Here is a 72,089-nt window from a genome sequence, read left to right as displayed (position 1 = left end):
TTGTAATACAGTCAAACCATCTCTTCCTCCAACGCTAAGCTTGAAACAAATGCTTAAGAAATCATGCTTGTATGGCTGTGGTGCTTGTACGTCTTAGCATGAGCTGGTTAGACTTGAGAAACCGGAATAATAAGTGCATCTATGTGATCAAGTGTAGTCGAATCGCTCTGAACCGGATCACAAACAACACCCACCTTGACATCGATAACACACGAGTCCGGAGATGTATTCGATGTATCAATTATATCCCATAAATCTCTCTAAAGTATTAGCATCCCCACTAAAACTCAGAAAAACGGCAGGAAGGCATGAGGTTATTGACTTCTAGCAGGAAGGTAGTGAACCCCACCATGAGGGTAGCAAACTTGATCATGATGATAATAACCTCGGTAAGTACGCTCCATCCATTCAAGCTTGTCTCGGTGCTTCTACTATGAAATATCACTGTTAGGTAACTACCCATGACTATCTATCCTAAAATGAAGGAACAAGCCAGCATATCCTAGTTATCCTTGCGACTCATTTTGACTCGAAAAACATTTGAAACAAGTCCCATTCTAGCATCGTATAACCATGCTCTGATACCACCTTTGTGACACCCCGATCATAGATGACCGGAAATGACACGGTCGATGTTCCTCGATGGTCGATCTGAGGTTCTCAGAATACTTCCGATCGCCTTAGACCAACAATCAAAGAACACCAACGCTCCTATCGGATACCACTCTAGGCTTTTCAACCCGAGAAAGCAATACCTGATAGTTAGTTCGTCCGGACAAGGACTAATATCATATGGAACCCGTACTTTAAAAAAAAAAACATTATTTATATATCATTCAAAATCATCTTACAAAATTTGTTATAAATTAACCTCGAGGTTTTCGGTCTACAAATCTTATTCATAAGATATATCAAAATGACTTTGCAAGGATAATAAAACTACCGCTGGCTAATGCCGTTCCTTCCTGTCCTAGAGTAAAGGTCTCCCACCTACTGGTTACCTGCATATCAAATGAGTCATGAGTAACTAGTTTACTCAGTGAGTCTAATCCCACACCCAAACACATATCAATAGTATCCCGAGCAATCGACACCATTTGAATGCAGTGGAATTATATTCCATAATTAATATAAGGCCTCTCAATCCATCCATGTGAATCTATCTTAAACATCACCTCCACGATACCCGCCAATCACTCATACTCTTAATATATATATATATGCTAAACCCGGAAAACCACCAAGGCTAACCGAGCTTAACGGGGAATAAATATAACCATCATCTCCATCAGATATTCCAAGATAGAACATCCAACGCTGCATGCAGTTACACGGCCTCCAGGGTGCGACCCCATCATCATGTCTTCATGACCTTGATCCATATCGCAGGACCAATTCACGGCAATGCGGGACTTTCGGGAGAGTGAGTATACAATAAGACTTCACATGATTCACACTTATTAATAGAATACTTATAGATTAGTACTTGAGAACAAGTACTAAGGCTCGGGATAACCTCAAAGAATTATTCTTGCTTATTCTTAAGTATTTAAACTAGATAAATACTTCATATATAAATATAGATTAAGGAATAATACTTAATCAATCAAACCATAATTACTCCTTAATTAATCCATGATTAATCCTTAATTAATCAATGATTATTTCTTAATTAATTCAAGATTAATTCTTAATTAATCAACCATATTCAATATGCAATCATGCATACTCATTCATAATTCATTCATCATCTATCTAGACTCACCTTTAAATCCATGGGATTGGTTAAGGAAGACTAGACTCGAGCTCAAGCTAATCACACTTCACTTTTGGATCACTCTCGGTTCAGAACCATCACAAGGATCCGGCTGATCCGAATACTCTCCTTGGCCATCGGTTTTACTCAACTAATTAAACTTGACTGGTTGTCTCTCTTCAAGCTAACCACGAATTAACCGATCAAAATCAAAGGCTGAAGAACATAGGTGATTCTCAACTTCAGGACACCAAATCTTCAGCTCTTAAACACTCCAAAACTCACTGATTAAAGTCACAGGATGGTGAGAAAGAGTTGTCCATGCTCACTCCTCTTCTCTGAATATTTTTCTGAATTTTTCATGAATCTTTTCTCACAGATTTTTCTCTCTTCTTTCTCTCTTTCTCTCTGAATTTTTCTCTGGTTTTTCTTGCAGGTTATGAACGTCCAGAGGAGAGAAGAGGGTATTTTATATCATAAGGAGTTGCTTCATATGAGGGTTTGCTCCCACAAAAGACAAAGATGAGGTTAGACAGCTGGTGACATGCTTCAGCACACCAAGCAGCACAAGCAGCTGAACTTTTCCTTCCCATGAAGAAAGCTACAAGCAGCTGAAGCAAGTAGCTTGTGACCAGCATGTGACTTCTAATGAGCAAGCAGGCAAGCAAGTAGGTGTAGGTCATGTGACCTAATTACTGAGGAAGCAAATAGGCTAGAAGGTGCAAAGCATGTGACTGTTCAGAAATAATTTTAAGAGTTTTGTCGATATTTTCCGGACTGTTTCGACTAAAAATTTTTCATCATTCGAATCTCGTCATGCTCTGAATAAACTCACCCAGCATGAATAAAAATCAACGATAATAATTAACACTCGACCAGAACCATCAAGAGATGGTTTTTCGACCAAAAGACAGCCCCGTCGAGATTAATTCACCGTGTCGATTTTTATTTAAATTCTGATCGATCAATCTTCAAACTGATCTTAAAGAATTTTCTTGACCAAAATTATATCTGCTCGTGAGGGTTATTACAGCGACTTTATTAGGTTTAGCCGTCTTAGGGTTGCTAGAACTAGGAATCTCGCCGACAGCTCTCGAGCCCAGGCTTATACCTTGTTGTAAACGCTCATACGCAAATTCGGAATAAGATCTTCTTTGCTCTCTTTTTCGATTTCTTATACTTTATCGTTGTTATTCTCGTGTTCTGATTACTTGCCGTGTGGTAATTAGCAGATATCCGGGTCCTCTGGGAAATTAGGGTTTTCCTAGTTTCCTTATTTAAACGGAAATCGACAGTGCAAATTTCGGTTCCCACAGTTTGGCGCTAGAAGGAGGGGAGGTACGGATCAATCTAACCCGCAAAAGCCACATCACTCTCAATCAGACATGTCAACTAACGACGCGGATAATGTGCAAACTCCTCTTAACGGAGGCAGCGGCACCGATCTCCACACTCTAGCAGCGGACGTATCCGCGGCCAACGCACAAGCCAACGCCGCGATGCTCGAGGTGTTTAAAAAGCTGTTCGCCACCTATGAGAAAAGGTCGGAAGAACAGGATAAGCTCGTGAGTACCTTGACCAAACAGGTTGAAACCTTAACGGCAAGGACTCAAGCAATCCGTTCCCGCGGAATCACCAAAATCTGCGGGAAGAGGCTCGACTTCGCTACCCCACTCGACAGATCTGGAATCGCGCGGGAACGATCTCCCATTGAAAAGGGGAACCCTGAAAGTCTTCCGCCCCCTGCAAAGGACTCAGAGGATAACGAAGCCGAACGCATTGACCTGGATCCTAGCAATGTCTCCAACGACACCGACGAGGATGTCGACAGACATCCAAGAAGGACCAGGAGCCGATCTGCTCGGGAAGGCTCCCCGTTCGAAGAACCGATGACGGAAGAAGAGGAAATCGCCTATTGGAACAAACAAGAGGAGCTGGCTGAAAGGCAAACCGAGCTCACTCGCAGTAAACGCCGACAGGCTCGGAATTATACTGACGAGACATCGGATATCCGCGATCTTCGCGACTACATCACCAAGACTGCGGCGGAAGTGAGGGCCGTAAAGTCTCAAATCCATCATGCTACTAGTGCTGCCCCCGAAATCGATCGACTGCTGGAAGGAGCTCGAAAGTCCCCTTTTACCAGTCGCATTTCGGACATGAGGGTGTCCGATCCGGGAAAAATCAAAGTACTGAAGTACGATGGTACGGCTGATCCAAAAGCGCACCTTCAGGCTTTCCACATCGCGATGGGAAGAGCTAGACTGAAGGACAACAAAAAGGATGCCGGCTACTGCCGCCTGTTCGTCAAAAATCTGGAAGGAGCAGCGCTCGAATGGTTTGCACGCCTCCATCGCAACACCATCGGGAGTTTCCGACAGCTCGCATCGTAATTTCTCAAACAATACTCTGTATTCATAGTTAGAGAAACTTCCGATGTTGATCTCTGGAGTCTCTCCCAGAGGGAAGACGAACCCCTCCGCGAGTTTATCAGTCGGTTCAAGCTGATAATGTCCAGGGTCAGCGGGATAAGCGACAAAGTGGCCATCGACGCGCTGAGAAAGACGCTCTGGTACAAGTCGAAATTCAGAAAGTAGATAACTATCGACAAACCGCGAACGATCCAGGACGCCCTCCACAAAGCGACGGACTAGAGCATAATCGAGGAAGAAACTAAAGTCTTATCGCAAAAACATAAGGCGGCAAGACCATCCTCGAAGGATGTGGATCCGAAGGGGAGAAAGAAGAACTCTCGTAACGACAAGTACGTCCATCACGAGGGGGAAGATCTCTAAGGGGCGCATAATTATGCGATCAATTCGGATCAAGGCCAAACCACGGGCAACACGTGGACTCGTAATCAAGGGTATGACGAAAACACCTTTTGCGAGTTCCACCAGTCCCGAGGACACTCCACCACCAACTGCAAAGTCTTGGGAGCAAGACTAGCCACGAAGCTACTCGCTAGAGAGCTCTCGGAAGTAACTAGCGTCAAGGACCTCATCCTCGATTCTGATCGCCCTCCAAAAACGGACAGAAATCCGCCCGCTGAAAAATCCCCTCAACAAAACCAGTCTGGGGATAAACGCGGTAGGAGGCCGGACGACAAGGGGAACGATAACAATCGTCACAGAGTCAATATGATCATCGGAGGATCACAATACTGCAGCGATACTGTGTCGGCCATTAAGGCTTATCAACGAAAGGCAGAGTCGAGTGCAAATTGGCCTACATGGTCTTCTCCCCGAGATGGCCAAAATTGCTCGATCACCTTCACAAAGGAAGAAGCCGGCAGCATCGATCAACCTCACTGCGACCCACTCATCATAGATATCGTCATACGAGACTTAGAAGTCGGAAGGGTACTCGTCGACACGGGAAGCACGGTCAACGTAATCTTCCGCGACATTCTCAAGCGGATGAGCATCGAACTCGGAGAAGTAATTCAGACGCCAAAACCGCTCACGGGTTTTTCAGGCGAAGTATCGATTACTCTTGGATCGATCCAGTTGCCAGTCATGGCCAAGGAGATCACGAAAATCGTCGAGTTCGCGGTAGTTGATCATCCCGCTATCTTCAACGTGATCATGGGAACCCCATGTCTCAACGCCATGCAGGCAGTTTTCGTCGACCTACCACCTAGGTCTCAAATTCCCAACCCCAAGCGGAGTCGTGGCTATCTGGGGATGCCAAAAACAGTCGCGGCTATGCTTCCTCGCAGAGCACAAGTTAAGGCAAATCACGACTTCTGCAACTGCAAACGGCAAACATACGAAGATAGATTGATCTTCGGCCAAAAACGCCCCAAGGAAAGACGAATTAAAATCGTCTGCCGACGCAAACGCATCGGACGTCGAAACTCAACACGAGTCCAAAGCCGATGCTAAAACTCAACCGGAACAGCCGGAAAACAGCGTTGACCCAGCCACGATCAACACGGTCAAGGCGGACAGCGCGACGTCTACCGCCGAATAAAAACGCTCGCGGCATGAAACAGAACTACGAGATGGCTGGATCTTCGAAAGAGGTACGTAGGCAGCTCGTCAAAAGACGAGTTCAGCTATCCCCCTCTCTAAAAAGGGGGGGGAGTGGGTGCGTATACTCGTATACTCCCACTTAGAAAAATCTTCACTATTGTAATCAAGTTTTTAGAAACTTCAAAAACGTTTTACGTTGCTCCTTTTATCGAAAACGTTTATACTTCAGTCAAATGCAAAAACTTTCCGGACACATCTGGAAACATTAAGACTCTTGTCTGCGGCCTCACCCGGCCCAAGAATCGTAAAATTATCATCTTTCAAACACGCAAAGATACACGTATAATCCCCGAAACAACTGCGAGACATCGCAAAAGTTAAAATTCGAGGATAATACTAACAAATTGTCCAAACGCGACCACCAAAAAAAAAAAAACCTTACACCCCGTTCGTCGATTGGCCCCGACGAACACGCTAGCCGTCTTAAACAAACGCAATTCGATCACTCTTTTGACCTTCAAAAACGTCCAACACTAGGACGAAAGCGCGCTACAACAAAAATCCAAAATTTTGGTTTAGCACTTCCAGTTGACTCTGAGAAGATGCTCGATTCGTACCATACAAGTCATATAAGCCGAGAACCTATCGCGGACTTTAAATCGGTACGAGTCAGGAAGAAATCACAACAGGAAAAATGATAGCTGGCTAGTCACCGCACAAACCTTAACCGAAAGTAAACCTAGGTCTTGCCCTAAACCCAACGCTCTTGTCTCGAACATTTCAAGACATGATATCTAAAAGATACTAGATCCTAAACCATGTCTCTTGGTTCACATCTCAATGTTCCCGAAAATCGTAAAGATAAGTAATTTTTTACGAAAATCACGAACGAACTAACAGATTGAACGTCTCATCAGAATTAAATATGAGACGACAACTCATATTTACTTCGAACCTACTCAGGAAAACTAAAAATTAAACATTCATCATATATATAAAACCGCGTAAAGCGGTAAGGGATTCAAAGCCATCAACGGCTAGTCCCGGAAAATACAAATACGGCCATCTAGGCCTAAACGAAATCTAAATTTAAAAGGCCACACTCGGCCGAAAACAGATAAACGGTAATCCAACTCAAACATCGACATAAAGGAGCAGTCCATCCAATTGCTACCTTCTCACCCACCAAAGATGGGATCCTCAACGGTCGGTTCTGCATCATCCTCAGCGTCGGGCGGCCTTTGACCATTGCTCTGACCAATGGCATAGACAGCAGGCAAGGAGGTATCTTCAAAAAACACTCCCATGCCATCATCAATCGACAAGCTGAAACGAGATCGATGAGTTTCGACCGCAGCACGGACCCTCTCGGGAGAGAAATAACCCCAAAACAGCAGGCCACCACGGAGAAGTTTCCGAACGACGCACAGATCTTCCGGAAAAGGAGGAATGGGGTTGTACACTACAAAATAGACATAGTTTAGATATAAAGTAAAAAACAGGTGGTAAGAAAACAACGAGTGATCATTCAACACGTTACCTCCTACCCCCCACAGTCGCCTAAACGAGGGAAGGCACTCCGCGGCAACCGAGGCTTGATCCAATCTAACGTAAAAAAAGTAACTCTTCCATCCACGGTCGCCCTGAGGGAATCCTTTCAGGACTTCCATAAAAGTACGCGGTCTAAAACCATACAGACGATCTGTCCCAACACAGGACTGGGTAAGGAAAGCTTCGAGGTATTCAGCAGTAAGCTCTATGCCTCACTCGTATCCCAAGACTAACAACCCGGCAAGATGCTTTATACCGCGGGGAGAAATCTGACTTATCGAAACTTCCAAACGGTTCAGAAATTCTACTATAACCGACGGAATGGGAAACCATAGGCGAGCACACATCAGATGCTCCTCGTACAAAGTAAAAAAGCCTTCGGGAGGTTCGTCAGCCCTCTCCCCCTTGAGGGGTAATCGAAAATCCACGTTTTCCGGAACGTGACAAAAGCTGCGTACGGTTCTAAGGAATGGGAGGGTACACCTGCTCGGTCTCCCGACGACCCTTTCCGAAAAAGGCCTCACGGGAACCCACGGCTCGGGAGGTGGTTCTTCCACGTTGCACAAAGCCACCCAATGTGCGTCGGCCTCGGCAGGGTCAGCGGAGTGTGCCACGAACTCGATCTCTCGAACAACCTCACCGCGTTGGTCACGGACGGTTTCGCGATTGAAGATAGTAGGCCGAGCATTTCCAGAAATCCCTTGAGACATTCTCAACAAGGAGGGAAAGGAAAAATCTCAATGGTAGAGAGAGAAAATTGAAAGGACTTTTTCACTCTTAAAATTGAAAGGAATTATGAAACAAATTACCTCCCTTCTTATAGGCATGAGGATTTACTATTCAAACTCGGACTTTCGGATATTAATTCCATCCAACACGCCTAACTTGCCAAACATGCCTAACTGCACGCTACGACCTTACGATGCATGGTCCTAACGGGCTGGGGGCTAACTGTTGGGGTCAAAAACGGTCATGACGGAATTATCACCCGAAAACCCTCGGAAATCACATTTCCGAAAGAGATAGTAAAAAGAAAGATATAATTTTCGTAAAAAAATAACCAATACGAAGTTTTTACGAAGAAGTATCCTTGAAGATTCAAAGCAACGAACCAAGCTCGATCGTTGCGTAACTACCGCACATACACGCTGTCCGGTCACTACATAGCAACCAAGTCCGAGCCGATGTCGGTCGCTACGTAACGACCGAACTTCCGACCCGCTCGGTCGCTACGTAGCGACCGAGCTCGAGCCAAAGCTCGGTCGCTACGTAGCGACCAAGTTCAAGCCAAAGCTCGGTCGCTACGTAGCGACCGAGCTCAAGCCAAAGCTCGGTTGCTACGCAGCGACCGAGCCTGCGTTCCGCTCGGTCGCTACGTAGCGACCGAGCTCGGCCAAGCTCGGTCGCTACGTAGCGACCGAGCGCTCGTCCCACTCGGTCACTATGTAGCGACCGAGCGCCCGTCCCGCTCGGTCGCTACGTAGCGACCGAGCGCTTGTCCCGCTTGGTCGCTACGTAGCGACCGAGCTCGGCCAAGCTTGGTCGCTACGTAGCGACCGAGCTCGGCCAAGCTTGGTCGCTACGTAGCGACCGGACTCGAGCCAAAGTTCGGTCGTTGCGTAGCGACCGGGCTCTTCCGAACATCGATACGACACCAGTCCATGCATTCTCGTCAAACCATCAAATGCTATCTCCCGAAGACCGTAGCAAGCTCATTCTATGTTTTCCGCTATTCTAAATCATCGATCAAACTTTGCAGATTAAAAACCGCGAAAAGTTCGTTCTTTATCGAAAGGACTCGTAGTAAACGTGTCGAGTCGGAAGACGGCCCAAAGGGACCTAAAACACGACTCGAGGCCCATCCTACGATTTCTTAACCAAAAGCCCGTAAACCACAGCACGGTTTACGCTTGATCCACAGGGAAGGATAAATGTCAAGTTTTCGCGGATAAATACGGAAGTTTTGAAGATAATTGTGAAGATCGGGAAAAATGGAATATCTCCATTTTTATGCTATGACGGCTTAAGGGCAGAAGAGTAAAAGTGTAAACCGACCTTGGAGCTAGTATATAAGGAGTCCTAGGCGAGGAGCATGGAGAGAGAACTTTTCAGAGAAAACTTAGCACTTAGAGCAATTTAGGCATATTTCCGTTTTTGTTATTTCGAGCTGCGACTCAATTAGGTTTAGCCGTCTTAGGGTTGCTAGAACTAGGAATCTCGCCGACAGCTCTCGAGCCCAGGCTTATACCTTGTTGTAAACGCTCATACGCAAATTCGGAATAAGATCTTCTTTGCTCTCTTTTTCGATTTCTTATACTTTATCGTTGTTATTCTCGTGTTCTGATTGTTTGACGTGTGGTAATTAGCAGATATCCGGGTCCTCTGGGAAATTAGGGTTTTCCTAGTTTCCTTATTTAAACGGAAATCGACAGTGCAAATTTCGCTTCCCACAAAGAGTATAGTCTTACAGGTTCGATTCCCCTTAGCAGCACTGGCCACATTTTTAATTTTTTTTGCTTCTAGCCATATATTTACTAGGACCGGCTCTGGTCCGACCCGACCCGACACCTATCATACCAAAAATGTGCGACCATTCGGGTATTTCACAAGATCCAAACCCGACCCAAACCGGTTTTATCGGACCGGGTTCGGTTCGGGAGATCAGGTTTGGTTATTGTGCCCAGGCTTAGTTAAAATGTATCATTCAAAATTTATTCGCATATACGAGCCATCTATATTATTAAAATTGAAGTACCTTTTGGTACTGTTTGGAAACGTAGATAGTAGATTAAATAAAAGTTGTTTGGAAACAAGGATAGCAGATTAATTTTTTTTTATTTACATATTTAGTCACTCTTTTCTTTTTACATTTAAAGATTCTGTCGTTTGAAAACTTGGATAGCAGATTAAATGAGAATTGTTTGGAAACATGAGAATTGTTTGAAAACACAAATAACAGATTAAATATTTATTTTTATTTATACATTTAGCCATTGCATTTTTTTCTTATTTACAAATCTGCCACTTCACTTAATATCAAAAATGTTAATTAAATAATTACAATTAATAGTTATTTCTTTTTGTTGAAAATAAAAACTCAAACTGTAATATATAATATATATTAATCTGCTACAATACAATTTTCAAGAAAAAAAGCAAATATCATAAAATTAATAATAATTCATAAAAACCTACTGTAAAAAATTAAATCATTTTTAAATAAATAAACAAAAAATCAATAGGTTAATATATGAATATTACAATTACATCAAATTGCATCAAGTTATAAAATTATAAATATAATATTACGAACATATAAAAATTATTATCAAACATTTATATTATAATATAATATATTCTACTCTAAATATAATTTACAAAACATAAAAATATAAATGGACATTTTATAAAATAAATGGTTTATAAATTTACATTGAACGCAAGTTAAATCTAACATCCGCGCGAGTCGCGGATCAAGATCTAGTATATTTTATTTTCAAAGCCATAAGGGGAAATGTATTGTCTAACCATAGGTGAATTAATCGTCGTCGTTGTCTTTGTTTTTCTTTTTGATTTTATTATTACGTCTTGTAGCCACTAAAATATGTGGATGTTGACAGTGGAATTTGCATTGTTAATTCCAATGTCTCTTAAAGCAAATTATGCTTTCAACAAAATAAAATAAAAATGAAAATGAAAAGGGGAAACAGTCTGAATCTTTAGTGACTTTGAGGAATTTTTCTTTATATATATAAATGGGCTACAAAATCTGTTCAACGACTAATTACCCCACTCACATGAAGATAATATAACGAAATTGAATTAACAATATCATATATCTGCATATTGATAAGAACCATTAAGATTTCTGAAATTTTATTTGTTCCTTTATTTTTTGTTGTTTCGGTTCTCTTGTCTTTATATTCGGTAGTTCTATAATACTCTTATAGCTTAATGTGAATGATTTTGACGAACAATAAAAGAAACTTCAAAAATATGTTATCTACTGTTTTTTCTTTCATCGTTAAAAAGTCATTGTTATTACTCAAATTTGATGTGGTTAGAAAAACCAAACAAGAATAGAACAACCAACAAAGTAAAGTTCTATATGAAAAACTTTAACAATCCGTTAGGATAAATTTGTGCAATAATTCGTACTCAGCTTTATGAAATAATAAGAATATGAAGACAATATGTCGTAGTGTCACTACAAGAAAACAGCGGTATTCTGACGGACGTTCCGACGGAAAATGATTTCCTCGGAATATACCGAGGCATTTCCGAGGCAATTCCGAGGAAACACAAAATTTTGCTTCCTCGGTATTCCGTCGGAATATTCCGACGGAATTCCGAGGAAAATTCATCTCGTCGGAATATTCCGACGGAATACCGAGGAAACTAGTATTCCTCGGAAAAAACCGATGAATTCCGAGGAAATATTATAGACGTTAGAGAGCCGTTGGAGAGCCGTTGGGGGATTTTAAAAATTCCAAGGAAATTCCGACGAACTAGCCGTTTGCATCGGAATTCCGTCGGAATTTCCTCGGACCGTCGGCAGGATTTCAACTATAAATACAAGCACCCCTCTTCCTCTTCATTCACTCCATATCTTCATCCTCCCTCTCACTTTCTTTACACACGAATTTGATTCATAAAAAACATGTCTTCTTCAAATTATTTTCGTTCTTGGATCGATCGACCTCATTTGGATCCGAACACGAGATTGCTTACGGAAGAATACCAACAAGGTATAACCGAATTCATGGGGTTAGTTCACCGACAACCGGAAGCAAAAACAGGTATGTTAAGATGTCCTTGCTCTAATTGTAAAAATAAAAAAGTTATTAAAGAATGGGATGTTTGGACTCATCTATATTTGAGTGGGTTTACACGAAGTTACAAAATTTGGTATCATCATGGAGAAACTGATTATGAACTTGGTAGTACTAGCGAACCTCAGCCAGCGGTTAGATTAGAAGATCCAATTAGAACGGATGTAGATTACGGTGTAGGTACTGAGCAGATGGTAAATGATCATTTTAGAGGGGAAGATTTACCCAATGCCGAAGCTAGGAGATTTTATGATATGTTGGATGCTGGAAAGCAACCATTGTACGAAGGTTGCAGAGATGGTCATTCAGCTTTATCATCTGCTACAAGATTGATGGGCATTAAGACGGATTATAATTTGGCTGAAGACTGTGTGGATGCGATTGCTGATTATGTAAAAGGTATTCTACCCGAAGATAATGTAGCTCCTGGCTCATACTACGAGGTTCAGAAACTCGTAGCTGGTCTTGGTTTATCGTATCAGGTAATAGATGTATGCAGAGACAACTGCATGATTTATTGGAGGGCGGATGAACAGCGGGTTTCATGCAAATTTTGTGGGAAGCCTCGTTATAAAGATACGAGTGGAAGAGTTCCAGTACCATATAAAAGGATGTGGTATTTGCCTTTGACGGAAAGGTTGCAGAGGCTGTATCTGTCTGAACGCACAGCGAAACCAATGAGATGGCATGCGGAGCACTCAACAGATGGTGAGATCAGACATCCTTCAGATGCAAAAGCGTGGAAGCATTTCCAATCAAAGTATCCCGACTTTGCGTATGAGAGAAGAAATGTCTACCTTGGATTATGTACTGATGGTTTCAGCCCGTTTGGCAAGAGTGGAAGACAGTATTCTCTATGGCCAGTCATTCTTACACCATACAACCTACCCCCAAACTTGTGCTTGCGACGAGAGTTTTTGTTTCTCTCGATTCTCGTTCCCGGACCAGAGCATCCTAAGAGATCACTTGATGTGTTTCTTCAGCCACTAATATATGAGTTGCAACAACTATGGACTCAAGGTGCTGAAACATACGATGTTTCGTATAAAGAAAACTTTCAAATGCGGGCAGTACTAATGTGGACAATAAGTGATTTTCCAGCATATGGTATGTTATCTGGATGGACAACGCATGGAAGGCTATCATGTCCATATTGTCAAGATAACACTGATGCTTTCCAACTAAAACACGGAAGGAAAACGTGTTGGTTTGACTGTCACAGGAGATTTCTACCACCAGATCATCCATATCGTAGAAGTAGGAATTTGTTTACGAAGAACAAGAGGGTGTTTGACAGTCCACCTCCGGAAATTCGTGGGAAAGATTTGAAGACACAACTTAGAGATTTTGGTGCAGAAAGGACGCCAGACGTCGGTGGACATGAGCATTTTCCGGTAGATGGTGTTGGAAACCTACATAACTGGCACAAAAAAAGTATTTTTTGGGATCTGCCATACTGGGAGGATCATCTACTAAGGCATAATTTAGATGTCATGCATATCGAGAAGAACTTTTTTGACAATCTCATGAACACGATCCTTAATGTTCAAGGTAAAACAAAGGATAATTTGAAGTCAAGACTGGATTTAGTCGATATATGTGCTCGTTCAGAACTTCATGTTGATGAGAGTGGTAGGGCTCCTTTTCCCATATACCGACTTGATGCAGCGGGAAAGGATGCGTTCTTTGATTGGATTTCAAACGATGTGGAATTTCCAGACGGTTACGCATCTAATTTGCGTAACTGTATCGACAGAAAGGAAGGAAAGTTTACTGGCTTGAAAAGCCATGATTGCCATGTAATGATGCAGCGTCTCCTTCCGTTTGCCTTCAAGGAACTATTACCACGAAATGTTCATGAAGCAATTGCAGGGATAAGTGGTTTCTTCCGCGATTTATGCACAAGATCAGTGACTCTTGAAGGTATTGAAAATTTGAAGACTAACATAGCTGTGATTCAGTGCAACCTTGAGAAGATATTTCCTCCCTCATTTTTTGATGTTATGGAGCATCTTGTTATTCACCTGGTAAGAGAATTGGAACTTGGTGGTCCTGTGCAGTATAGATGGATGTATCTGTATGAGCGGTATATGTTCCATTTGAAGAAGATGGTGAAAAATTTAAGTAGGGTGGAAGGTCTATAGTCGCACAGATGATCAATGAAGAAACTTCAAACTTTGCCGAGTACTACTTTCCAGCAGAAGTTCAGACCAAAAACAGAAGACCTGCTCGGCATGATGATAGAGGCGAACGGGCAACATATCATTGGAAGGTTCCAGACATTTTCACAGACGTTGGACGACTTAGCGGAAAACCAAAGGACCGTCGACTTACTGATCAGGAGCGCAGTCATTTGCAAACATATTTACTCACCAACTGCGAAGATGTTCTTCAATATGAAAGGATTTTCATGGCAGAAAAGCGGTTAGAATATAGATACGCCACAGAGGACGAACTAGAAGAAATGAAGCAGAGAGAATTTGGTGGATGGATGTTTACTTATGTGAGTGATGGTTTGGCCAGAGGTGAAACATTTGACGATTGGATACGCGAGATGGTCGTTGGACCAAACTTTGTTGTGAAGTCATATCCGAGATTTTGTACTCGAGGATATGCATTCACAACTCAGAAGAGGAGACGTTCGAGTACGACTTACGATGCTGGTGTTTGTTCTGCATCAGGAGATGATGTATACTACGGACACATAAATGAGATTTTGGAAATCAAGTATTTGGGCATGGTTGGATTGCGCTGTACTGTTTTCTATTGTGACTGGCACGACAACACTCCAGATCGAGGTGTGAGAACAGATGCATTTGGTGTTACATCAGTAAATTCAAGACGGAAGCTGCAATATTATGATCCTTTCATTCTTGCTTCTCAGGCCGATCAGGTTTGTTATATCAAGTACCCCCGGGTAAGGAACAGAGATGATCCATGGGTTACTGTTACAAGACTCAACCCGAGAGGCCGAGTTCAGGGAAGTTCTGAGCTGGAAGACCCACTACAACCAAGCACATCCGGCAACTTAAGTGCAGCAGAAGATTTAGGTGGAGTTGGCTTTGTAGTCGATTTAACCGACTTCGGAGAAGAAGCCGCCGTTCACGTAGAGGATGAACCAGTGATTGGAGAGTTTCACCAAGATCCAGATTCAGATTCATCTGGTGATGACGACTCGGAAACAGACTAGCGTCGACCTTTTTTTTTTTTTTTTTAAAGGAAAATTCCGAGGAAATTCCGAGGACAGATAGGTTTTCCTCGGAATTTCCTCGGAATAGATCTTCTCGATTGAAAACCCAATGTTCCTCGGAATTTCCTCGGAATTTTCTGAGGGAATTCCGAGGAACTCTTTATGTTCGTTGGCATTTCCTCGGAAAATTCCGAGGAAATTCCGAGGAATTGGGGATTTGATTATAGATTCTTTTTCCTCGGAATCTCCTCGGTATATTCCGAGGAAATGCCGACGAACATAAGGATCTCCTCGGAATCTCCTCGGTATATTCCGAGGAAATTCCGAGGAACTTGGGGTTTTAAATCGAAAACAACGTTTTACGGATTGAATAACACGTATATAACCTTCATTAAGTGTCATAACCAGATTATGATGTTTGGAACTATGAACTTTGGTGTTTTATCCAATAACAAACGCTTTTACGATTGCATGAACGAAAACCACACAACATAAGAGAAACACTTATACACTTTAATAAACGGTAAAGGGAATACTTACAATTATTTTTGAAATTTTGTTATTTCATGGTTTATGATCATCTATACAAAGAATCCTCAATGGTATGCATTATAATTGTATAAGAAATGAAATACGGCGAAAATAATCGATGTTTTAAAACCCCAAACCCTGGTTCCTCAGAAATTCCTCGGAGATTACCGAGGGTATTCCGAGGAATCCTGGTTCGTCGGAATATTTTCATTTAACCGGGTAAACCAAGCCGCCAAATATTTCGGGAAAATTGAATCAAAGAATTCCGAGGAAATTCCGACGGAAATATAAAATATTTCCGAGGAAATTCCGACGGATAGTTTCCGTCGGACGCCTCATAATATTAGGGCGAGCCCGATCTTCTTCCCCATTTCTCTCTTTCTCTCCGCGCCGCACAGCCTCTCCTCTCGCGATTTCCGGCGACTCCACCGTTCTCTCTCGCGTTTTTCCGGCGAATCTCCCCTAATCCTCCCCCATAATCATGTAAGAACCCTATCCCACTCTTTTAGGTTAGATTTGTATGGTTTTTAAGTAGATTTGATGATTTTGGAATGAGATTTATAGATTTTGTTAGGGTGAATGGTAGATTTGTGTAAAATCGAGTTTGATTATGTATTTCACTTGATTTGAATTTTTTTTTAGTTTTTATTAATTTTGTGGTTATAAAAATCGAATTTGAAAACGTTTTTTGTATATAAAATCTATTTTTTGCATTTTAAATTCATTTATATATTTATTAAACATTTTTAAAATCTATAAAACTTTTTTTAAGATTAAAAATCATTTATATAATATTTAAAAACATTTTTAATATTTTTTTGGTTATAAAACGTTTTATGTATTTTATATGTAAAATATAAATTTCTATATTTATTAAACATTTTTAATATTATGAAAACTATTTTTGTAATTATTTAACATTTTAAACATTTTTAAAACTATTTTTCGTAATTATTATGTTTTTGGGATTTATTTAAACTGTTTTTTTTAATTAAAATTATTAGAACTAATTTTTAAATATGTTTTTTTTTTAATTTACAGGTCTAATGATGATCAGATCCGGCCTCGCCAGCGTCGTAGCCGGGGTGGTATGGGGAGCCAGTCTCGGGGTTCTTCCAGCCATGTTCAGGATTCCGTTTCGCCCCACAGCTCATACCATACATCTCCCTCTCCATTACTCGCTCCTGCTGCTCCCGCTCCCGCTGCTGCACCCGCTCCTGGTCCCGCTGCTGCACCCGGTCCTCCGGGAGTGATGACGGTTGCGGAGTTGGTTCGACAGCCCGGTCGTGACCATCTTCCCTATCTCACTGAGTATCCACATGGACATGGTCAAACATGGTAATTTAAACTTTTATTTTTTAAACTATTTTTTATTTAAACTATTTTTTTATTAATAATTTATTTTTTTTATTAGGTTCAACCGATCCGGGAACGGGATCAGCGCATGGATCAACCGTATGATGTACTCGGCCCTCGACAGCGGACATCCGACTTTCACTCACTTCCCTGTCGAGAAGCAGCATCTGTGGTTTCGTCAGTTTGCGGTAAGTATTCTATTTTCTATATTTATTAGACATTTTAAATATTATTAAAACTTATTTTTTGTAATTATTAAACTATTTTCTATATTTATTAGACATTTTAAATATTATTAAAACTTATTTTTGTAATTATTAAACTAATTTATATATTTATTAGACATTTTAAATATTATTAAAACTTATTTTTGTAATTATTAAACTATTTTTTATTTATTAAAACGACGATTTTTGTAATTATTAAACTATTATATTTTTGTGCTTAAAAACTATTTTTAAACTATTTCAGCAAGAATTCAACTGGAATTCCGATGATACGCTCTCTATCTATCACCATTTTGTCCATAAAGTTATGGACAACTATGGGAAGCAGATGTACGAGTGGAAGAAGAAGTGGGAAGTAAACAAGGTAGTTTTTAATTTATTAACAATTTTTAATTTATTAAACTATTTTTAAAATTATTAAACTTTTTTTTTTAAATTAAAAGGTCCCAAAGTCGATGAACGACACGGTCTGGAAGGAGTTGTGTGCGCATTGGGATAAAGAAGAGACGAAAGAAACTTCTTCCACCAACTCCAACAACCGCAGGAGCGACCGTAAAGGAAAGGGCATCTACAAGCATAACTTGGGTGCTCAATCTATTGCCACTCTGGCGGATCGCATGGTAAGCTCAACCGCTTTTTCTTCAATTATTTAAGTTTCAGAATTTTATTTTTTTTGCATTTTCAAATTTCTAATGTTTGTCTAATTTATTTTTTTTCAAGGCGGAAGAAAATGAAGGCCACCCAGTTGATGATCTCGCCCTTATGAAAAGGGCGTATACCAACAAGAAGACCGGCCAGATTGATGATGGTCTTGTGAGGGACGTGGTCGACCTGGTCCAAACTCAGGTGTATGACGAAGTGTCTCAGCTTCAAACCGATGATGACGATTCGACGGCCTCGACCAACTTGTCTCGGGTTCGAATCAACGAAATCGTTGAATCGGTAAGTTTTTTTTTTTTAAAGTTCAATTTAATTATTTCTTGATTTTTATTTTATCATCAATTTAAATTATCTAAACTTAGTTATTTATATTTCAGTCGGTTCCAAAGAAAAAGGGACGTTTGGTCGGTTTGGGTCGTCGCTCCCGGTCGGCTGCTCCTTCTTCTGCACCACATGCGTATGTTGATCCAGAAGTTCTTACGGCTCAGCTGAAGGACAAGGATGATCGGATATCTGCGTTGGAGACCCAGATGGCAGCTCAACAGGCGGGCTATGAGACCCAGAAGAGGCTGAACGAGCAGATGATGGAGATGATGAAGAGGATGTACCCGAACGAGACGTTCCCGAACATTCAAGACCCGTAGTTTTTTTTTTTCCCAAAAACTCTGAATGTTTTATTTAAATTTGAATATTATCTACTATGTTTTATTTTATGTTTTATTCAATTTTAATTTTAAATTTTAAAAATTTTAATTTTTAAAAATAAAATTAATTTTTTAAAAAAATAAATTTTAAAAAAAATAAATTTTTTCAAAATTCCGAGGGAATGGAGTTCCTCGGAAAATTCCGAGGAACTTTCTCCCCTCGGCAAATTCCGACGAACTTTAAGTTCCTCGGAATTTTCCGAGGGAAGAGGTTCCTCGGAATTTTCCGAGAAACTCCACTCCCTCGGAATTTTCCGAGGGAAGAGGTTCCTCGGAATTTTCCGAGAAACTCCACTCCCTCGGAATTTTCCGAGGGAAGAAAGTTCCTCGGAAAAGTCCGAGGAACATTTGTTCCTCGGTGTTTTCCGATAAACATTCCGAGGAATATTTCGTCGAAACTTCCGAGGATTGGACCATCGGAATTCCCTCGGTATTTTCCGAGGAACCTTCCGACGAACTTCGTGTCCTCGGAGTTTCCTCGGAATTGTGTTTCCTCGAAATTCCGTCGGAATTTTCCGACAGAATTCCGAGGAAGTATGAAATTCCGAGGAGATATTTCCGAGGACTTGTTTCGTCGGTATGTCCTCGGAATAGCGTTATTCCGACGACATACCGACGATTTTTTCTCTCAGTATCCCGATGTTTTCTTGTAGTGTGTTTTCTACTGCTCTAGTTGTTGATATAAACCAGGAGATCATATCTTTGGTCTACTACTAAGAAGACTGCTCGAGGTAGGCCGTTGTTGCGGATTTTTTTGCTGCGGCAGCTTCCTGCATCTCTTTATTTGTATCAGAATCCAAGTCGTCGTCTTATGCATGGTTGCTTGATCGTAGTATTGGTCCCATCAGTCGATTATCCATTTAATGGTGGAGCCCGTCAGGTGGCATTGCCTCCTTTAGTCGGAGTTTACAGGGGTTGCATTGGTCAAACACGGATTCGGTACCGGCATTGTTTCTTGCTCATCGTGTTGAGAGATGAGTTTTCTTTTCGAAGAACTGAGTTTTCAGAATTAAGCTGTGAAGGTTTTTTCACGCTTTGCTTCAAGAGCTTGGAGTGCTCGTTCATCGTGTTTTCAAGACTTGAACCTCCAAGAAAAGTTCATGATTATCTGTAGAGGTGTTGTTTTCCCTCGCTGTGTGTAACTCGCTGAATTGACTTTATAAGGCTGCAACTTGAGCCCGAAACTCGATTTTGACCAGAGTGGTCAGAGGCTGTTCGTTATGCTTACTTTCTATCATCGTCACATGGTCTAGATTATCCCCCTCCTCCTTTTAACGCCAAAGTATTACGGTAAATTCGTGCAGAAACTTTGTTGGCACTACGAAAACGTAAAGTAAGCAGATAAAAAGCATAAAAAGAGATCAAAGGTAATGTTTTATTGATCTTTAGAGCTGGAGCTCTAATGTTTGGTCTATCAACCCTAGTTCTAGCCGCTTAACCCTAATATTTTTTTATTGAATAGTTGATCCCTTATTCTAGGGTTTGGGTCCCCCTTATATAGACTGTTCGCAGTCATCAGTTAGGCTAGAAACTTCCATATTCGGAAATATGGAAGAATCTCATTTAGTAAAACTTTACCATTTTATCTGGAGGCAGGGATGGAGCTGAGATGTTTCTATGCAGGAATTTGAAGGGCGGTATCCTGCTCTGAAGCATGAGTAATATCTTCATGAATTATTAAGCATGATACTTCTTCCTGTCTCCATTCGTAGGTATATGTTTGACCATCTCCTTCCAGACCGATTTTGGCTGACGAGCACTACGAGCTCCTCTGCTGACCTCTTTGTTTTGATTCCAGACCATATTTATCCCATCTCTGCGTACATAAGGTGGGACAGACCGCCTAGGACTCTCGTTGAAGAAAATGTTGTACGATGAACCTGAGAGGCTGTGATGTTCGATCATAGGTGTACCGATCCTTTGCATTAGTTTTTTCCTTGTCCAAAGCCCTTTGGTTACGCTCATTGATGGGAAAGGGCCATGAAAGCTTTGGCATAGGCAACTGAACTTTAGAGAAAACATCCCTTGCCTTCTCTTTGATTCTCAGCCTTTATATCCGAAACCCTCTTCTCGTAAAAATCAGCTCGTGAGATAACAATCCACAGTAGGAAAAATATTAAAACATTTTTTGTACTTGATCTAGATCGTAACTTCCTCACCATCTTTAGACTGGAGTTTACGAGAGAATATCAATGGTTTACAGCTTTCTATTTCAGTCAACATTCTACATTCAGATACCTGGACAGTCCTTACCAGACCGAGCTTTCCCCCAACATTGTGATCGAGGATCTAATTAAGCACTGTTTTCTGTTATTTACTGATTTTGTATTGTAATGTATACTACTAGGTTAAGATCAGTTCATTGCGCGAGAAGAAATATATATACTATTTTTATGTGTTATATGTTCTTTTACATATTTATAAAATAATAAATATATATTGAATAATTAAAAAGTTAGTAACTATTAAAATATAATTAAATTGATGTGAACACATAAATAAATTTCATTAATCTAAACAATCACTTTTTCTACTTTATATGGTATATAATTAAATTTAAATGACGTTAACATATATATATATATAGTGTGTATTTTTATATATATATATATATTAAATGATGCTTTCTACTCATATGATTTTTTAAATCAATTGTATATTTATTTTTTAACAAATACTTTACATCACTGATAACAAAATTTTCATTGTGTGATTAATAGTTTTAGTAATTAATAAATTTTAAAAAGTTGAAGGCTAAGTTTAAAATTAAAATATTAAGTTGTCAATATTTGTTCAATAGCTTTTATCAAAAATATTGTTCAAATTTTGTCTTTAAAATTAAAATATTTATATATTTTATATGGTATATAGCTTAGTTTAGTATATATATATATATAAATCTTTTACACTTCATATTTATTAAATGATATTTTTTACTTATATGATTTTGTAATCAGTTGTATTATAAAATAATTTAAACCATGGATCACAAAAATTTGAATGTGAGACTTTTAATAGTTTTAGTAATTTATATTCGTTTAAAAAAAATCAAAATATAACATATACAGAAAAATCTAAATTTTTATTATATGGTTAATGTAGTTGTATAATTAAAATTTTTAATTTAAAATTTTAAAAAATATGATGGAGAAAAGACTAATTTTTATCAAATCTTTACTATTCAAAATCATTAATTTTCATATATATACTTTAGCCACATTAGAAAATTCAGTAATTTTTATTTAAGAAAAGAATGAAAAACATTAATAATGAATTTATAGTTAGTTTAATAAAAACATATTATGTATTTAGATGAACGAACCTAATTCTCTAAAGATTCTAAGACTCATTATGGTGATAACACATGACTACCTCAAATGTTGTAATGCTTCTCCTTTAATATATATGAGACCAGATTTTGATTCGTGCAGCCGCATGGGTGTTTATATTATATTTTATATAAATATATATTTGTTGTGAGTAGACAGTGTTATATACTTTCTATTAAATGTTATTTTTTTTAAGTATAACATAATATTCCATATTTTTTTAAAAACATTTTGCTATTTATTTTTCATGTCACTAATATATATATCATATATCTTTTATCATATAATTAATGTAGTTTATATGTGCCATCATATAATTAATCATATAATTAATAGTATTTTATTTTTTTGATGAAATTTCAAATTTATTGATCATACTAGAAAGAATATATGTACAAGCCTATGTGGTTACAACTGAATAATGTGAGTAAACAGCCAAACTAAGTATCATGAGCTCCAAACCACCTTTGCATCAGACCTTGCAACCTTGGCCTTGAGTAATAACGCGTAGACGTTATACAGTTTCGAACCGTCTTGTCTACCAGTCTAGCAATATGCTCAACCGGCTTTGAAACATGGTTGTGGAGTCTCTCATTCCGTTCTCTCCAAATGTAGTAGACAGTAACCTGCAGCACAAGTCTGAGCAGAATAAATGTAAGCCGATCATAGTGACCTGTCAAGAGCCTCGTGATGGTAGTATCCCAATCAGGATCCGGATCCATGCCAAATAAGTTTCCTGTAACCTTGAGCCAAAGTGTGAATGTTTACGGACAAGCAAAGAATAGGTGGTCTCGGGTTTCGTCTGGCTCCCCACAGTAGAGACAATATTGTGCTTGACCCCACTGTGCAGTGCGATGTCCAGTTGATAGCCTGTCTCTTACAGCCAACCACGTGATGAAAGCAAATCTCGGCACTCCTTGCTGAAACCAAATCAGCCGACTCCACATTACTTGATCCTTCTTCTTTCTAATATTATTCCAAGTGTTCTTGGAGTTAAACCTGCTGCTATAGGTGTCGTCTCCATCTCTCCATAACACCCCGTCAGGCACGTTTGCAGTCAAATTTAGTGGGAGCTCTCGAATGTCATGAACCAGATCTTGAAGGAAATGGTCACGACATCTACGAAATCTCCACTCACCATCGACTAGCACATCACAGATTCTAGCACATCGACTAGTATTTTATACCTACCATCATATAAATAATCATATATATATATTATATTTTTAAAACTTAATGAAAAATAAAAAACCATAATTTAAGTTGGTGTTTGGAATTGGGCTTCATATTGTATTTATCTTATATATATTTAAAACATTTTTATAATAGTTATTGGAAAATATTTTAGTTAAAAATCAATTTTTTGAATATATGTATATTTTTGAATCAATTTTGATATAAATCAATTTTAAATTAATATTTTTATTTGAAATATGTATATAAAGTTAAATTTTTATTTTATGATTATTTTAGACAAAAGATTTTTTAGTTAATTAGATTGAGCCATTTTCGTATATTTTAAGGCTGACCGAGATATAAAGTTCTCATAATATAATGAACTTTCAATTTTTCTTAATAACATAAGCCCATTACTTTTTTTTCTTAATATACTGCTATTCATCTTTTCAAAAAATATTATATTCTTTTTTTACGCTTCTAAACGCTTCTTAAAAGTACTACTACTTTAATAAGGGAGACTAGAGATTGACCCTACACACCCGCACAAATATTGGTTCTTAGATTTTTATACATTGATTTTTTTTTCATAATTAATGTTATATATTTTGTAGATCGGTCGTAATATATAACTAATTGTATTCAAAAGACATGGAACAAATCATATAATATGGTTATTTTTAGTACAAATATCCGAACACGTTTCAAATATATTTGTTGCTTAGATATTTTTAGGTTCCTATACATCAGAACCGAATTCATCCAGACCCAGAAGCACCCAATTCAAATTCACACATAAATTTATAATATTCAAGCGGAGCCTAATTTCAAAAAAAAAAGATACTCGAAATGAACAATCCGTACATAAATGGATAGCCAATGTTCATGCCTAACTGATTTTATAAACTAATAAAAATGACACTTTCTATGTGTTTGGCTAAACTAAGTGAAATAGAAAGAATTTTTTATTTAGTAAAAAAATTAAGTGACAATAAACGTAATACATTTTTAATATTTTGATTTAATTTATTATTTTATTCACAAAAACATGTTTTTGAATTATATTTTTGGCTACGTAATTTTTTACCGATTGAAACTAAAAAAAAAAAGTTAAAGTAAAAAAAACTAAACCAAACGTTTAACCATATGCAAAACCCATTTATTTACATTTTTTATTTTTATAATTGGCACAAAGTTAATATTGATTAACTAATAAATAAAAATCTACACTATTATTATTATAGTAATATAATTAATGATGTGATGTATTATTAAGGTAATATAATAAATGAAATTGTTAAACTTAATAAAATATGAAAAAAAATTAATGTAATTATATTAAGAATGTAATAATGAGTTTTATTATTTATGAAATGGATTTGGTTACAAAAATCTATAATATAATAGGAGAGTTTCTCTCCTCCTGAGCCGACACGTCAGCATTTTGGTGGGTCCCACTTTTAAAAAGTGTGAAAAAGTGTCAAGTCTGTGGCTCGAACCAAGATTATTGAGATATAAACTACAACATTTATACCACTGAACTAAAGGATACTTTGTACATTGATGGCCGAAACTAATATATATTTATGAAGGTCGGAAACCTTTGCTTCTTCGGTTTTCTCTGTGGGCCGGGCCTACAAATGTATTATGAGTTTTATTTTTAAATGAGGTTCATCACGTTATATGAAAAAAAAACAATTATAGTTTTTCCATATTGTAAACTGTCTTCGTTTAACATGAGTTAGGGTTCTTTTCATTATCTATGCGTTCTAATAACAGTTTTACGCCTTCAGCAAGTTGTGGGACCCACGTTCAATTTAGTTTGGTGATTTATTTCTCACGTTCAATTTAGTTTGGTGATAACTACAAATTCTGATGCCTAAGAGGGTATTTTTACTTAGAGGAAGCTTAGAAACAAGAGTTTCTGCAGAAGAGTTTGGTTTCTTGAAAGAGACATGTGACAGATACGGTGAACACGGTCCAGTGCTACATTCCAGGTGTATCGATTGTTTCAAAACGTTACCTATGGCATATGTACTATCAGATGGTGTCTACACAACTCATGAAGGCCTCTTTCAAAGCTCCTCTCGGGTCCATGAAGATAGCACTTTATTGTTGGGTTCATTAGAAGAACTTGACAAGGTTGACATGAGACAAGTTGGTGAGAATGATGATGGGAATATAACTCTTAACCATGTTTTATGGTCGTGTCTGTGGATGGCTGATGGTCTGAGCGAAAGTAATTATAAGGGACTTCTTTAGGGAGCTGATTGCACTGAGAGTTTTCTAAAACAATCGAACTTAAAAGGTAAATGTAAAGCTTCTAATAATGTTTTCATTTGTGATTATATAAACTTTAATGTGTTTATTTTTACCGTCTTTAGATGATTATAAGATCACATGAAGGCCCTGATGCAAGATCAAATCGAGAATACATAGGAAACATGCTATGCGGATACTCAGTAGATCATGGAGTAGAATCTGGAGAGCTTTATACAATCTTCAGTGCTTCACTACTCTCACAAGTCACTTCCCTTAAACAAAGAGAATCCAAATGCAACCTGTTCTACTGCTTTTCTAACTGTCTATATTCACTCTACATCTTCCACATGAATTGTTATTATTACTCTTCTTAACTACTACTAAAGATGAATACTTTCTCAACAGATTCTCTTTTCTACTGTTTCAGCTATCATCGTCTGACTACTATAAATGTGTGGCTTACAACGCCTGCAGCCCTCATAACAATTCCCTAAACAGATCTGTATTCTCATTTGCTTTTCCTCACTGTATTTTTTTTAAATTCCTTCCTTACTATTTTCAACTCGAGGTTGAGAAACTTCTGTTTCTTGAGATCAAAACCAGCAATGTGCTTATTGGCATGGTTAATACTGGAGCTGTAAGGTGCACTGTCTATGGTAAGATTTATGATTAATTTCTTGCTATATTTTAATATTTGTAAATCATGAAAAGTGACAGTTAAAATATTTTTTTTTCCTTCTGCTGTTTTATTGGAATCATTATGACAAGCATCATGTGATAATGCAGATGAATCTTACCAAATGGAGAAAATATTGGATTTTTTCGGCAAGAACATGTTTTCGTTGATCCAAAATTTGACCGAAAGCAATATTGTTTGGATTACTCTAGCACTCTTAAGCTTCCGGTTAGAATTTTTTTGGTCGTAGTTCGTATGTATTTCCTGTTTCGATTATATAATTTCTCTGATCATGATGAATGATTAACTTTTTCTCATCTAATGATAATAAAGCTACAAGCAATTGTGACTACAACACCATCCTCACTTGCAAGGACCTCAACATCACTTTTTGACGATTACTTTGTAGCGAAGGATCTCAATCTCAAGCCTTTGGTTCAGAACCCACCTCAAGCTAAGAAGTACAAAAATTTCATGGAAAATTGCTAGAGGGGAACAACCTTGACTTTCATTACGTAAAGCAACACTTCCATCAACGACCCCGCGCTTGCGCGGGGTATACGCACCTAGTAAAAAGAAATGGCTCAGTAGGCATGTTTGGTCCTTACTCCTTAATCTTCCTCTTTAATGGGTTTCCATCGCTTAGGACTCATCTGAGAAACAGAGTGATCCTTTGGGTTTCCATAAGCAATCGGAAGAGCGATCATCAGAATCTTATGATCCGCCATGGCTTCGTCGGCGCTCTCTAATCTGATGCTCGCCATTAACGAGAAGAAGACAAACTCACTCGATCACTACCGTCCTCTCCTCTCTGCAACTACATTGCTTTCACTTACTCCGAGCGCGAAGCACAGCTTCTAGAAGATGATCTAGAAACCCTAAAAGAGCCTCCGCTCCGATATACAAAGCGTCACCGATCTGTCTCTCTCCGCCCGGAGAGAACTTCTCATCTCATATTACAAAGCTCTCTGCCTTGTGGAGACACGATTCCCAATATCTCCTAAGAAACATCACTTCAACGCCGTATCTTTTCCAATGGTATACATGATGCCTTCAAGCAAAAGTAAAAAGCCACTCAGGAGAACATTAAATTTGAGAAAGCAGCCTTTCTCTCAATACCACATACCAATAGTTGGTTGGCTTCTACTCAGTTTATCTGTTTGATTTCAGCCATGTTTGATTTTTATGTATTTTAATTTTACTGGAACAAGATTAAGAGATGAAAAACATTTGACTTTGGTTTAGATACTGAGACCTTAGATAAGACTTTTGTATCTTTATTTTTTGAGTTATTTGTTTCAGTATCATAATATAGAGCTTGATCATCAATATCCTCATAGAAATTTTGGGAAGATGTAACAATATAAATGTTTCAAGTCATCATCAGCTTCAAACCCAAAACTTAACAGACACAAAGCAGAGAGGTGAGAATTTGATTTATCTGTATTTGATGTCCCTATCCCAACTGAGTTTTTAGGTTGTTGTCTCTTTATTAGAACAACTACTACCGATTTCCAAACTAGCCACTTTACAACTACGCAGGGACACGTCTGTGTGTCTAAGTGTGTTTGGGGGCCTTGTCGGACTCCTTCACCTGAAATTGGAACCGACTCGGATTCTTTATATGAGTCTTCGGGTAAGGATACGGTTGTAGCGAAGGAAGGTGAATTTTCCGAGGTAAGAAGACGCTCTAATACTGCCGTGGAAGAGAAAAAGAATTTTTTTCTGGTTCAGACAACTAGGCAAGTTAAGTAGAGTAGAGCTTGAGTGTAAAACAAAGAGAGATTTGAGGGTTGATTTTGTTGTGTGTTTGTTTTGGAAAAGCAGGTGGTTGTTCTTAAAGTGTCTCTTCACTGTCACTGTCGAGGATGTGAAGGCAAAGTGAAGAAACATCTATCTAGAATGCAAGGTCAATCTATTCTTATCGACAACTCTCTTACAGAGTTTTTCCTTTCTAAGGTTTTTCTTCTCATACATTTACGATATTCAAAAATGTGTTTTTTTTGTCTTCTAGCTGTCTCATAAGAAGCTCAAGTCTGATACAAGAATGCACAGTCGCTGGTGATATTGGCAAATTCGTTCAGATATGACAACGAGAAGGTTGACACATAGTAGGTACAATAGTCAATAGAAATGGGTATGGTACATGATGCTAGAAAAAGAAGCAATTAGATCATGATCATGTTCTGTACATATTAGGAATTCATAGTATCTATTAGCTCAGAGAAACCTCTGTTGCTTACAATCTTAATAAAATCTTAAGCTCAACTTTCATTGACATTTGTTTGTTTTTCTTTCCTCGATGCTTCATGTTGTCATTTAGATAGTACTTTTCTATATTTTTCAAATTTCTTTGCATTTTAGAAAAGTACAAGAGTTATGAATTTATGATCAAGAGAGATACCTGAGAATCATCTTTAGTTGACAATATACATTTGAATTATAATTGTACCAATAAATTATATATGTTAGTTTAGTCACTATAGATAGGAATTGGGGATGACCACCATTTCAGATTGCCCCTCATCAAAATATACATACAAAATAGAGTAAATGCATTCAAAAGAGAGACCTTGGAATACAGTAGTTGTAAGAAAGAATAACATAGAAGTTGTAATGTACTTCGTGCTATTTTTCTTTGATGGCTTTATGTCAATTAAGAAGAATAATGAGATGAAGACAGTTAAACATCACAATAGGAGAAAATGGTGAATCATGCTCGAGCCCAGTGTCTATTTTTATAATTGTACCAAACAAATGTTGTACATCAAAGATTAGGCAGATTCCATTCATTTTTTCTTATCAAAGACAAATGCCAATCTAAACAGCCCTTATATGCTTAAATTTAGTTTTACAATGAAAGAAGCCAGTTTTTATCAATACAAAATTGAGTATCAGTAATACATTACAAATTTATAATTTGATTATAAAAGTAAATTCAGCTAAACCCGAACTTAATATATGTATTATTCCAACAAAATAACGCAGTCAAACACATGAACAACAATAAAATTCAGAAACAACTTATGAGCTACATAAAGGCGGCAAGATCACCACCAACATTTTTCTTACGTTTTCTTACGAATTGGCCTTACAGACCCAATATCGGTACGACCTGTAAATTTTATCTTTATAGAAAAATGTTTGCTACATTTTCGGCAATTAAAGCCCAACAACCTCTTACACTTACCGTATCCAATTTTCACACAAATTACGGCCAATTACAAATTACAAAGAAGTAACACAAATATCTACCAATTTTGAGAATATAAACATTATTTGAAAATAAATACACCATCAAATAAATCCAACAATGTACACTACTCTGCCTACACAACAAATACACAACACCAACCACAAAAAAGTAGCACAGTTCATCACTCCACCTCAACCATATTACATTACAAATCTTGAAGAATCACCAACTTCACAAACATCTCCCCAGATTTAGATAGAGTAAAAACAACATCCACGACCCCGTGCTTGCGCAAGACTACGCCCCTAGTATATATAATAATATAATTAACGTAGAAGTATTAACACGACAATTAAATTGGTAAGTCATTTTTCATGCGCTATTTCATTATCTCAATACAAACAGATGAAATATAATATTATGATGAAAAATTAAATGAAAAGTTGAGAACCCAAAGAACAATGCCGTAAGTTTTAGTAGAAGTATAAATTTTAGAAATATATTTCAGTAAACAAACAATTATAAAACATTAAGCAAATTCTTGTTTTTCAACACTTCAATTTGAGTTATCGTGCTATATATTAAGGGAACCTTTAGTTTGGTTTAGTTTAGTTTTGTTTGGTTTTCTCCATTTAGTTTGGTTTTCTCCATTTATACTTCATGGTGAAAGTTCTTTGTGAAATATATTAAGGGAACCTTTAAAAGTTCCTTGGTGTATCATTTGGCTGAGTCTGGGTATGAGCAATCAAGAAATGTACTGTAATAGCTATTGGTAGTGTTGAAGTAGGTCTTAGAACCGAAGATGTGGTTACATGTAGTTCTTGACTTGGATGAGACGTTAGTGTGTGCATATGAGACCTCTAGACGTTAGACAAACTTTATGACATGGCAGACTATTTTTTAGAACTAATGAAACTAAAGTATTTGATTATAGAAGAACCAAAATAATTTAGAATAATGATATATTTACTTTAGTATCAATGATTAAAATAATTTTAGCTTTGATTATTTTAATTTATTCACAAAACTATATTCTACCCCATAAATCCTAAAAAAAAATCAATATACTTTGTATTATAAGTCACTGAAGATTTGTATCATTTTTACCTTTTTATTAAGTACCGTAATTTCATCTTCAACTTTTGATCAAAATACGGTGGATAACGCCGAATATACAAAATAGAGTACTTTGTATATACAAAATCATGTACATTTTATATGAACAAATTTCATTCCTAAATATAAGCAACATACATTTTTTGTGGTCTACAGTGAACTATTTTAAGCTCTTTTTTTTTGAAACTACTAGCAATAACCAACATTATGCGAACATAATAATATATTCATTTTTCTTTTGATAGAGAGGTCATTTTATAATAATAACCATATTTTATAATATACGATTAAAAAGTATTTAATATCTTAATCTTATGCTTAGTTCATAAATTGTTATATCATATAGTCTCCAAAAATACAATGAGTATCTTATTAAAATAAAAGAATACGATTTTTTGAATTACTAATATGCATTATAATACGGTTGAGAATGTAGTTTCTATTGAAATACTTTTTCAGTTTCAAACACTGAATATATTTAAAATGTATTTGTTTCGACTAAAAACATAATCTACTTTTTATAAATTTAAGATCAATAGCTAAACATTCACAATTATGTTTGTTATTACAAGAAAATAAAATTCATATAAAATTTAAGACTTTAAACTAAAAGTATCATTTATAGCACAAGTAAATATTCTCTATGCCGTCCAAAATTATAATCTATTGAATAATAACAAATAAATGATTGACACAAATTTATGAAAAACATTATAATATAACTCTTATAAATTCTATACTTTATAATAAAAACTTAAAAAATTTATAAAAACTTTTGACCAAAAATTTTTTTTATAAAAGCTATCAATTTAATCAACAAAGGAATAATCTCGTGCTTTGAAAGCGCAAATCAAAATCTAGTAAAACTATAAAACAAGTTTTATTATGATTATTATTTTTGGGTTAAAACAAGTTTAAGTTTGGACCCTAGTAAAAAGGAAGATCCACCAAAAAAGGAGCCAAAGAACAAGACCTTGCCTTTGTCGTTGAATCTAATCCAATTTCCCATATCTGAAACCTATCTGTCACATTTTTTAATAACTGAATATACTACAAAACACAAAAGTTTCCGTTTGTGTTTTTCTCAGATTTAAAACATAAGAAAACGTATAGATTACGCAAGTGATTATGAGTCACAAAGTCTCCAAGAAGTTAGACGAAGAGCAAATCAATGAGCTCCGGGAGATTTTCCGTTCATTCGACCGGAACAAAGACGGAAGCTTAACACAGCTCGAGCTCGGATCACTTCTCCGAGCACTCGGGCTTAAACCGAGTCCAGACCAATTTGAGACACTGATCGACAAAGCTGACACTAAAAGTAACGGACTCGTGGAGTTCCCAGAGTTCGTGTCTTTGGTCTCGCCGGAGCTTCTTACAGAAGAGAAAACGAGGACTCCTTACACGGAGGAGCAGCTTCTCCGGTTGTTCAGGATATTCGATACTGATGGTAATGGGTTTATCACTGCGAAGGAGTTGGCTCATTCCATGGCTAGGCTTGGCCATGCCTTGACGGTGGCGGAATTAACAGGGATGATTAAGGAGGCTGATAGCGACGGAGACGGCCGGATTAATTTTCAGGAGTTCTCTAAGGCCATTAATTCTGCCGCATTTGATGATTTGTGGGGTTGAAATTTCTTCACCGTGGCTCTTCCCTGATTTGTCATTTACTATTTTTAGTTTCTATGAACACTAATCTACAAAAAAAAATTATGTACTTCGCATCAAAATAATACTTAAGTCGAAAGTCCGGTTCGATCTGGGAATTTTTTGGAAACGGTATGCTTACTTACATGCGCACCAGTATAAAGTGGAGACTGTGTCTGTGTCTTAGCCTTAGGCACATCTATCATTAACATGCACGCCAATTGTGGAGGCCAAAGATATGCTGCTTGGCTTTGTACTTACGGTCTCACAGAAAAGTAAACAACATAAACCCCTAAAAAGGCACCGTAAAGAGTGTTCTCAGCTCCTATTATCAGCTTGGTTTACTGGGTAACTAAGTCCTAACCTGTTCAAACAAGTCTAATCTATTGTAGCAACTCCTTGGGGTTCTTTTTTTTAGGCTAGCTCTCTGCTAATGCTTCTTGTAATCGAACATTTGCCTCTGGTACTAATATGATTTGCATTTTATCAAAACGAAAGAAAATGAGGGTGACATTCATGGGTGTTCTTGGTCTAATCAATGAAATCATAATTTACAATGTTGATTGTGAAATTCAGTAACAAAGATTACGGGGAGAAATCCATACACATAACTAATGTTAGACAGACTCGTTTAATTTAACCTGAATCACTAGAATTTCTATCTGATTCTTTAGCTTCCCCTTTTTCCTTTTGCTTCTTTTTCATCGTTGAACACACCAAGTCCGCACCAATAAGACAACCTTTAAACATTTATTTCTGAAAAACAAAACCCTCGCCAATAAAACTCCCTGTTTTATCTACCAACACATCATCTACTTCATCAGACCACCTAAGATATGTACCCACACACAGCAGTTTTTGGATGGATCATCGAATACAAATTTCACTTCCACCTACGCATCAAATATATGGGTCAGTACATATGCGTTTTGTGTTATGTCAAGAGTGTACTTATTCATGACACAGTATCTAGTTGAACTTGAAACAAATCATTTTAGTATTTATTTATGGCTATCTGATACAGAAACATGGTAAGGTTAACTGAATGGTTTAACAAGATTACTTGGAGATTTATAGTAGTAAGATACAGTGTCACCAAAACAAAACGGTTACCTTTGCTCTGAGGTTACATGAGTTAATCTGATAAGCTTGGTGAAGTCTTCATTTGCTGAGCTGGCATTGAGGAGATACTCTACTTGCTTTACCAACTTTGCAGTTGAACAAGAATCAAGTATAAAAGCACATGATCGTCCTCTCGGGAAAGATAGCTTTGTATTTTGGATTGAGTCGCGACTCGCGAGACTTGAGGAGAACTCGTCTGGGTTAAACCAGCGATTCTCAATTGATTCTTTATACAAAGTGCAATTACATTGATTTATTGATTCTTTACATCTGTGATTGAGTTTGTGAAAGTTCCGGTAGCTGAAACTCAATCATAATCATAAAAGTTTAAAAAGGAAGACACTAACCTGACATTCGATGTCGAGATCTCTAACATTGCTGAAAGTTGCTGACATGACACTTAATTTTAAAATTGCTGAAAGTTTATTCGCTCGGGCAGAAGCTTTAGAATCCATCTCAACTTCTTCTAATGTTGTATCACCTTCACTGTCATATAATCTAGCACTACAACATGCAAATTCTGAACCACAACCTCTTTAAAGGGGAGACATTCTCAGTGCGATTTCATCCCCGAACAAGGGATGTAACCAAAAATTGATAAGCCATCCATCCCCAAGTGTACACCATAAATTCATCAAGATCTTGGATCAATTTTACATATTCAAAAGTTATCCGCGGGATGTGAGATGTGGACAACAACATAGTTGACCTAATTGCTAGACAAGATAAATTAATTTATTCTTGTTTCCATACCCTTAACTTTTCTCTTCTTTATAGCATTTCGAACTGGGGTTGGAGAGGCAGTAGATAGACGCAATGGATAATGGAGACGAAAGGTACATCACAAAACCAATTAAAACAGCTAAAAAATTCAAATTTGATAAAGGTTAGTTGGATAATGAGGAACTAAGGCAAGTCATTCTTGATGGATGGAAATCAGATGATTTGGGTCCTGAAGCGAATATAATGGAACATATTGCTAGTTGTCGAAAAGCCTTGGGCCAATGGAGGAGGTAGAACAACCTGAATTCAGAAAAGGTAGTGGAAGAGCTCAAGGAGAAGGTGGAGAATCTATATTCGAATGATGATGCTACTTCAGAGGAAATAGCAGAGGCTTTAAAGGAACTATCTACTGCTTTTAAGGCAGAAGAGATGTTTTGGAGACAAAAAAGAAGGGTTCTCTGGTTAAGAGAAGGCGATAGGAACTCAAAATATTTTCCTGCGCTAACAAAGCAAAGAAGAGCGATGAGTAGGATCACACAACTTTTAGATGAAAATGGAAATATGGTTGAGGGTGAGGAGGGAGTAGTAGCCATTGATCCTAGCTATTTTAGGCAAATATTTGAGTCATCCAGCCCATAGGATATAGCAGATGCATTAGCTGAGGTCTCGACAACGATCACTGGGACAATAAATGAGGATCTTACAGCACCGGTAACTGAGTGGGAGGTTAAACTAGCAATTTTCGCTATACAGCCAGAAAAAGCCCTAGGACCAGATGGAATGACATCCCTCTTCTACCAGAAGTTTTGAGATACTGTAAAAGAAGATTAACTCGTATGGTTAATCAATTTCTTTTTGAAGGAACAATGGCTCAAGGGCTAAATGATACAAATATATGCCTAATCCCTAAGACGATTAAGACAAATGAGATGACAAAGTTTAGACCTATTAGTCTATGCAATGTAAGCTACAAAATCAGATCTTATCCCAAAGATTAAAGAAGGTCCTTTCACAACGGATATCTGAAACCCAGTTAGCCTTGTTGTTAGAAGACATATTACAGATAATATCATGATAGCTCAAGAGATGTTCCATGCGTTGAGAATCAAGCCAGGTGGAAGAGTTAAGAGAATGGCCGTAAAAACGGATATGAGTAAAGCATACGATAGGATGGAATGGTAATTCATTGAGGTAGCCATGCAAAAAAATGGGTTTTTTCAGAGATATGGATTGACTGAATTATGAGATGCATCACCTCGGTCAAATACAAGGTTCCTATGAGTGGAGAGCCAAGGGGAAACATTGTCCCGGAAAGAGGTTTACGTCTATGCACGGAAGCGCTCGTTAGCCTTTTTAAACATGCAGAGAATCAAGGAAAGATAACGGGGATGCGGGTTTCACGCGCTAGCCCCTCGGTATCTCACCTTTTCTTTCCTGATGATATCCTTTTCTTATGTAAGGCGGAGTCCCGTAAATATGAAGAAGTTATGAAAGTAGTCAGGAAATATGGACAAGCATCAGGTCAATGTATCAACTTTGACAAATCCTCCTTATTCTTTGGTAAGAGGATTCCAGCAAATGATAGGCATCAGATTAAAGATACACTTGGAATCCAAAATGAAGGTGGAATGGGTTCTTACTGTGGAATTCCAGAGGATATTATTGGATCCAAGTGTAAGCTATTTGCTTTCTTAAAGGAAAAAATTCTACACATAGTGAATGGTTGGACTGGTAGATGGTTATCAAAAGGAGGGAAGGAAGTACTAATCAAATCTATTTTGTTAGCTCTTCTGACATAGGTCATGTCCAGTTTATTGCTTCCACTAGAGATATGTGAAAACCTTTCAAGTGTCATTGCACAATTTTGGTGGAGCTCAAATCAACCAAAAAGATGAATTCACTGGGTAAAATGGGAAAAGTTGTGTGTATCGAGAGAGGAGGGAGGAATTGGTTTCCGTATGATCCATGAATTCAACCTAGCACTTCTAGTAAAGAAGCTTTAGGGTCTTATTCAATTTCCAGATTCACTAGTGGCAAGAGTATTACGGGAAAAATACTATCAAACGAGCTCGCCTTTGCAAATATGCCCAGTGGACAACCCATCTTATGTGTGGACGAGAATTACTGAGACAAGGAAGTTATTACTTATGGGTATCAGAAACAAAGTGCAATCAGGATACAAAATTAATGTGTGGGAGGATCTATTAATTCCCTCAACACGAGCCAGGCTGGCTCACCCATGGCCTTAGTTGTACATCTAAAATGACCGTCAGTGGCCTTATTAATTTTGAATCAAAAGAATGGGATGTTCAACTACTGGAACAATATGTTGATCATGAGGATATACCAATGATTTGGAGGTTGTCTATTAGCCCTACTCATCATTGTGATACTTTTTGCTGGAGCTACATGGTCAATATACGGTCAAGTTTGGATATTGGGTGGCTAGAAATATACTGAAAATGATGAAGAAAATGAAGCTCTAGAGCCCAGTATAACCAAACTCCAAGCCTTTGCTTGACAAGTAAATGCACCTCAGAAGATATGTCATCTTATATGGCAATTAATTACAGGGCATGTAGCACTCACAAGGAATCTGGTCCGCCGCAATATGCGATGTGATAACTATTGTCCAAATGTGGAGAACGAGAAGAAATTGTTAATCATGCGATCTTTGAATGCCCACCGGCCTTACATGCATGGGCATTATCATCAACTACGCCAAGCCCACAAACATTTTCTATCTCGAGTATTTATGCCAATATGGACTATCTTTTTTGGAAGAAGAACATTATTCTGGAGCCGGAACATGATAGGGATCTTTATCTTTGGATAATCTGGTATATTTGGAAGGCTATGAATGATAAGCTATTCACAAGTATAGATAGGGACCCATTGGACCTTGTCAGGTATGCAGAGAGTGAGTCTCAAGCTTGGTACAATGCAAATGAGACAATACTTGCTCCCCCACATGCACATATTGTTGAAGGACCACAAGTCTTAAGCTTGGGTAATATTTGTATGGTGGATGGTTCATGGACCTCTACAGTTCAATTCAGTGGAAGTGGATGGGTATATAAGGATAATATGGGAAAGATCCAACTTATGGGGACGCGAAACTTAAGAAGCCGTGAGTCGGCATTGCACTCAGAACTGGAAGCGCTAAGATGGGCAATGGAGAGCATGCTACAATATTCGTCATGTCAGAGTTTTGGTACAGATTGGAAGGACATGATTGCAATGATAAAGAACCCACAAGTTTGGCCAAACTTCTCAACAGAGCTGGATGTCATTCAAACTTTTCAGAATTGCTTCTCGGACTTCAAGATCTCCTACATTCCAATGGTGCAAAACAAAATTGTTGATTTGCTAGCTACGACTGCTTGCTCATTTCACATATATCTTTGTGTTTATTGATTGTTCTATTCTGGTTTGGTTACCCACACCACCTCAAGTTTGAGTAATTGAATAGACATTTGTTGGCAAGAAAAAACATATACAGTGAGAGAAATGTGATTTTACGATTTTAACGAGAAAATCTGATTTTGAAAATTTGCCGAAAACGTGATTTCACGGTTTTGGCGAGAAAACATGATTTTGCGGTTTTGGCGGGAAAACGTGGTTTTGCGGTTATGGCGGGAAAACATGTTTTTCGGTTTTGGCGGGAAAACATGATTTTAAAGTCTTGACGGAAAAACGTAATTTTACGGTTTTGGCGGGAAAACATAATTTTGCGGTTTTGGCAGGAAAATGTGATTTTGTGAGAAATTTAGTTTTGCAGTTTTGGCGGGAAAACGTGATTTCTGGTTTTGCAAATTTGGCCGGAAAACATGTTTTTAATTTTCTGATTTTTTTTATTTTTTCACAACTTAAAAAAATCTATATTTTTAGGTTTATTTGATGTCCATGTCAAAATGGTTTTAGCCCATCTAATTTGATGTTAATTGGTGTCAGTCCAATTGGACAAATTTAATTTTTGGGTCTGATATGATCAGACCATTTGGATTTGGTCTTGGCTAACCCATGGTCATTAAGCTCATTTGACATCCCTACTCTCCCGTGGCATCTTCCTCTATCTGAAAAAGTTGTTCTTCAATCTCCGATAGTATCGGAAACTTCGTTCACTCACTTTCTTCCTCCCCAACAAGCATATATAAAGAGAAAAAAGAGTAAAGTAAGAATAGAGTAATAGTGAATAAATGCATCGATTCGGAATCGTATTGTTACACCAGTAAAGTTGGTGTAAATTATATCTCACTTATTGGAAAATCGGCCAATTCCTACATCAACAAATGTCAACGGTCCTGATCAGTACATAAACATGTTACCTTTGCGAAAACATACATCAACTAGTATATAATTTAATTTTCATACATCAACTTTCTAAATTTGGTTTTATCATACATTGACCTAATTTCCGTTAGTCAAATGTTGAGTTGTCGTTAACCGGTAATAGACAATCAGCTAATTCCTACATCAACAGGAACCAATAATACACATCAATACATAAACACTTCACTTGTGGAAAAACATACAGTAACTAATACAAAATTTAAGTTAAATACATGAACTTTTGAAATCTGGTTTTGACATACGCTAAAGCTTGACATTTACCTAATTTCCACTAGTCAAATAATATCGAAGATAAATTGTCTGTCAAGTATTGATTAAGTAAGGTTTTATTGTATTATGTGGTAACTAAACTATATTACGTAGTAATTTAATGAGAAAAAAATAAATCATGTAGGTAAAACGATTTCTTTCTCGTGTAATTCATTAGTTAGCTTTTCTCTTTAATTTTTTTCTTCAACTTTTTCAATAACAGAAAACACCAACACCGAGAAAACGAAAGAAGACAAAATTGAACAAAGAGAAAAGAGAATATTTTCGATAAGCTAAACATTCTCATTTATCTCTGTCAATTACTACGTACTATGCTTTAATTATCACATAATACAATAAAATATTTACTTAATCAACACGTGACAGACAATTTAATTTCAGTATTATTTGAATAGTGAAAATTAGGTAAATCTATTTTATTAAATTTAAGTACAAAATAAAACTAACATTATTTTCAACAGATTTATTACATCTTTTCTTTTCTCATTTTCACTCAACTTAATTACTTTATCAATTGCATTTTTTCCAAATAATTTGACAGCATGTCTTATAGAAATATAAAACAAAACTTACCTATATTTAAGTGTTTAATTATATCTTTTACATTTTTATACTTCTTAACTACTTCATTAAGATATGTATATCAGATATGCGGTTGTGTATGGATTGGTTTTTTCGGATATTGAGTTTTTTTTGGGTTTTGAAATTATGTTTTGTTCGGGTATTATAAATTTTCTGGTAGGATTCAAATAGGGGCTTTCCAGATCCGGATGGGTTTGGTTTTTATGTGTAGGAACATAAAAATGAACAAAATTTTTTATATTTAGGAACGTCATTAAACAATTTATAAAAAATTAACAACAAATATCCGCGCGGACGCGCATGTCAAGCTTTAGTATATGTTAAAAGTAGTTTTCGAAAGTTCACGTATTGAATTTAAAGTTTGTATTAGTTGATGTATGTTTTTGCACAGGTAAAATGTTTATGTTTTGATCTGGACCATTGGTCTCTGTTGATGTAGGAATTAGCCGATTTTCTGTTACTGGTTAACGGCAACTCAACGTTTGACTAACGAAAATTAAGTCAATGTATGATAAAACTAAATTTTGAAAGTTCGCGTATGAAAATTAAATTTTGTACTAGTTGATGTATGTTTTCACACAGGTAACATGTTTATGTACTGATCGGGACTGTTGGCTCTTGGGATATATCCGAAATAAAAGACAAAATTAAAAGTAAAACATAAAAAACACTTATATTGAATAGAATTTAATCCAACACACATCAAATTGATAAATAACGATAAAATGTTAAATCAAGCATAAAAACAATACCGTTTGTAAATAATATCCACTGCCTTATAAATAGAATAGACTTGTTATTTAAACAAACAAATTTATAAAGTACTTATTTATACCTAATTAAGTTTATAAGGTATTTATTTAAATTTAACTTTTTCCATATCATATCATATCAACATAAATATTGAATTGAGTATTTGAAATGCTTATATATATATTTCAAATATTTATATTGACTTTTAATTTCGGATTTTTTTGGGTTACCCATTCGGATTCGGTTAAGAACACTTCGGGTTTGGTTATGTTTCGTACCACCCTACAAAACCCGTTCGGGTATTTTTACATTTCGGATCGGATAAAGGATCATATTTTTTGGTTCGGGTTTCGTTCGGATCTCAGGTTTCAAATTTTATGCCCATGCCTAATCATATTACTCATTTTATATAGCTTAATTAATTTTATTATAATTGTATTGTGTAATTTATCTTGTTAATAATTTATATTATAATCAGTTTAAATTATTTTTTAACAATTAGTGTTAAGAAGTTTTCTTTAGATAACATATATTTTGAACATTTTTCATAATTATTTTGGTTTATTGTACAATGTATAACATTTTTCATAATAATATGGTACTTTAATTGATTTTTTTATTGATTGAAATGTTTTTGTAGTATTTAAACCTGTTAAAATAAGTTATATTTATTTTCTGTTTTTATAAATTATTGGATTTTTTTCAATTTTTAATCTATTTAAATAATGTGAAATAAAATTGTTAGCAATTACTAAAATATAATTTATAATATTTTATATTGTTTGGACATAAAATTAATTATAGTGTTGTTTGTAAACATAGATAATAGTATAAAGAAAGAAGTATATTATTTGGAAACATAAATAGTAGAATAAGGAAAAGAATATTTTTGATTTATTTCAGATTTAATTATAAAGTAGAAATATGTATTTAATTTAAAAATTTACAAAATAAATGTTAAGTATAGCACAATGTTCTGTTTTAATAATATAGATAGATGAAATTGATAAGAGAAATGTTAAAGATAATTTCTTAATAAGTGTGAGTGTATACATCTTAATTTAATATATGTAATAATAATATTTTAATAATTTTAAAATGAAAAGGAAATAAATGTTTAGTATAAAATTACTTGAGAATGATCAAAAGAAAAAAAAAGGGCAATTGTCAATAATAGCACCATTTAAAGTTTATGTCTCAAAAATAGCATTAGAAGGAGAAAGTCACAAAAATGACATTCATTAAAGGGTAAAATATCCCTAATACCCTTGGTTTAATATTAAATAAACAAACAAAAATAAATAAAAATAAATAAAATAAAAATAAATAAAATAAAAAAAGAAATTTTTTTATAGTTTCAGATTATATTTTTTCAGATTCGAAATTTTTATAAATTTTTTTTTCGAAATCTTTTTTTTCGAAATCTTTTTTTTTTTATTTTTTTTTTCAAATTTTCTTTTTTTAATTTAAAAATACTTTTTGAAACTGTTTTTAAATTTTTTATTTTTTATTTTAGTATTTATTTTTTATAAAATTTTAAAGCCTAATTCCAAAACCCCACTCTTTAACTCTAAATCCTAAAGTTTGGATTAATTAACCCAATGGGTATAAATGTATATTTACCTCTTTAATGAAACCTATTTTTGTGAGTTTGATACTTGAGTACTATTTTGGAAAGAAAAACTTGGTTTGGTGATATCTAGTCTTTTTCTCGAAAAAAAAGTCCATCACGAACTTTATTTCAGTTTGATTTTACTGTCTGGTCCAATCCGAAACTTCCTACTTTTTGGAAAGGGAATATTTCCGATATCGGATTGAGGAAGTAGGGTGATGAACGGCGCATCTCCAGCTCATTCATCGGTATCGACAACAGCCGTAGCAGGAGGCGGTGGAAGCAGCGGAGCCGCAGCTGGACTAGACGATTTCCCATTTCCACCGGATATTCCTTCTATGCAGGACCGAAAGGACGAAGCCATGCGAGGTCTCTCTCTCTCTCTCTTTCCCTTCGATGTGTTTTCGCTTTACTATGGAGCCGAATTTCTCATAGATTTGGGATTGCGTCTTTGAATTGGATCCTTAGAATCATCTTTGTACCTTGTTTGGTACTCTCTGCTAATTACTCAGAAATAACTAGGGGACATGAGAGGATCAACAAATATTTTGGGTATTATGATGCAGTTTTGAAAACTGATTTGATGGGAGAGCTAGAGAAAGAGGTTAAATCACTGGAAGAAGACAGTTGGATGTTCCAAGGTCCTCGTTCTCGTATCCATCTTATCTCCAGAAGAGGTTACTTGCTTCTCTCTCTCATTTATTCAAAACAATGATAGATCACTAAGACACACTGCTCATTCATATATTGGGTTTCTGAGTAGGTAACTTTCGCAAGAGAGACGGTGAAGCTGTGGTTAAATCAAGCATTGTTCAGCTGCCCAGATGATCAGATTTAAAGATGAAAAATTCAGGAAAAATGGGTTTGTGAAAGCTTTGCTTGATACATCATCTCTTTGGTTACAAATGCCACTAAAACGTTGACTCTCTTGTTTGTTTTCCTCCCTTTCCTACTGCTATTTTTTTGTTAAAAAAAAAGTCACTGGCTTGATTGATGCCAAAAAGAAGAAGCCACTGTATCTAATTGATTTTTGAATCTAACATCTCAAGCTTCTGAATCAGTGTTTCGTTTCCAGATTTTATATCTTACAACAGCATTTGGTTAACTGGTTGTTAAGTCTTAACTCTATGGTGTTGTATAATGGTTGATTCCATTGAGTACTACAAATATCAAATCTGAGTTTGACCACAATGTATAAACAAACATTCCGTGAAAAGTAGTAAAATGAACAAGCGAAACACTTATTGGTCACAAGAACGAATTTCTCTTCTCTCGAGCTATTTCATGGCCAAAAACAGCAAAGTACTTCACACATATTACTCTCTCCTTGCAACTTAACGATCACTGAACTGTCTTCAACAAGTTTTGGTTTCTCTTTGATGCCCCCCCCCCCCCCCCCCCCCCCCCCCCCCCCCCCCCATAACCTCAGATATAAAACAGAGTTTTTCAATAGCAAAACTCGGATGTTCAAATAATTGACCTCTCCAAGTGTCTCAGCCTCCTATTAGGGTAACAATTACTCTGACCCTTTCAAAACTACTTCATGGTGTCAAAGTGGACCTATGTATTTCATGGGGACATCAGTAACTGACCTCTCCAAGTTTCTCACCTTTCATGGTTTCATCGTTTATAACCTACTAAATCCATTACTAGCTCACTTTTTTTGTGTGTGTTGGATTTCTGTTAATTCATGATCTTGGAAGTCTCCATGCCTCTTTCCATGACTGTAAATACAAGCTTTAGAGATTGAATGTACTCTCTCCACCCTAAATCCATGCATCATTGTATACATCAGCATGAATCAGAAGCGATTAACATGAATAAATAAAGCGATATATAAAAAAAAAGGACAAGACTGAAGACATAAGCTCTATTTTGTACAAACAAACTTAGGGTATGTTTGTTTCTCCGTCCGGATGAACCATCGAGAGTTTTCTTCGTTTATGCACTAAAAGTGCAATTCATACACATAAATCATTTGGATGACTTTCGAAAATTTAGATTTAATTTTAAAGTCCATTCAGCTGATCCAATTTGGACCGTTTGGATGGAGATGGTTCATTTAATATGGTATAATATCTATTATGCCCCTGATGTAATTCACAAATTACAAACATAAACATAATATCATTTTGTCACACACAAAAATTAACAAAACCACAAAAACATATTTTTCCGCGAAAACCTAAAATCGAATTTTCCACCAAAAACCCTAAAATGAATTTTCGCACAAAATTGCAAAAACGTGTTTTCCCGCCAAAATTGCAAAAAATGTTTTCCCGCAAAAACATGTTTTCATGCCAAAATCACAAAAACGTGAAAACACGCCAAAACCCCAAAACATATTTTTCCGCCAAAAACACAAAAAACATGTTTTCCCGCCAAAACCACAAAACATGTTTCCCGCCGTAACATGTTTTCCCGTCGTAACATGTTTTCCCGCCAAAAACCGAAAAATACGTTTTCTCATCAAAATGCATTTCCCGCCAAAACTGATTCTCGTGAAAACCGCAAAAACATATTTTCTGCCAAAACACATTTTCCGCAAAACCCAAAAACGCGTTTTCATGCCAAAACTACAAAAATGCATTTTCACGCCAAGAACGCAAAAACGCGTTTTTTCCACCAAAATGCCAAAATCGTAAAACATGTTTTCTCGCCAAAATCGAAATTATCATTTTCCTGCCAAAACCGAAAAATCTTGTTTTTCCGCCAAAACCAAAAAAACGTGTTTTCTCGCCAAAACCGAAAACTGAATTTTCCCGCCAAAACCAAAAAAATCTTGTTTTCCCACCAAAACCAAAAAACGTGTTTTCCCGCTTAAACCAAAAAAACTCGTTTCCCGCCAAAACCGCAAAAATGCATTTTCTCGCCAAAACCAAAAATTGTATTTTCCCGCCAAAAAAAAAATCTTGTTTTCCGTCAAAATCGAAAAATCTCGTTTTCCGTCAAAATCGAAAATCTCGTTTTCCGTCAAAATCGAAAAATCTCGTTTTCTGTCAAAACCAAAAAATCGTTTTCCGTCCAAACCGAAGTTATAGTCGGTTTATTATTAATACTCTTTTAGTTTGAAACTCTAAAGTTTTTTTTTCAAATACATGTTTATCAATTTTTTTGTTTATTAGAAGTTATTATTGTAGTAAATTTTAACATATGATTAAATCAAGACAAAATGTATTTTGGTAATTTGTTTACTAAACTCATTTGGATGGAAATGAAAATAATGAAACAAACATAAAATTCATTTAAATGATTCATCTAGAAGAACCATCGGGATGGACAAACAAACAGTCTTAAAAATCTGATTGAATCATCTGAATAGATCATACAAATGAAACATCTTGATGGAAATGATAAATGGTGAAACGAACAGCCACTTAGTTTCAACTAATAAGCCCAAATACACCTCATAAACACACTAACTGTGACTTTGTCTCTTCCAACTAGATCAAATATTCTAAGAAAGCATATCCAGAAAGCTTTTATTCAATCTACCATCAGATAACATATTCATAACTATATTTATGGAAGCATCTGCAGAGCACCCATAACTCTTCATTTCTTCAAATAAGTTTAGCAGATTTGGCTAAGTCACCATCTGGGAAATGTTCTCGGAGCAGTGAGTTGTATGGACTACTATTCGTTGCAACCCCATCCTCTCCCATTTCTTCAATAATGAGATGAAATATTTTCCTATGGTCTCTAAAATATTAGTGGTTAATATGTATATATTGTTTGGCCCCCAAATGATTCAAACATAGTTGTTTTAAATCCCATAAATCTCATAGCCTGCCGTGCGTGAGACTAAAGGAGGAGGAAAAAAGAATAACGCAAGGAGGAAGAGATAATATCGGTCGCACGAGAAGCCATTTCGTCTGGGAAAGTTACTACAGAAGGGATAATATTGGTCACATCTCGTAATAATGATAAGTCTCTTTTAAAACGGTGAGACACAACAGCGTAAATATTAATATTAATATTAATAAGTTTTGGTTTACCAGAAAGATGATCAGCGGACAGCTAGTTTTTCTGATTCTGTAGTAGAGTTATTAGTACCATGATCTGATCGGTTGGAATAGGAGTTGTATTTGTAGAGGCGGAAGCAGTAGTATAACGACCTTGTCATCCTCCACTGAGTGAGAGACGACAACCACGACCTCTGCTGTCTGTTTCCGGTGTGCCGCTTGATGCCGAGCATTGCTGTTATACACTCAGATGTATCATGAATGGTTCATTTGCAGTGGGTGCAGGAGAGATCGCGAAAACGAGAACTAGCAGCAGAAAGAGTAGAACAAGAAGGTAGGATTAAGGGCTCTATTTTCGCAGAGAGCCCTAAAATGCTTGTTTGTTTTCTACTAAGCGAATGTTATTGATATGTTATTCAGCTTAAAAAAACCATGAATAGAAGGCGTTGATGTTACAGAATTTATAGCTCTAATATCACTTGTAGAGTTCAATCAAAACTCTAACAAAAACTTGTTGGGGATTCGAAGCTATGGTATCGTTCGCTCCTTATCACAGGTCCCTTGATCTTTCCCATTGATTCAATCCTTGTTCATGACTCAAGAATTTTTCACCCAGTTCACGGCCGCACCGTTACATCTGGGGTGGATCCATGATCCACGACTTCCACTATGAAGTATCGGAAAACACCTCCGATGTGGTTTACAAGATCGTTACTCTCTATGTTCTGTGTATACAAACCCTAGAGAGTATACAAGAGATAATACAAGAGAATACATGGCTAAGAACTACGCCTAGAATAACATATTTATGTCTAGCTTACTTTATCTCGCCAAGAGACGCCATGGAAGCACTCTCTTGGATGCTTGAGGCTCCTGCCCTCCCCCCTAGCGACTTGGCTTGGGATTAGAGATCTCTGTCGTGGTCTCTCCTTCTTTGCATTGTCAGCATTTGACCTAGTGAGCTTCTTCGATTAGCCCATAGATTATCCGCGTGTGACTTGTGCAAGTCGGCCCAGCCGATGAACAAGTCCGATGAGCTTGACCAAAACTCACAAAACTCCACCTGTTTGATCCAAGTCCATAACCCTTACTTTGTGGCGACACCTCTTGATGTTTGAGCAAACCAACTCATCTTCTGCTTCTCCTTGTCTTCTTTTATCTCTTCTCACTTCTTTCAGCTCCACCTTGACACAAGCTTGAAGTCCCTTCATGATCTTCTTGAAACCTTCATCTATTGTCTTGAGCTGCGAACCCAGCTGTTACACTCCAAGTGTCAAGATCAACTCCTCACTGATGTCGTGTTACTTCATATCTTGTTTATTCTCGTGAACTTATCAACAACACAAAATTTCTGTCAAAATCACGAACATGTTTAAGTGCTTGAACAGAAACCTGAACATCCTTCTGCAAATTTATTTTCTCCTTGGCCTTTTGATTCCACTCATGCGCATTGAGCCTTGAATCAAAGTCTTTGAATACGGTGCAACAACCTTCGAACCACATATGCTTCAGACCTGAAACAACCTCTGACTTTCTACTTGTTTAAAAACACTGCAGCCTTGAACACCTTTTGTACCGTTGTTACTCTGAACAAGACCCGCCATCCAACCATCACTGCTGGACAGACTTTCGACAAAATCTTGGTTCACCCTTCATGTTGTTAACATAAATTACTACCACATAATTCTTCTTGAATCAACCGCAAACCCTTGAAGACACTTATGCTCCATATCTCTGAAACAGTCTTTGACTTACCCTTGATTTTCTTGAACAGATTACACTTGAGCATCACTTTGTACCGCTACTATCACAAGTAGGTCACGCTGCCTAAAACCACATGATTAGGAAGACTTACGACACAAATATCTTTACTCCACTATCTGATCAACCTGTTCTGCAACAACAGAATCTCCACTAACAGATTTACACCGCACTACTACTTAAATGAACTGACCCTCGTACCATCTAATCCATGATACGCCTTGGTTCTCCTCACGAGCTGCCTATGACATCTTATCTAGAATCCCTGATATCTCTCATTTACTCAGCTTTGAATTCATTATCTCAATACCCTTCTTGTATTAAGATGTCTCAAAACACCGAAACATGTGCATCACCATAAACAACTTGAACATGCTTGTTACTCATTGAACCCGCCATTAGCCTGATGAGTACCTGGCCATCGATGAGTATCTGGCCATTTGCTAATGGACTTTCCTGAGGAAAACTGTCTCAATACTCCCCCTTTGATGCGAACATATATCCAGAAATACACTTGTTATGTTCCATAAATGCAACCGGCTTTTTCTGCATTTATACCCTTCATGAAACTTCTTTCAGTTCGATGACCTGAGCTTAAGATGAGTCTGCTTGTGGAGAACAAGTTTTACCCTACCTGAAATGGACAAACTGTAAGACAATTCTCTGCAATCCCTGCAATGTCTTCTAACAGTTTCTTACTTTGCTTCATCTCACCATCCTTCATCGCTCAATACCTCTGTTTAAATAAGTATCCCACCACGTGTTACCCTGCATCATACTCAGATCAGATTTCTTGGTCCTCTGTATGAAACCTCACTGCAGTGTATTCCTGATACATATGTCGATTTCACTTGTCTCGCGTACAAGTTACCTTATGTAAGACTCCTCTTACAAATCTCCTTATGATGTGCCTTATACTTGTTAACAGATCTTGACACTCCTGGCCTTGACATTCTGAACATGTCCACGAACCAATTTCCCTTTCAGCTCTTACTCTCTTGAGCTGACCAAGTTGCTAACCAAAACTTTTACCCTTCAACTGAACCAATCAAGACATCTTCTAAAACAGAAAACCAGTGATTCACTCTACCTGGAATCAGATTATATATCCATGATGAATCAATCCTTATATAATCTCAGTGGTTCTACATGAATCAAATAACCCTTTAGAAGTACCATGTCTTTGTAACTAAGTTTCTTCAACTGTTCGTTGTTTCTGTAGGCATATTAACCATATCTCTCATCATCCACGCATGTGATGTTCCTAAGATATTCCCATCCAGCTTCTCCCATGTCAAACTCAAGCACATGACGAGTTTCTCTAGCTGTAATTATACTTGAACCTAAACATGTTCAAGCATGAAGTTCCGACCTGGTCAAGTCTGCAAATTTCTCATTTTGCTTCCAAGCTTTGATTTTTGTTCGAGAGCTCCACCTTGACACCTATAGTCATGACACCAGACCGGCATCCCTACTTCTCTTCTGAGTCTATTCATCTTGAATTTCCGACTCAGACATCCTTGACGATTCCCCTAAGGTATAACTCACACACGCTTCTACTAGCTGTGGTAGCGACTTTCGGCTTCTTGAAGAAGTGTTGATGACTGTTGTCTCATATCATTTATCCTCAAGATTACAACTAGTCGTAATAACATATTCAACTCGATTCCACCTGGACATTTTTCTCTGCCTTTGACCAGAATCTTCAAGCTAAGTCTAACCTTGAATCGCCTTTTCCCTTAGGTTTTTCCTGTCACTCTCACAAACTTACGAAAGCTGCTACATCTTGTTACCACAAATAGCCATTTGCTCCAACATACCCCTTTGTAGGGTTTTACACACTTTGTCCTTGCCCTAGTTGCTTTTTCGTGGAGGTACAACATGTTTTAGCCGCACTGACTTGGTGACTCTTCTGGCTTTCTTCTCACAGCCAAAAACCTTTTCTCTCATGCACCCACGAGACTAACTTGAACTGATCCAAAAAAAATCACCTCTGTTTCGTCATACTGTTGTCACACGACAACCAACCTGTGCACTGCAAGATCTGTTGATCATCTTTCGCAAAGATAACCTGCATTCTTTGTGATCTCTGAAAAACCTTCATTCCTTGTGAGATTGATGACCTTTGATTCTTTCTCCTTAAGCATAACTTTGACTTAATGTGAGTCTGTCTTCCCTTGAGATATTCTTCATCTCAAACGACTCAATCAATCTCCAACTGCAAATCATGAACACGCGCACATGTGCAGCTGTTCTTGCTGCAGCTTACGCGGGTCTTCTCTTTCTTGCAAATACCGTTGCATCCTTTGCAAGTCTCTCATCATGATTTCACCAACCTAAAACCATCACGTGCATTGAGATAATCCTCTGTGAACATTTCTTCTTCTGTCTCTGACGTTGTCATTGACTACCACAAACTAACGCCACCTGCTTCTTCCTTGATAATGTCTATCTTTCAGCATCATCCTTGGTTCGTCACACCTTAAAATAGTCATAAGATCGTGACTACAAATTTACTGATTCTTTTTCTCCAGAATTTCAAGCTGATGTCAAAGCTAACTTGAAGCTCCTGCGGAACCTGAATCACCACTGCCTCAAACTAGAAGCCCTTTGATTTAATCCTAACCAACCTCAATAGCCTGCAGACACCAACTTTCTAAGAATTTCCTTTGTAACAATCTGAATGAACACCTTGCCTTGTACATCACTCGGAACCGCTGATGTTGCCAACAAAACCCGCCGCTTAGCACAACTTACTAAGAAGGCTTTCGACGCAAATAATCTCTGCTCAAACAAATCATTACCTCTGCAAACGTGATACCATGTAGACCCATTTGTTTCCCCTCTCACATGCTTTGAGAAGCCAAAACAAACTACTACTGAATCCCATGTAGAAAACCCGAAACATACATGTTTCCATTCTGAATCAATCTCGATTTGACACCATCACCTGTTCAGCCAAACTCTGCCTTAAACAAGTAACTCCTCGTTCTTGCAGATCCATCCCAGCATAAAACTATGTGTTACGCCAAACACATATCTGCTTAGAAAGCCACACTGCATTCCCTTTGAAAATAGCAGCCTTATAGTATCTTGTTTTCTGAACTGTAGACTCTCATGATCACACATAGACGAACCTGCATGAGTCGATTCCCTTCAACCCTTTTGCAACACCCTTCACGCTGACTAAGAATACCATCTGAACAGCCATGAAACACTCATATCATTCAAGGTTCTTAGGAGTCCCCTAGTTCCAAGAATTCCATGAGATACCGAGCTGAAATAACCACACATATTAGAACACCACTTGCAACTGATATACCATGTAGAGATAACCCAAAAACACTGTGAAATGCCTAACTGAATCTTCAGACAATCCCATGCAAAACCAGTGTGAAACTCCTTGTGTTCCACTATGCTTTCAGTTTCAATAACCTGCAGAATATGAAGAAATACAAAACTCCAATGCATATAGTCACACACGCCTTGTGACTGTCACACACTCCTTGTGACTGCAGATCGAAGACAGCTCTGAAACCTCTCTCTCTTGTGCTAGCACCCTGCCACCATCTTATCTTGTGAGTAACCCGAAGTCCTTGTCACACAGTAGCAGATTCTTGCACCCTTAGAGAACTCCAGAGAAACCCTGATTTCATAACTAGAAATCATCTCAACCGATTAAACTGACTAGTGAATCCTTCCTCTATAAACTTGTGCAGTTGCAGCGAAGAACGTCCAACAGTTTTCTTTTTTCTCTTGTAAACCAAAAATCTCTTTCACCTGATCTTGATCTCGGTGTATCATCTGATTTTTATCCTAATCAGATTTTCACGTGTGTAGAACCACGTGACCACCAGCTTCCATTGAACCCTACGATTCTTCTGTCTTGCTAGGAAGGTTCTTCATATGTCTCTCCTCCATGAGACGTGGAATCCGTGGTTCAATGAACATGTGCACTGATACCAATTGTAACGGAATTTATAGCTCTGATACAACTTGTGGAGTTCAATCGCAGCTCTACCAAGAACTTGTCGGGAGATTCGAAGCTATTGTATCGTTCGCTCCTAATCCCAGGTCCTTTGATCTTTCCCATTGATCCAATCCTTGTTCATGACTAAAGAATTTTTCACCCAGTTCACGGCCGCACCGCGACATTTGGGTGGATCCATGATCCACAACATCCACTATGAAGTATCGGAAAACACCTCCGATGTGGTAACCCTAGAGAGTATAGAAGAGATAATACAAGAGAATGCATGGATAAGAACTAAGCCTAGAATAACATATTTATATCTAGCTTACTCTATCTCTCCAAGAGACGCCATGGAAGCACTCTATGGATGCTTGAGGCTCCTGCCTCCCCGAGACTTGGCTTGTGCTTAGAGATCCCTTTTGTGATCTCTCCTTCTTTGTATTGGCAGCACTTGACCTAATGGGTTTCTTCGACTAGCCCATAGATTGTCCGCGTTTAACTTGTGCAAGTCGGCCCAGCCGATGAACAAGTCCGATGGGTTTGACCAAACCTCACAGTTGAGATAACGTAGTGGTTCTTTGTCAATGATTTGAGAATGGAGTGTGCTGAGGTGTATTTTGTCGAAGCCGAAGAGAAATTTGTGAACCTTTGCAACTTCGAGTTTTATTTTCAGTTTTGGTTGACGCTGCACAGGTACATATGTTGTATGAAAGCATCTTATGGAGAATGAAATCACCAACTGCAAACAGAATGGACAACATGTTCTTGAGTGTCGAGTGAGAGAATCCCATAGCTTTAAATCATCTGGAAGAAGAGAAACTATGGATCAAACCTAGGCTCAGTAGATGTTCGTATCCATCCTACAAACATAAGATAGTAGAGGTCCAATGATTTAGATCAGGATTTGAGGTTGATTTTTGAATTGTGTCATCAAGAACACAATCTTCTGTTTAGCTTGGAGAGAATTCCAAACCTCCATCGCCCATTCCGAGTAATTGTCTCCTTGAAGCAGAACCGGTGTGATTAATGCAAATAGGTTATCCGAGGGATGTAAAGTGTATGTAATAAGTGAAGTGGAGCTGTCCATTACGCCATACGTGGCAATAGATGTTGTCGCCATTATCTAGAGAGCTTTCCATTACGCCATAGGTTGAAATAGATGTTGTCGCCATTATCTAGAGAAGACGCAGCCATGTAGAAAGTAGGAGTACTAGAAAATAAAATTTAAGCTAAAAAAAGTAAGTCAAAAATTCTTTTAGTTTAGTACGTGTGTGTCTTACAGATGTACAAAGTAGTGTTTATATACAATAAGTAGAATCATAATCTTTAGGGGTTTGTATATATGGATAATTACAGGTATGGATGTTATCATTTTATATAGAGTTGATCCTTATCTCTACAGCTCGGCAAAATATCAGAACTCGAAAACCCGAACCCAACCGGAACAAAAAAAGTTGTATTGAACCCGAACCAAAACTAGAAAAATATCAGAATGGATAAAATTTTGGTATTAACTTGCATATGTTTATCTAAATATTAATGATTTGATGAAGTCTATGACATTCTCATTCTTTTGGCTATCAAATTTTTCTAATAAACTCAATTTTACATTTCTTTTCATGCAAGACCATGGAGAAAACACATTAGTCTAAATCAAGGTAATCTATGTACTTTATATCACATTTATCTATTTTAGTTTTTTGTTGTTGTTGTTGTATAAACCTCATCTTAGAACTCTTAATTTTTTTATAGCCTCTTTCCCATTGCTATTAGTGAAAGTTCAATTGAAGTTTAAGCGCGACAAATAAAAATTTCCATTGCGGAAAACATCATATTCAACAAAAACCATCTTATCGTTTTAAATGTTTAAAGACGCACAAAAACCGTTTATAAAAGAATGTTATGATCTTTTTTTACGTCAAAAGGCTATTCTGTTACTCAAACTTGACTCGGTCTGGGTAATCATACCGGAATACAACAACCAACAAAAAGTAACTCGAATATAAGCGTATTTTATAATATCCCTTCTCTCTTTAGATAGGAAAAACTTTATATATATATATATATATATATATATATATATACTTGATATACAGACAAATTGTTTTCTGGTCACATACTAGTAACTCCATATTTCGTTTAATCATCAATATATGAATACTTCCTCCGTTTCTTTATTTCTCAAATACATTCATCTATTCGAAGAGGTGTTTTTTTTTTCTCCAGCGTCTAATAAGAAGGATGGTATTCCTCTGGAGATTTTGGAGGATTGGTTTTTGAATGTTTCTCATCCCAAAAAATGTTATATTAAATGTTTCCTAGATTGAGTATCTCGTGATAGTACCATCTCCCAACTTATCTCTTCAATCAGCTTCTGAATCTCTGATATCACTCAAATTACCCTAAAGAGTGTTACTCTCATCAAAAGAGATTCAGATATAGTACTTAGGGATCGAATCCACAGAGACTCTAGGATTACTCAACAGACTTAAATAATTAGAAATGAATATAGACTGAAAGGTTTTAATAGTTTTAAAAGCAATAAATGATAAATCGAAAACAACAGTGATTCAATAGATTGAATTGAAGGGGTTTCAAGATTAGGAAAGTAGCTAGATCCAGGTAATTCTCAGGTGTAAAATGTATGCACTTAGTTTAGACTAAAGGGTTCAATGGTTCTTGAACTAAACGTTAATTAAACCGGATAGGTTATCTTCACTAGATCTCGGATCTCAACTGTTGTATTTTGATCTCGAGAAAGTGTCGATCGATGTGACTTTATGTACATCGACCGATACACCTTTGTAACGATCGACCGACAGAACGATAGTTGCGTCGATCGACGGTTATTCTAGTGAGCTTTACGAACGGGTTTAAATTGTTCTCTAACCTTCTCAGACCAACTGTCGTTGCGCCTGAGTCAGTTAGATCACGCAAATGGGTTCAGGTATTGAGCGGAAACGGTTAGTCGGACTCAATTAATCCTAGGATCTAAAATGAAGGTGATCAATCTCAATTTTAGCATTAAGTTCATAAGCAATGAAAGAACAATCAAAACACCTTTTTAACAGTCATATTAGCAGTACATATTTTCAACCATGGTGAGAAACCTAAATCTAATAGTTGGTTTACTCAAACATATTCATGAGAGACAAAGTCATGATGGTGTGAAATAAACTCAAATGAAACATAGAACACAAATAGATAGAGTAATAGAAATAAAAGAGTTCAAGATCTTCTCTGTTTTGCAGTCTCAGATCTATCTCTCCAATCCTAAGCTCTCCTAATGGTAGCCAAAATGCTCCTTTTCCAAACTAGGTCTTTTGCAAGTGTCCTCGAAATGATACAAAACCCTAGTACAAATAGCCTAACAGGCGGCCAGGGACTTAAGTTGTAAATAATAGATCTTCTGGGAAATGAAATCTTTTAGTTTGCGATTTCATCAGTGTGACTGCGTATCGATCGATGCACAAGACTGTATGTCGATCGATAATAAGTGATTAAGATCGACCGATGTTGCTCTTCTAACGTCGATCGATTTTCCTTGCGTAAAAGCATTCCAAATTGTCCCAAAAGTATCATTTCCTTCAATCAGATGAATAGACCTGTATTTGCTTTGAAAAGACTCTAAAACATGATTAATATATCTTAAAACCTTTATATACCATGTATAAAAGCGGGTGAAAATCATGGTATATCAACTCCCCCAGACTTATCTTCTGACTTGTCCTCAAGTTAAACCAATGGACAATCTCTCTGGAAGAGGGTTGAAAACATCAGGGACTCACAGATTTGAAATATTGAAGTCATCACCTCTATAATATTGCATTCCACATCTAAGGTTCCTTCTTACAGATATACATTATGCAATATCCTAGCTTAGCAACCAAAATCATCTAGCCAACAATCTTAACCAATCTTATTATCAATCTCCTCAACCAACCTCATTTCTTAATGTAAAAAGTGTAGGCTTTACCTTGGGAGTATCGATCACAGGATGCAAGGATTTCAGACAAGTATCTGGAGCTGCAGGTAAAAGTTAGTTCCTAGTTTCTCTCTCTCAAAATTTCTCTCTTGGGTCAAAGTCTGCTTCCATTGCAGGATCAGTGACCAAGATTGGACAGGCTTCCACGAATTAAAACTTAATGGTGGTTGCCACCAAGTTCTGTTCACTTCTTTTTGACCTATATCCGAGAGTTCTTTGCGAAAGCGAGCCTTGAAGATTGCCGCCTCCAAGTCCCGTTTCGAACTCTTTTATTTGAGTCTTTATGAATCAAGCCTTAATGGTTTTAGCCACCAAGTCCTGTTCAGACTCATCCTAATTAAACAATAGATCTTTTTTTTTTAACTCATCTAGGATCGAAATCTAGAGAGAGAAAATGTGATAAATAATCTAAACCAGGCGTTACCTTCCAGACTTGTCTGAAAAATCCGATCCCATGTATACCAAGCCCCAAAACAAGCAGTGAAGTCAGGTTAGTGTTGAAGGTTAGCTTCGGTTCTTTCTAACAAGTTAGCAAGTGTGCATAGTTGACTGGTCGATCCACTTTAGCATCTATAGTATTGTCTGCAGTCAGTAAATCTAGAATGGTGCTAGAAAGTGGTTAGACATTCAAGTAGAAATCAGTAGTTCATAATCCTCTTCTTGATTCAATAAAATTATTTTTGAAAAGATTTTTGGCAAAAACTCAAGAAAATGGTGTTAGTAACTACCTCCCCCAGACTCAAATTGCACCGACCCGGTGCAAAGCGTCCAAGGGTAGGTTAAAATCAAGTTAGTTGTTTGAGAAATGTTAGAGTAAAAATTAAGTACCTATCCGTACTACACATCGATCGATGTAATCCTCTCCATATCGATCGATGTTACTCGCTTATAATCGATCGATGTAATCCTCTCCATATCGATCGATGGCGGAGCGCAGATATATTCGCATGTGCTTGGAGTCAAACTCGATGTTCCTTGCCTATTGTTAGCTCTGTTTAGACAATCAAGCATACGAAATAATAAGCATCCTCAAACATAAAACATAAGTTTAAAAACATAAATCCTACAAGTGCAGAAAATAAATAAATAAGTTCATAATGAGAGGAGAAAGGATAGAAATGGGAGGACTAGTCGGTGTCCTCGTCAGTAGCCTCATCGTCCTCTGGGGATGGGTCCCTGCAAGCTGCTGGTGCTGGTGCCTGCGCTCCTGTGGCTCTCCTGCTGTGACAAGACACTCTAGCCCAGATGGCCTGAAGAGCGTCCACCACGAACCTCTGGAAGTCTCCCTGGTCTTGCATGGGGATGTCCGGAATGTTCGGGAAGTCAGGAAGAAGAGGTGCCTGTGCGTCGCGAGTTCTGGTGCGGCGAATGCTGGGAGGTCGGCGTGACATGTTCCGCGGGTTGCGGAGGAATGCCTCGTCTGGCATGCATCGAAGCTGCGCCACGTTGTTGCCGAAGTCAGTGATCCTCCTATCTGGTAGAGGTAGAAGGCGATGCTCGTCGCGGATCCTGAGGCGCCAGAGCTTCCCTTCCTCGAGCCATAGCGAGTGCATCAAGTTCTGCTCGTCGAGGAAGGCGTGGTCGCGGTCAGCGGTGCGAGAGTCGAGGTGGATGCCGAGATACTGGAAGATCGGGGTCAGGAGGCTCCCAACTGTCTCCTTCTTGTTCTTGCCCTTGCTGGTGAAGGGCTTCTTCTTCAGCTCCACCAAATGCGCGGCAAAGACAGCTCCGAGGTTCGGTGGGCTTACCTCGCCATCCTCGTCCAACTCAACCAAGTCCACCACGCCGTTCACTGCACAGAAAAGCAGTGTGAGCTCCTTTATTCGGACCTTGTTGGGCTCCATCTTGCAAACAAGTGTGTTTGCAAGGATCCGTAGAAAGCAGCGAAGTGCAGGATGGCGGATATCTGATAGCACGGCACTGTTCGTGTCCCAAACTCTTGTGCCAACGATCTCCCAGAATCCCTCAATGTGTGAGAAGGGTGGGACCTCGTAAGAGGCGATGCTCTCATCGAAACCGTAGATGCGGCAGAGCTCGGAGATACTGATCCTGTAGCGTGTCCCTCTGGCGAAGAAGGTCAAGGTGCCATCTCCCGCTACTCTCGCAGCTGAAGTCCTGTAGATGACCTCGACAGTGGCCATGAACTGGCGGACGAGATCGGGGTAGAGGTCGTAAGCGCGAGAGGGCATGGTACCGAGTCCAAGCTGCGTGATCATGTCCTTAACATCCCCCTCGATCCCGAGTTTCTTCAGGATGGGTCGGTCAAGGAATTTGGTGGGCTCGTTGGAGATGCCTAGCCAGGCATTGTAGAAGAGGCTGTCGTAGTCGTCCCAATCATCGGACAGAGGATGCTGACGGCACTCTTTGCTGTTGATCGCTGCCTTAGGATTAGCGTAGCCCGGAACATCGAATGGTGTGTTTTCGGGGCTAGGCCATGGATGACGCTGTGGGTTGGAGGAGCTGCTAGTCTCGTCGAACCTCCTTTTCGACCTGAGTTCTCTGTTTCTCGCGTTTGTCTCTGAGCTGCTCATCTGAAACCAAGAAGAAAAGAAGGTTAGCATTGTCGCATATAATGTAATATCGATCGATGGGTTCTTTTGAACATCGATCGATATCGTCGTGTCGGAACAATCCGACAAGAGAGCACCGGTCGATGCGAACAAGTTCATATCGACCGATGTCGTATCGCGAAACCTGCAAAATCACTCAACTCCAAATCGCGTTTAAACTAATCTAAATGCATAGAAATCACAAACCGAACTCTAGATAAGCAATATGAACTACAAAAACGTCTCCTAATCGCCCTAAATCAAGCGTTCTAATCCAACTCAAAACGAAGACCCTAATTTTTCGAAAAGTTGAAAATTTCGAGTGCATACCTTGAATGTTGATTTCGGGAGTGGATTTAACAGTTACAGAGTGAAAAATCGAGTGGATTTGGGCGAAGAACGGACGAAATCCGTAGAGAATCGAGAGAGAAAGTGGGTGTTTTCGTTTTCGGTTGTGTTTGTGATGTTGGAAGAGGAAGTGGGTTGATATCGATTGAAGTTAATGTTAAAACCGTCGATATGCCCGCATCGATCGATGACAGTAATGTCACGTCGATCGATGTCCTTTTATTTATAGATTCTAATTACTAAATTTTCTAAATAATGCTAATACTAAGAAATACGAAAATTACTATTAATTTCTAGTAAATGTAATTTATTAATTTTAATTATTGAATTATTATTTTATTATTTTTATAAAAATAAATGGGTTGCCTCCCATTCAACGCTTAATTTTACGTTTTTAGCTCGACTTCCTGATTAAACTAATTATCAGGTTCATACAACACCATGGGCACTTTCGCTAGTGGTTTTGCCCAATAATGCTTAACTCGTTGGCCATTCACCGTAAATTCCTGGCCTTTCTCATTTTGTAAGGTGATAGCTCCGGAGGGTTGAACGTTTGTTACGGTGAAGGGTCCAGACCAACGGGATTTTAGCTTTCCAGGAAATAAAGTTAATCGAGAGTTATAAAGGAGGACTTGATCATCTGGCTCGAAGTGCCGGGATATGATCTTTTTATCATGATAGGCTTTAGTCCTTTCTTTATAGATTTTTGAATTTTCGAAAGCTAAATGTCTGATTTCATCAAGCTCGTTAAGCTGGATGAGTCTCTTTTCTGCAGCCGGTTTGATATCAAAGTTCAAAAGTATGGTAGCCGAAGCTGCTTTATGTTCCAGTTCGACTGGTAGATGACACGATTTTCCATAAAGGAGGTGGAATGGTGTTGTTCCTAACGGCGTTTTGTAGGCGGTCCTGTAGGCCCAAAGTGCATTATCTAGTTTCCTAGACCAATCTTTTCTGGAGATTCCTACGGTTTTTTCTAAGATTTTCTTAATTTGCCGGTTAGAGACTTCTACTTGTCCACTAGTGTTGGGGTCAAAAACGGTTACGACGGAATTACCACCCGAAAATCCTCGGAGATCGTATTTCCGAAAGAGATAGTAAAAGAAGAGATGTAATTTTCGTAAAAATAACCAATACGAAGTTTTTACGAAGAAGTATCCTTTGGGATTCAAACCAAACAAACCAAGCTCGGTCACCACGCATACACGCCGTCCGGTCGCTATGCAGCAACCAAACCCGAGCCAAGCTCGGTCGCTATGCAGCAACCGAGCGCTCGTCCCGCTCGGTCGCTACGTAGCGACCGGGCTCGAGCCAAAGCTCGGTCGCTACGTAGCGACCGAGCTCGAGCCAAAGCTCGGTCGCTACGTAGCGACCGAGCACTCGTCTCGCTCGGTCGCTACGTAGCGACCGGGCTCGAGCCAAAGTTCGGTCGCTGTGTAGCGATTGAACCTTTCCGAACATCGATACGACACCAGTCCTTGCATTCTCGTCAAACCTTCGAATGCTATCTCCCGAAGACCGTAGCAAGCTCAGTCCATGTTTCCCGCTATTCTAATTCATCGATAAAACTTCGCGGATTAGAAACCGCGGAAAACTCGTAGTAAACGTCTCAAGTCGGAAGACGGCCCAAAGGGACCTAAAACACGACTCGAGGCCCATCCTACGATTTTTCCTAACCAAAAGCCCGTGAACCACAGCATGGTTCACGCTTGGCCCACGAGGAAGGATAAATGTCAAGTTTTCGCGGATAAATACGGAAGTTTTGAAGATAATTGTGAAGATCGGGAAAAATGGAATATCTCCATTTTTATGCTATGACGGCTTAAGGATCGGCCTAGGCGAGGAGCAAGGGAGAGAACTTTTTCAGAGCAAACTTAGCACTTAGAGCAATTTAGGCAATTTTCCGTTTTTGTTATTTCGAGCTGCGACTCAATTAGGTTTAGCCGTCTTAGGTTTGCTAGAACTAGGAATATCGCCGACAGCTCTCGAGCCCAGGCTTATACCTTGTTGTAACGCTCATACGCAGATTCGGAATAAGATCTACTTTGCTCTCTTTTCGATTTCTTATTTTTATCGTTGTTATTCTCGTGTTCTGATTGCTTGACGTGTGGTAATTAACAGATATCCGGGTCCTCTGGGAAATTAGGGTTTTCCTAGTTTCCTTATTTAAACGAAAATCGACAGTGCGAATTTCGGTTCCCACAGTTTGGCGCTAGAAGGAGGGGGACTTACGGATCAATCTAACCCGCAAAAGCCACACACAATCTGACATGTCAACCAACGACGCGGATAACGTGCAAACTCCTCTTAATGGAGGCAGCGGCACCGATCTCCACACTCCAGTAGCGGACGTATCCGCGGCCAACGCGCAAGCCAACGCCGCGATGCTCGAGGAGTTCAAAAAGATGTTCGCCACCTATGAGAAAAGGTCGGAAGAACAGGATAAGCTCGTGAATACCTTGACCAAACAGGTTGAAACATTAACGGCAAGAACCCAAGCTATCCGTCCCCGCGGAACCACCAAAATCCGCGGGAAGAGGCTCGACTTCGCCACCCCACTCGAACGACCTTCCGGTCAAAACCCTAGCGAGAAATCTCCCGTCGAAAAGGGGAACCCTGAAAATCTTCCGCCCCCTGCAAAGGACTCGGAGGATAACGAAGCCGAACACATTGACCTGGATCCTAGCGATGTCTCCAACGACACTGACGAGGATGTCGACAGACATCCAAGAAGGACCAGAAGCCGATCCGCTCGGGAAGGCTCCCCGTTCGAAAAACCAATGACGGAAGAAGAAGAAGTCGCCTATTGGAACGAACAAGAGGAGCTGGCCGAAAGGAAAACCGAGCTCACTCGCAGTAAACGCCGACAGGCTCGAAAATCCACTGACGAGACATCGGATATCCGCGATCTTCGCGACTACATCACTAAGACTGCGGCAGAAGTGAGAGCCGTAAAGTCTCAAATCCATCATGCTACTAGTGCTGCCCCCGAGATCGATCGACTGCTGGAAGGAGCTCGAAAGACCCCCTTTACCAGTCGCATTTCAGACATGAGGGTGTCCGATCCGAGAAAGATCAAAGTACCAAAGTACGATGGTACGGCCGATCCAAAAGCGCACCTTCAGGCTTTCCACATCGCGATGGGAAGAGTAAGACTGAAGGACGGCGAAAAAGATGCCGGCTATTGCCGCCTGTTCGTTGAAAATGTCGAAGGAGCAGCGCTCGAATGGTTCGCACGCCTTCGTCGCAACACCATCGGGAGTTTTCGACAGCTCGCATCGGAATTCCTCAAACAGTACTCTGTATTCATAGACAGGGAAACCTCCGAAGTTGACCTCTGGAGTCTCTCCCAGAGGGAAGACGAACCCCTCCGCGAGTTTATCAGTCGATTCAAGCTGATAATGTCCAGGGTCAGCGGGATAAGCGACAAAGTGGCCATCGACGCGCTGAGAAAGACACTCTGGTACAAGTCGAAATTCAGAAAATGGATAACTCTCGACAAACCGCGAACGATCCAGGACGCCCTCCACAAAGCAACGGACTACATCATAGTCGAGGAAGAAACTAAAGTCTTATCGCAAAAACATAAGCCGGCAAGACCATCCTCGAAAGACGCAGATCCGAAGGGGAAAAAGAAGAACTCTCGTAACGACAAGTACGTCCATCACGAGGGGGAAGATCTCCAAGGGGCGCATAACTATGCGATCAGTTCGGATCAAGGCCGGACCACGGGCAACACATGGACTCGCAATCAAGGGTATGACGAAAACACCTTCTGCGAGTTCCACCAATCCCGAGGACACTCCACGACCAACTGCAAAGTCTTGGGAGCAAGACTGGCCGCGAAGCTACTCGCTGGAGAGCTTTCGAAAGTAACTAGCGTGAAGGATCTCATCCTCGATTCTGATCGGCCTCCAAAGACAGATAGAAATCCACCCGCTGAAAAATCCCCTCAACGAAACCATCATGGGGATAAACGCGGTAGGAGGCCGGATGACAAAGGGAACGATAACAATCGTCGCAGAGTCAATATGATCATCGGAGGATCACAATACTGCGGCGATACCGTGTCGGCCATCAAGGCTTACCAACGGAAGGCAGAATCAAGTGCAAATTGGCCTACATGGTCTCCTCCTCGAGACGGCCAAAGTTGCTCGATCACCTTCACAGAGGAAGAAGCCGGCGGTATCGACCAATCTCACTGCGATCCGCTTGTCATAGATCTCGTCATACGAGATCTAGAAGTCGGAAGGGTACTCGTCGACACGGGAAGCACGGTCAACGTAATCTTCCGCGACACTCTCAAGCGGATGAGTATCGAACTCGGAGAAGTAATTCCAACGCCAAAACCACTCACGGGTTTTTCAGGCGAAGTGTCAATGACTCTCGGATCAATCCAATTGCCAGTCATGGCCAAGGAGATCACGAAAATCGTCGAATTCGCGGTAGTCGATCATCCCGCTATCTACAACGTGATCATGGGAACCCCATGGCTCAAGGCCATGCAGGCAATTCCGTCAACCTACCACCTGGGTCTCAAGTTCCCAACGCCGAGCGGAGTCGCGGCCATCTGGGGATGCCAAAAACAGTCGCGACTATGCTTCCTCGCGGAGCATAAGTTAAGGCAAATCACGGCTTCCGCAAACGGCAAACGCTCGAAGATAGATCGATCTTCAGCCAAAAGCGCCCCGGGAGAAGACGAAGAAAAATCGTCTATCAACGCAAACGCAGCGGACGTCGAAGCTCGACATAAATCCGAAGCCCAAGCGACAACTCAACCGGAACATCCGGAAAATAGCGTCGACCCAGCCACGATCGACACGGTCAAGGCGGACATCGCGACATCTACCGCCGAGTAAGAACACTCGCGGCATGAAACAGAACTACGAGATGGCTTGATCCTCGAAAGGGGTACGTAGGCAGCTCGTCAAAAGATGAGTTCAGCTATCCCCCTCTCTAAAAAGGGGGGGGGGGAGTGGGTGCGTATACTCGTATACTCCCACTTAGAAAAATCTTCATTATTGTAATCGAGTTTTTAGAAACTTCAAAAACTTTTACTACAATATACGTTGTCCTTTTTTATCGAAAACGTTTACGCTTCGGTAAAACACAAAAGAAACTTTCAGGACACGCCTGAAAACGTTAAGACTCTTGTCTGCGGCCCCTTCCGGCCCAAAAATCGTAAAGATTATCGCCTTTCAAACACGTAAAAATACACGTATAAGCCTCGAAATAACTGCGAGACGTCGCAAAAGTTAAAATTCGAGGACAATACTAACAAATTGTCCGAACGCGACCACCAAACACCTTACACCCCGTTCGTCGATTGGCCCCGACAAACACGCCAGCCGTCTTAAACAAACGCAATCTGATCACTCTTTTGATCTTTTAAAACGTCCAGCACAAGGACAAAGCGCGCTACAACAAAAATCTGAAATTTTGGTTTAGCACTTCCAGTTGATTCTGAGAAGATGCTCGATTCGTACCATACAAGTCCTATAAGCCGAGAACATATCGCGGACTTTAAATCGGTGCGAGTCAGGAAGAAATCACAACAGGAAAAACGACAGCCGGCTAGTCACCGCACAAACCTTAAACCGAAAGTAAACCTAGGTCTTGCCCTAAACCCAACGCTCTGGTCTCAAACATCTCAAGGCATGATATCTAAAAGATACGAGATCCTAAACCATGTCTCTCCGTTAATATCTCAATGTTCTCGAAAATCGTAAAGATAAGTAAATTTTTACAAAAATCACAAACGAACCAACAGATTGAACGTCTAATCAGAACTAAATACGAGACGACAACTCGTATTTACTTCAACCCTACTCAGGAAAATTCGAAATAAAACATTTATCATATAAATAAACCGCGTAAAGCGGCAAGGGATTCAAAGCCACCAACGGCCAGTCCCGGTAGATACAAATACAGCCATCTAGGCCTAATCAAAATCCAAATTCAAAGGGCCACACTTGGCCGAAAACAGATAAAAGGATAACTAATCCGCTTCTCATAATCCAAAGTCAAAGTCCCCAGACAACGAAGCGCTGAACGCATCCGCGGGACGATCCACTTCCTCGCCACCATCGGGAAACCCGGTCGGAACCTCCTCGGTATCAGGGGAAACCGGGATGGAATCCCAGAACCCTTGAATCTTCTCGTCAATCGGAGGGATAAGCGCCTCAGCATGGGCACGATCACTCATCCCACTCTTCATCAAGCTCATTTCCTCTTCAAACACATAGTCATCGGCTCGCGTCCTCCAAAGACTTCCGACCGAACCGCGGCAGTCGCGAAAGTCATCCACCGAGGTAAAGGCATTCTTGAGGTTCCCATACTCAACCTGGAATTGAGATGCACGAGTCTTCATCACCTCGACGATTTCTCTTTTGCCTTTCCTCTCCGCTTTACGAACAGCCCGCGCATGATCACGAGTAAGTTGCACCTCTCGCTCCAGCATCTTGCCTTGCACGCGAGCGAGATCCCGCTCCGCTTTCTCCGCTTTGAAGCGGTAGACCATAGCTTCTCTATGGCCCGCCTCAATGGCCGAGCCCAGCAAGCTCAGGCCCTGCAAAATCGATTGGCATGTTATAAATATATACATAGGACAATCACCAAAAAATTCTCAAAAAACTAACCCCATTGATGATGCGAGATCCTTCCGCAACGACTCTCGGCCTCGCCGATTCTTTCGTAGGAGGAGGAGCATCAAAACCCGATGGCAGCCCAGCAAAGAAATCATCGAAATCCGGAATAGGGGCCTCACTCGAACCGCTCCCGTCGCCGTAAGCAAGGTTCGGATCCCATCCTGGAAGCATAGAGTCATCCATCGAAAACTCTATGTCGCCAAGATCGACATCTTTCCCCTTCCAAGAGCTCGACTCCGGCACAGCTGTTGGAGCTTCGGCGGGATTCTGGTCGTCGGGTTCGGAGTCGCTTCCCGTGTCCGCATCCAAAGCGGGACCAGGTTGCACGAATTTCAGTGCCTTCCGAACCCTCTTCGGCGTAAAAGAAGTCCAGAAGAAGGGACCATTCCTGAGAAGATCCCTCACCGAAATGATGTCCTCGGGGAAAGGAGCAAAAGGGTTGATGAAGGGACGATCATTTGGCAACCTCCGGAACAGTGGAATGCAACTCTCTTCGACGGATGCAGCGTCTATACGAACAAAGAAAAAAAACTTCTTCCACGAGTTGAAGTTCGAAATGAACTTCTTAACCACTGACATAAATTTCCGAGGGACCAACCTATGCTTATCCGTACCCTTGACAAGCTGAAGCCTCAAAAGCGCTTCATAATGATCGACGGAAAGGGAAAGGCCATGCTCGTAGCTTAGGATCAGGATCCCAATAAGATGCTGAATGGCAAGGGGTGTCAACTGACTTATCGCAACTTCGAAACGGTCCAACACTCGGACGAGAATTTTGGGTATGGGGAACCATAGGCGACAACGCACTACGAACGCCTCATAGCAAGTAAAGTAACCCTCCGGGGGGCTGTTAGAACATTCCCCGCGGCAGGGAACCCGGAACTCCACAGCATCCGGGATGTGATAGAACGATCGCATCGTAGCGAGAAACTCGTCAGTAGTCCTGCTTGCATCATCTTCCTCGACTCCACGATGGACCAGGACCGGAAACGGCTTCTCCTTGGGAGGGGTCACTGAGCCATAATGAGCAACCCACCATGCCTCGTTCTCGGCAGGATGCACCGAGTGAGGCACGAACTCCATCTTCGGAACAACGAGCTCTTTGTGGGAACCGAAATTCGCACTGTCGATTTCCGTTTAAATAAGGAAACTAAGAAAACCCTAGTTTCCCAGAGGACCCGGATATCTATTAATTACCACACGTCAAGCAATCAGAACACGAGAATAACAACGATAAAAATAAGAAATCGAAAAGAGAGCAAAATAGATCTTATTCCGAATCTGCGTATGAGCGTTACAACAAGGTATAAGCCTGGGCTCGAGAGCTGTCGGCGAGATTCCTAGTTCTAGCAACCCTAAGACGGCTAAACCTAATTGAGTCGCAGCTCGAAATAACAAAAACGGAAAGTTGCCTAAATCGCTCTAAGTGCTAAGTTTTCTCTGAAAAAAGTTCTCCTCTGTGCTCCTCGCCTAGGACTCCTTATATACTAGCTCCAAGGTCGGTTTACGCTTTTACTCTTCTGCCCTTAAGCCGTCATAGCATAAAAATGGAGATATTCCATTTTTCCCGATCTTCACAATTATCTTCAAAACTTCCGTATTTATCCGCGGAAACTTGACATTTATCCTTCCTCGCGGGCCAAGCGCGAACCATGCTGTGGTTCACGGGCTTTTGGTTAGGAAAAATCGTAGGATGGGCCTCGAGTCGTGTTTTAGGTCCCTTTGGGCCGTCTTCCGACTCGACACGTTTACTACGGGTTTTCCGCGGTTTCTAATCCGCGAAGTTTGATCGATGAATTAGAATAGCGGGAAACATAGACTGAGCTTGCTACGGTCTTCGGGAGATAGCATTCGAAGGTTTGACGAGAATGCAAGGACTGGTGTCGTATCGATGTTCGGAAAGGTTCAATCGCTACACAGCGACCGAACTTTGGCTCGAGCCCGGTCGCTATGTAGCGACCGAGCGAAACGAGTGCTCGGTCGCTACGTAGCGACCGAGCTTCGGCTTGAGCTCGGTCGCTACGTAGCGACCGAGCGGGACGATCGCTCGGTCGCTACGTAGCGACCGAGCTTTGGCTCGAGCTCGGTCGCTACGTAGCGACCGAGCGGGACGTTCGAACCGCTTCCGTCGCCGTAAGCAAGGTTCGGATCCCATCCTGGAAGCATAGAGTCATCCATCGAAAACTCTATGTCGCCGAGATCGACATCTTTTCCCTTCCATAGAGAAAAGCGCCATAGAGTTTTCGATGGATGACTCTATGCTTCCAGGATGGGATCCGAACCTTGCTTACGGCGACGGAAGCGGTTCGAGCGAGGCCCCCATTCCGGACTTCTATGATTTCTTTGCTGGGCTGCCATCGGGTTTCGATGCTCCTCCTCCTACGAAAGAATCGGCGAGGCCGAGAGTCGTTGCGGAAGGATCTCGCATCATCAATGGGGTTAGTTTTTTCTTGGGAATTTTTTAGTGATTATCCTATGTATGGATTTGTAACACGCCTATTGATTTTGCAGGGCCTGAGCTTGCTGGGCTCGGCCATCGAGGCGGGTCATAGAGAAGCCATGGTCTACCGTTTCAAGGCGGAGAAAGCGGAGCGGGATCTCGCCCGCGTGCAAGGCGAGATGCTGGAGCGAGAGGCACAGCTTACTCGTGATCATGCGCGGGCTGTTCGCAGATCGGAGAGGAAAGGCAAAAGAGAGATCGTCGAGGTGATGAAGACTCGCGCATCTCAGTTCCAGGTTGAGTACGGGAATCTTAAGAATGCCTTTACCTCGGTGGGCGACTTTCGCGAGTGCCGTGGTTCGGTCGGAAGTCTTTGGAGGACGCAAGCCGACGACTATGTGTTTGAAGAAGAAATGAGCTTGATGAAGAGTGGGATGAGTGACCGTGCCCACGCTGAGGCGCTTATCCCTCCGATCGACGAGAGGATTCAAGGGTTCTGGGATTCCATCCCGGTTTCTCCTGATACCGAGGAGGTCCCGATCGATTTTCACGGCGGTGGCGAGGAAGTGGATCGTCCTGCGGATGCGTTTGGTGCTTCGTTGTCCGGGGACTTCGACTTTGGATTATGAGGGATGGATTAGTTATCCTTGTTTTCGGCCGAATATGGCCCTTTGAATTTGGATTTCGTTTTAGGTCAAGATGACCGTATTTGTATTTCGGGGACTGGCCGTTGGTGGCTTTGAATCCCTTGCCGCTTTATGCGGTTTATTTATATGATAAATGTTTCGTTTCGAGTTTTTCCTGAGTAGGGTTGAAGTAAATACGAGTTGTCGTCTCGTATGTAGTTCTAATTAGACGTTCAATCTGTTGGTTCGTTCGTGATTTTCGTAAAATTTATCTGTCTTTACGATTCTGAGAACATTGAGACACGAACGGAGAGGCATGGTTTATGATCTCGTATCTTTTAGATATCATGCCTTGAGATGTTTGAGACCAGAGCGTTGGGTTTAGGGCAAGACCTAGGTTTACTTTCGGTTAAGGTTTGTGCGGTGACTAGCCGGCTATCGTTTTTCCTGTTGCGATTTCTTCCTGACTCGCACCGATTTAAAGTCCGCGATATGTTCTCGGCTTATATGACTTGTATGGTACGAATCGAGCATCTTCTCAGAATCAACTGGAAGTGCTAAACCAAAATTTCGGATTTTTGTTGTAGCGCGCTTTTGTCCTTGTGCTGGACGTTTTTAAAGATCAAAAGAGTGATCGGATTGCGTTTGTTTAAGACGGCTGGCGTGTTCGTCGGGGCCAATCGACGAACGGGGTGTAAGGTTTTTGGTGGTCGCGTTCGGACAATTTGTTTAGCATTGTCCTCGAATTTTAACTTTTTGCGACGTCTCGCAGTTATTTTCGAGGATTATGCGTGTTTGAAAGGTGATAATCTTTACGATTTTTGGGCCGGATGAGGCCGCAGACGAGCGTAAACTGAAGCGTAAGCGTTTTCGATAAAAAGACAGTGTATATTGTAAATAAATTTTTTGTTTCTAAAAACTCGATTACAATAATGGCGATTGTGGGAGTATACGAGTATACGCACCCACTCCCCCCCCCCCTTTTTAGAGAGGGGGATAGCTGAACTCGTCTTTTGACAAGCTGCCTACGTACCCCTTTCGAGGATCAAGCCATCTCGTAGTTCTGTTTCATGCCGCGAGTGTTCTTACTCGGCGGTTGCTGTCGCGATGTCCGCCTTGACCATGTCGATCGTGGCTGGGTCAACGCTATTTTCCGGATGTTCCGGTTGAGTTGTCGCGTGGGATTCGGATTTATGTCGAGCTTCGACGTCCGACGCGTTTGCGTTGACAGACGATTTTCCTTCGTCCTTGTGCGGGGCGCTTTTGGCCGAAGATCGATCTATCTTCGCGCGTTTACCGTTTGCAGAAGCCGTGATTTGCCTTAACTTATGCTCCGCGAGGAAGCATAGTCGCGACTGTTTTTGGCATCCCCAGATGGCCGCGACTCCGCTCGGCGTTGGGAACTTGAGACCCAGGTGGTAAGTTGACGGAACTGCCTGCATGGCGTTGAGCCATGGGGTTCCCATGATCACGTTGTAGATAGCGGGATGGTCGACTACCGCGAATTCGACGATTTTCGTGATCCCCTTGGCCATGACTGGCAATTGGATTGACCCGAGAGTCATTGACACTTCGCCTAAAAAACCCGTGAGTGGTTTTGGCGTCGGAATTACCTCTCCGAGTTCGATACTCATCCGATTGAGAGTGTCGCGGAAGATTACGTTGACCGTGCTTCCCGTATCGACGAGTACCCTTCCGACTTCTAAATCTCGTATGACGAGATCTATGACGAGCGGGTCGCAGTGAGGTTGGTCGATACCGCCGGCTTCTTCTTCCGTGAAGGTGATCGAGCAATTTTGGCCGTCTCGAGGAGGAGACCATGTAGGCCATTTTGCGCTTGATTCTGCCTTCCGTTGGTAAGCCTTGATGGCTGACACGGTATCGCCGCAGTATTGAGATCCTCCGATGATCATAATGACTCTGCGACGATTGTTATCGTTCCCTTTGTCATCCGGCCTCCTACCGCGTTTATCCCCAGGTTGGTTTCGTTGAGGAGATTTTTCGGCGGGCGGATTTCTGTCCGTCTTTGGAGGACGATCAGAATCGAGGATGAGATCCTTGACGCTTGTTATTTCCGAAAGTTCTCCAGCGAGCAGCTTCGCGGCCAGTCTTGCTCCCAAGACTTTGCAATTGGTCGTGGAGTGTCCTCGGGATTGGTGGAACTCGCAGAAGGTGTTTTCGTCATACCCTTGATTGCGAGTCCATGTGTTGCCCGTGGTCCGGCCTTGATCCGAACTGATCGCATAGTTATACGCCCCTTGGAGATCTTCCCCCTCGTGATGGACGTACTTGTCGTTACGAGAGTTCTTCTTTTTCCCCTTCGGATCTGCGTCTTTCGAGGATGGTCTTGCCGGCTTATGTTTTTGCGATAAGACTTTAGTTTCTTCCTCCACTATGATATAGTCCGTTGCTTTGTGGAGGGCGTCCTGGATCGTTCGCGGTTTGTCGAGAGTTATCCATTTTCTGAATTTCGACTTGTACCAGAGCGTCTTTCTCAGCGCGTCGATGGCCACTTTGTCGCTTATCCCGCTGACCCTGGACATTACCAGTTTGAACCGACTGATAAACTCGCGGAGGGGTTCGTCTTCCCTCTGGGAGAGACTCCAGAGGTCAACATCGGAGGTTTCCCTGTCTATGAATACAGAGTACTGTTTGAGGAATTCCGATGCGAGCTGTCGAAAACTCCCGATGGTGTTGCGACGAAGGCGTGCGAACCATTCGAGCGCTGCTCCTTCAAGATTTTCGACGAACAGGCGGCAATAGCCGGCATCCTTTTCGCCGTCCTTCAGTCTTGCTCTTCCCATCGCGATGTGGAAAGCCTGAAGGTGCGCTTTCGGATCGGCCGTACCATCGTACTTCGGTACTTTGATCTTTCCCGGATCGGACACCCTCATGTCCGAAATGCGACTGGTAAAGGGGGTCTTTCGAGCTCCTTCCAGCAGTCGATCGATCTCGGGGGCAGCACTAGTAGCATGATGGATTTGAGACTTTACGGCTCTCACTTCTGCCGCAGTCTTGGTGATGTAGTCGCGAAGATCGCGGATATCCGATGTCTCGTCAGTGGATTTCCGAGCCTGTCGGCGCTTACTGCGAGTGAGCTCGGTTTGCCTTTCGGCCAACTCCTCTTGTTCGTTCCAATAGGCGACTTCTTCTTCTTCCGTCATTGGTTTTTCGAACGGGGAGCCTTCCCGAGCGGATCGGCTTCTGGTCCTTCTTGGATGTCTGTCGACATCCTCGTCGGTGTCGTTGGAGACATCACTAGGATCCAGGTCAATGTGTTCGGCTTCGTTATCCTCCGAGTCCTTTGCAGGGAGCGGAAGACTTTCAGAGTTCCCCTTCTCGATGGGAGACTTCTCGCTGGGGTTTTGACCGGAAGGTCGTTCCCGCGCGGCTCCTGCTCTATCGAGTGGGGTGGCGAAATCGAGCCTCTTCCCGCGGATTTTGGTGGTTCCGCGGGGACGGATAGCTTGGGTCCTTGCCGTTAAGGTTTCAACCTGTTTGGTCAAGGTATTCACGAGCTTATCCTGTTCTTCCGACCTTTTTTCATAGGTGGCGAACATCTTTTTAAACTCCTCGAGAGTCGCAGCGTTGGCTTGCGCGTTGGCCGCAGATACGTCCGCTACCGGAGTGTGGAGATCGGTGCCGCTGCCTCCGTTAAGGGGAGTTTGCACGTTATCCGCGTCGTTGGTTGACATGTCTGATTGTGTGTGGCTTTTGCGGGTTAGATTGATCCGTAATCCCCCTCCTTCTAGCGCCAAACTGTGGGAACCGAAATTCGCACTGTCGATTTCCGTTTAAATAAGGAAACTAAGAAAACCCTAGTTTCCCAGAGGACCCGGATATCTGTTAATTACCACACGTCAAGCAATCAGAACACGAGAATAACAACGATAAAAATAAGAAATCGAAAAGAGAGCAAAGTAGATCTTATTCCGAATCTGCGTATGAGCGTTACAACAAGGTATAAGCCTGGGCTCGAGAGCTGTCGGCGAGATTCCTAGTTCTAGCAACCCTAAGACGGCTAAACCTAATTGAGTCGCAGCTCGAAATAACAAAAACGGAAAGTTGCCTAAATCGCTCTAAGTGCTAAGTTTTCTCTGAAAAAGTTCTCCTCTGTGCTCCTCGCCTAGGACTCCTTATATACTAGCTCCAAGGTCGGTTTACGCTTTTACTCTTCTGCCCTTAAGCCGTCATAGCATA

The 72,089-nt window shown here is 39.9% G+C and overlaps 3 protein-coding genes and 1 long non-coding RNA gene across 5 annotated transcripts; 3 read left to right on the top strand and 1 right to left on the bottom strand.

Moving 5' to 3' along the window:
- Positions 1-17,089: 17,089 nt before the first annotated feature.
- Positions 17,090-21,527, top strand: LOC117134199. The gene is made up of 7 exons (XM_033292182.1): positions 17,090-17,175; positions 17,252-17,381; positions 17,665-17,784; positions 17,864-18,040; positions 18,141-18,362; positions 18,458-18,720; positions 19,044-21,527. The coding sequence occupies exons 1-7, from the start codon at positions 17,090-17,092 to the stop codon at positions 19,435-19,437; spliced, it is 1,392 nt and encodes a 463-aa protein (XP_033148073.1). The 3' UTR covers positions 19,438-21,527.
- Positions 21,528-24,499: 2,972 nt separating this feature from the next.
- LOC103847758 (probable calcium-binding protein CML17) lies at positions 24,500-40,037 on the top strand. 2 transcript variants are annotated; one of them, XM_033292279.1, is made up of 2 exons: positions 24,500-25,597; positions 25,674-40,037. In XM_033292279.1, the coding sequence occupies exon 2, from the start codon at positions 31,668-31,670 to the stop codon at positions 32,166-32,168; it is 501 nt and encodes a 166-aa protein (XP_033148170.1). In that variant the 5' UTR covers positions 24,500-25,597; positions 25,674-31,667; the 3' UTR covers positions 32,169-40,037. The 2 variants fall into 2 exon arrangements, with proteins under 2 accessions (XP_033148170.1, XP_033148171.1); XM_033292280.1 differs by having other exon boundaries at positions 24,500-27,651; positions 27,770-40,037.
- A 1,657-nt stretch (positions 40,038-41,694) lies between these two features.
- LOC103847757 (protein SAMBA) lies at positions 41,695-42,703 on the top strand. Its single transcript, XM_009124838.3, has 3 exons — positions 41,695-41,967; positions 42,165-42,275; positions 42,362-42,703. The coding sequence occupies exons 1-3, from the start codon at positions 41,817-41,819 to the stop codon at positions 42,424-42,426; spliced, it is 327 nt and encodes a 108-aa protein (XP_009123086.1). The 5' UTR covers positions 41,695-41,816; the 3' UTR covers positions 42,427-42,703.
- A 6,042-nt stretch (positions 42,704-48,745) lies between these two features.
- On the bottom strand, positions 48,746-54,386 carry LOC117134215. The gene is made up of 2 exons (XR_004458411.1): positions 50,760-54,386; positions 48,746-50,499 (listed from the first exon to the last, which is right to left on the bottom strand). It is a non-coding gene; the product is annotated as an uncharacterized LOC117134215 (long non-coding RNA).
- Positions 54,387-72,089: the final 17,703 nt, after the last annotated feature.

Source organism: Brassica rapa, chromosome A05 (genome assembly GCF_000309985.2).
Source record: "Brassica rapa cultivar Chiifu-401-42 chromosome A05, CAAS_Brap_v3.01, whole genome shotgun sequence".
Lineage (NCBI taxonomy): Eukaryota > Viridiplantae > Streptophyta > Magnoliopsida > Brassicales > Brassicaceae > Brassica > Brassica rapa.
The sequence above is the reverse complement of the archived record's forward strand: the minus strand, read 5'-3'. Positions and strand labels throughout refer to the sequence as shown.

Bases quoted from the DNA above. Each gene is read 5' to 3' on its own strand.
- LOC103847758 (XM_033292279.1), top strand. From the start codon at position 31,668: ATGAGTCACAAAGTCTCCAAGAAGTTAGACGAAGAGCAAATCAATGAG.
- LOC103847757 (XM_009124838.3), top strand. From the start codon at position 41,817: ATGAACGGCGCATCTCCAGCTCATTCATCGGTATCGACAACAGCCGTA. The intron at 41,968-42,164 runs GTCTCTCTCTCT...ATTATGATGCAG, and splicing joins AAAGGACGAAGCCATGCGAG to TTTTGAAAACTGATTTGATG. The intron at 42,276-42,361 runs GTTACTTGCTTC...GTTTCTGAGTAG, and splicing joins CCATCTTATCTCCAGAAGAG to GTAACTTTCGCAAGAGAGAC.
- LOC117134199 (XM_033292182.1), top strand. From the start codon at position 17,090: ATGACGGTTGCGGAGTTGGTTCGACAGCCCGGTCGTGACCATCTTCCC. The intron at 18,041-18,140 runs GTAAGCTCAACC...TTTTTTTTCAAG, and splicing joins CCACTCTGGCGGATCGCATG to GCGGAAGAAAATGAAGGCCA. The intron at 18,363-18,457 runs GTAAGTTTTTTT...TTTATATTTCAG, and splicing joins TCAACGAAATCGTTGAATCG to TCGGTTCCAAAGAAAAAGGG.